Source organism: Odocoileus virginianus, unplaced genomic scaffold (genome assembly GCF_023699985.2).
Source record: "Odocoileus virginianus isolate 20LAN1187 ecotype Illinois unplaced genomic scaffold, Ovbor_1.2 Unplaced_Contig_17, whole genome shotgun sequence".
In the NCBI taxonomy this organism is placed as follows: Eukaryota; Metazoa; Chordata; class Mammalia; order Artiodactyla; family Cervidae; genus Odocoileus; species Odocoileus virginianus.
In genome coordinates this window covers 1,661,381-1,733,469 of record NW_027224334.1, presented here as the reverse complement: position 1 = coordinate 1,733,469, position 72,089 = coordinate 1,661,381, and the positions used below count along the sequence as shown (strand labels likewise).

The window sequence follows — 72,089 nt, the reverse complement described above, 5'->3', positions numbered from 1 at the left end:
GTTATGAACCTCCATCCATAGTTCTTCAGGCACTCTGTCTACCAGATCTAATCCTTTGAATCTATTTGTCACCTCCACTGTATAATCATAAGGGATTTGATTTAGGTCATACCTGAACAGTGTTCCCTACTTTCTTCAATATAAGCCTGGTTCTGTTAGTGAAACCTGCTTAATCCTGGTTGCATTGTTTCCACTCTTCATCCAGAAACAGGAATCAGATCCTTAACACCAAACTGCAGCTGGCTTACACAGTGCCTTTGTACAAATTAAAGAAAGATGCCCCTTCTGCACAGGCCAATTAGCAAAAATGTACCCCTGTGGACCAATGCAGCTCCAGCAAAAGTTTGAGAGAGCAGATGGTGCCTTTGTGTTGAGAAAGAGGTGCCTTGTCTCTTGGGAAAGGGGCCGCTCTGAGTCAGGATACCCAGGAGCAGTTATCAGAACACAGGTGGGACTTCAGCCCCACTCAGCATTTGGTGGGAGCCTTTTTACAGGATGGAGACCCTTATGCTTCAAAAAGTGATTATATTTACATTACAGTGTAAAGAGATAACAACTATGATGCATCTACAGAGGGAGTAATTTTAATGTACTGATTTCAGGCCATTATTTAAATGCAAAGTTGAGGGTTATTTTGCTCCATTCTATATCCTTTAAATAAAAAAATGACAATGACAAAATGGAATTTTGTAGTCTTGCTGCCATGTATCTCTTTTGTTTTATCCTTGTTTAAGTTACCAAACTGAATGTTTTTGTTTATAAATGTGAGAGGAAAGGGAAAATACAAAATATTGCCTAAATGAAAAAGCCCATTGTTCTAAATAATAAAAGTGCCAGAGAAGGTAAATAGTGGGTCAGTGCATGAATTTATTTAAAGAATACAAAAGACTTTGTTTCCTTAAACTCTCTGATAGAGACCCTATATCAAACCCCACATCCGAAGCAGCAGATATTAGACGTCAGATACATGGATCACTCATTCATCTCCCCCTTCCTTGATATCACTCGGTTCAGAACAAGGGACACAGACAGCTGTAATTAAGAGGCAAGGACGAGGTCTCAATCCTCTGGGCATTGGCAGTAGTGCCTGAAGTAGGAGGCCCTCAGGTGTTTCTGCACAGCTGAAGAGACTTGATGATGGCGAGAGAATTTTAAAGGGAGAGGACAGCGGATAAGGTAAGATATAAGATGATTTTATTCACATCAGCCTCTTCTTGTGCTTCCAGATGTGGGCCCAAAGTCTTCAGGAGAATATTTGAAAACATCATGAAAAATGACTCTACATCTCTTCAACTTTGCTCTTTTTGAAATTATCTCCGTAAAAACTAAACAAATGTTATGATGAACCTTTTAAGTTCTAATGTTTTAACTGACTCCAGGTTATTTAAGTGAAACCCTTCAAGGCCCATATTGATGGGTTTCTTTTGGAATTGTCCTAAAATCCAAATACGTATTTATAATTTCCCAATTGTGCTGAATCTTGTGCTTACATTGTGGCCCCCTCTAAATAGGGAGAAACAATTTAGGCCCCAAACAGGCATTCTTCCTGCAGTGCCATCCCAATTCAATTCCAACCATCTGAAAAATTAGTCAATTAAAGTCTATTTTCTGAACAAAAGTGATTGCCCATTCTGGAATAGCTCTCCTTCTCTGTGGCCTTTTCTGCAGTGGAGCTGATAAGGAGTTGGCTGGGCTGACGTGTGTGTACAAACACCCAACCAGAAGTTAATCTCCTAGTGTGAATGCTTCTGATACTCAGAAACTTTGTGTTGATGTTGGACAATCACTGGGTGTTTGAGTCTTTTGTTTTTTTATGACAATGTTCATGTATTCACTATGTATTTGCTTAAGTTAAGTCATATCCAACATGACTTAACTACAAAATGCATTTTAAAATCAGAATTGGAAGAGGAATAAGAGCAATTAAATCTTCAAGGAAAACTTAATGAATGCCTGCCGGGGGAAGCAGGGATCCTAGAATGAGGCAGACACAGTCTTGGTCTCAAGCAATATATAATCTAGTTGGAGAACTGAGAAGAGGATGCACATAATTGTATTAGAAAGCAGGTGAGATGAGTCGTCCAGGGGTACCAAATGAATTGAGTTCAAAGGAGGGAATGCTTATATCCTTTGGGAGTTGCAAAAAAATTCAGTTAAACTCAGAAATTTTAAGAGAGTAACATTTTGATGGGCAAAAATATTTCACATGTAAGGAATAAACCATAAATAAAGGCATAGAGAGGAAAGGACTGCATATCAAGTAGCTTATTTTGGCCGGAGAATGGGGTACATAGAACACTGAGAATGACCGGAATGTACTTTAACCTGGGCTTTAACTTTAACACTGCAGTCTAAATTGGTGTGAAGATGGAAATGAAAGAGGAGGCTGTAGCTAGTTCGTGGAAAAGACAAGAACAGCAATGCAAGAGAGAAAGAGGAACTTCATTGCAGTGCTAATGGCAGGAAAAGCAAAGAAAAATATGAACTCTCTAAAGAACTTCTTGCTAAAAACTAGTAATACATTAGATGTAGCTGAAGAAAAAATAATGATGACTGAGATGGAGCCTGGGTAGCAAGGGGGCTGCCAAACAGAGACAGGGTGCAGGGGCGGGGGCGAGTATCAGGAGGAGGAACTGGCCATGGAGATAAAAAAAAAATCTTTTTGTTTTGAGGTTTGATTCATTCTAATACTTGGTGGGATGGCCAGAAGGAGAGCAGCTCTCTTTCTGTCAGACATCCTCATGTCAAAGCTGTTATATTGCTGATATGAATATAAAGTTTGGGGGTCAGCACTTAATGCTGGAAGTTTAGGTGGGAAAATGTAGGACTTATTGGAGGAGAGAGAAAGGCAAGGCAGAAAGTGAAGTCAAAGAGAATACCAGGTAGTTGAAATGTCAAAAATCTCAGAGAAGTTGGGAAAGTGAAAGTGAAGTCGCTCAGTCATGTCCGACTCTTTGTGACCCCATGGATTGTAGCCTATGAGGTTCCTCCATCCATGGAATTTTCCAGGCAAGAGTACTGGAGTGGGTTGCCATTTCCTTCTCCAGAGGATCTTCCTGACCCAGGGATCGAACCCAGGTCTCCCGCATTGCAAGCAGATGCTTTTGCCATCTGAGCCACTAGGGAAACTTATAGGGCTATTTTTGGTGCTTTGGTGATCAATGGCAATATTGAGAGGATTTTTAGTGTAGAGCTGAGAGTGGGGTCCAGAAGTAAAGTCCTGAGTGAGGAAAGACCAATGAAGGAGAGAAGGAACTTCTTTTATGATTGGAACCATGATGTGCTGTCAAAATGACCAAAATTGTTAAGGTTGACCAAGCATCCCAGTTTACCCAGGGCTGTCTTGTTTTAGAACTGAAAGTCTACATCCCAGCAAACTCCTCAGCTCTGAGCAAATTTGCCAGGATGGCTGGTCACCCTACAACTCCTACTGTGACATCTGATACTTAGCAGATTTTCAGTACTTTATCTGTTGAGTGAATGAAAAAAAAACACATATGATAGTGCAGCAGCTTTGGGGGAGTGGTTCCTTAATTTCATAAAATGATGTTAATAATAGTGGTAGCCAGCACACAAGGTTGTTTTGACAACCAAATTAAATAAGGTGTATGAAGACATTTGAAAATGACCATAAAGCACTATATAAATATAAACAAATAGGCATGATTATTTCTATTTATTTTTGCATGTTCTTAATGTATGTGAAAGCATACTATATTTTGTTGAAATTTTTGACACTGTCTGATTTTTTTTGTCAACTAACCTTTCACTGCCAGTGATCTGATATTGGCACTGAAATTAGTAATTAATTTTGTTTATATGGCATCCAACACCCAAGAGCCTCTAGGCACATTGCCAAATCCTTTCTTAAATATAGTCATTAAATGGAGGAAAAGAGCCAAGCAAATTCCTAGAAGAGGCAAGTGAAAAAAAGAGCAACTGACAAAGGGAAAAAAAACTAAACATCAATTGAGAGAATTTTATCTACTATCTAGGGACTAAAAATATACTCCAAACTTAGTAGGAAATTGGTTGTATAAAGATAGCTATCCATTCTTCTAATAAGAAGAATAAGAAAAAGAATCCCTGAATAAGAATCTGAATAAGAATCCCTGAACCATGGATTTTTAATAGACATTTCCAACTTTTTAGTTATTAAAAATACAATTAGATTTTTTCTGCATATCAAATTCTCATGTTAAATCTGGAAGAGACCTTGGAGAGCATCTCATCCTACTTCTGACTTGATAGATGCACTTGGTAGGAAGAGCTGTGGGTATCGTTTTATTAACATACAGAAAACATAACAAAGTTTTATTAACACAAAGTATTTATTATTAACACAGCTTGGCTAAGTGAAGTGAACATTCCCCTGTGAGTGAAACTCTGCAGTTTTCTGCCAGGCGTTGTCAGAGTGCAGACAAGAAATGGATCAGGGTCTTTGGCCTGACTCCATCAATCTCTCCATCAGCGTGCAAATTCTATCCTCTCTACCAGACAGAGTCACCATCGGATGGACCTGGGAGCTACTTTTGACTCAGTTCTAAACCCCAAGTTGAAGAACACTTTTGTTGTATTACCTGTTTTACTTTCCTTGCCTCCTCTTGGTTCCTATGGCTTCTTTTTCTTTTTTTTCTATAAATAACTCTCTATATTTCTAGAAATGGTAGATATGATTCAGAGAAATATTATCCAAGGGCTTATACTTTTTTCTCCAAGAAATTCAGCACACTTTAAGCTTTCCCACTCATATTGACTTTGAAGATTGCCCTGGGAGACACCTATGTTTGAAGTATTCCTACATCTCAAATTCTGTTTCCACAGCAGCAAAAGAGTTTCTGAGATTAGACCTTCCCCACAAATAAGTTATTGGATAATTGGCATAATAATTATTTAGTACTATAAATTCTCTAATGCATCTGAGCTACACTAATAGGTTTTAATGAACTATATGCCCAAATTTGACCTGGGTAAGTAAATTGTGAGGTGTTTATTCTATGATGAATCCGCTTGTATGAAGTCTGATTTTCTAATTGTGCTGAACAAATTATCACTCTAACATATCAATATATGATATCAATAGCAAGGATATCTGCAACAGTACTTCATTCATGCATGTATAATTTGTCACGTGACTAGCTTATGTCAAATTGTGACATAAAGGCACCTCTTTTCACTTTTCCTAGTAAATTCTTAAATCCTTAATTTACAGAGGTGTATGCTGCTGAGAATGGCTTTACATGTTACTGCTTCCAAAGCACTTCTATTCACAGAAGACAGAAACACCAGCGGACTCTATGGGATTAATATCAAACTCTAAAGTTGAAGCACCAGTGTCTTTGGCTGAGATGGAGGTGCCAGAGTACAGGGAACTCTGACATGATATCATAAGAGCTGAGTTCACTTCTGATTCTAACTTTTATTAGCAGTTTGATCCTACCTAGGTGATTAACCCTGCTAAGCCTTAGTTTTCTTGTTTGTAAAACAGAGAAATGTATTTTTCAGATAGTAAAAACAAGTTGTAAATAAATTATAGAGAAATATACAATTGCCACATGTTATTAATTAGCTTCTTTGTATACTTCCCATAATACTTCTAGGTGCCTATTAAATACTTTTCAATAGACAGTGACATGAAATTTCTACAGTAGGCCAAATATAATTATTTCTTATAATTAGTTACCTTTGGGAAGTGGCAAATAATTTCATCAAGTTTTATTTCTTAGAAGTATATGGAAAAATAAGTTATTTGGGAACCATTTTTTTCTTTTGGATATCTGCGATAAAACATTTCAAATAAATCTTACAAGCTAGGTACAAGACTACCTTGTACTATTAGCTATAGATTTCTGAAAAACGGTTACATTTTATCCTCAAAACTTCTTTTAGTTTTGTAACATTTTTTTCTTTTACAAGGAAAAATTTGGTCAAAATCCAGCTGGGTTCTTCATATAGTATTCTCTTAGACAAAATTTTGGTCCATAGGGTTTGAATCTTTTCCTCTTTCAAGTAAACAAAACCAATTAAGCACACTATTACTTGCAAAATTTTTTCTGCAAAATTTATAAAATTATTCTATTATTTTTAATTGCAGTCTAGTTGCTTTACAATATTGTATTAATTTCTGCTGTACAGTGAAGTGATTCAGTTATACATATTATATATATACATATACACATGTATATATATATGTATACACATACATATTCTACTCTATTTTATGTCTACAGTAAAATATTGACTGTGAGAGCATGGCCTGGATGCCTTTGAAAGAGACTTCTATTTTTAAACTTCTTAGAAAAATTACTTCTGTTCTTTGGGAATCATCTTAAAGGATTTATTACAGTAATTTTATTATGTAGAGTTAAAATATATACTGGGGATGATTTCACACTTGATAAAACATAGCACCAAAATAGATTTAGATATTTTCCTCAATATAAATAACCTCCCCCAAGTCCCAGATGTTTTGCCATTGTCTCCTTTCTCCACACCCCCCCATGAAGGATTGCATTTTTTACAAATAAATTAACTGTGTACAAGCAAGTTTGCCCTGTTTTAATCCCAGTCCCTGGGCCAAAACTCCTTTAAAATATAAATTGCCCTAGGATCTTTGGCTTTTTCTTTCATATCAAAGACTTTTTTCTAAAACCATGTCAATAATCATGCTGAGTGAACTGCATTGTACTCTGTTCATTGCCTACAGAAAAAGAAAGGATTTAGTTGATACTGTCTGGCTGTGGCTTCATGACTAGAGATACTCTGAACTAGTCCCGGGCTAGATGCTAGACTGAACATGATGCGTGATATTCCTGCATTTGATCACTATCTTCTGCTCTTCTCCTTCCTTCCCCTCCTCCTCCCCCTCCTCCTCTTCCACATCCTCCCTCCTTCCTTCTCTTCTGTTTCTTCTTCTCCTTCTTCATATTTTTTTGAATCATCATTGACTATGGTGGCAGATGGCATGTCTCTAAGTGAAATCAAAGGCATATGGCAGTCTGTTTTCAATAGTGCCCTGCCACCTAAGTTGAAGAATTTATAGTTCAAAAGAAAAAAAATAATGTAGCCTGTGACACCACGCTTTGAATATAGTTACAATGAGTACTTAATTCCCAAACACCATGCATTTTGTTTCTAAAACATTGTAATCAAATCATTTCTTGATGGTAGTGAGCAGTCAAGTTTAGAAATGTGGAAACTGGCTCTTAGATGGATAGACAATTTTAAGAAAGAAACTAAAAAGGAAACTTCTAAAGAAGTCATCTTAATAGCTTAAGATAGAATATGGATCTTTCAAAAACAGTGTTATCTATTTAAGAGAACAAATAGACTCATTTTAAATGCAAAACCTTTTTACCGTTTCCTTTCTTTTTCTGTTTTTTCATTAAATTATATGCAGGGATCAGAATCTAGGGGTTAAAAAATTTCTTAAGTTATTTGTATGTACATGCTAATTCTATATAAATAATTCATCTCAGAGTATTAATGGTTAAATAGAACAACAGTCAAAAATCGAAGAACAGTTTTTTTTTTCATCTTTTAACTGTTTATTGTATAATATAAAACTACAAAAATAAGACTGCTCATTTCCATATACATTTAATCTGTCCAGTTGTTTAGATGACAACCCAAACCTACATGTGAATGCAACCATCTGGGTTCCGATGTACTGTCTGTAATATTGCACAGAAAAGGCACAGCTCTCAAATCTGTTGGGGAAAGGTTACACTTCCTTTTTGATGAAGCCTTCCTCAAAATACCGTTCATCAAACACATCACTATGTACATCTTTTCCAAATCTTCATTGCTGACTCACATGGACCACACTTCTCTTCCAAGCTTGTTATCCACCCCCCGAAAAGCCCATAATTTGTATGGGCTTAGTTTGCAATAGTATTTGATCCTGACTAATTTTCAAGAACCATTTAGACTCACTCTTAGAAGCCCTGAAAACACTTTAAGAACACAACTTCTACTCTGTATTTTTTCCCCATTTAACACAACAAGCCTAAGCCTTGCTGGAAGACTAGAATCAGACTCGGGGTTAACGCACACCGCAGTCTCTCTCTGGAGTCCTTGTCGTTGCACGCGGTTTACAAGGACAGCCGCTGTGAACCCTGTGATGGTCCTGGGCCGAGCTCCCAGGAGAGCGAAGGTGGCGGGCAGAGCAAGAGCTCAGAGACCCTCCATCTGTATGAGCATCTCCTCATTTAAATCTAAGCAGTAGGTACGCCTGAGCAATTCAGTGTTGACATTTGCTATATTATTCAGTAAAAGAGTTGCAATTTTCTTTCCTCTGAAAATACACATTTTTTCCCTTTATTTTAATGTTTTGATTGTTTACTAACAAGTCCTATGCCTTTTGTAAAGCAAGTCTCTGAACTCAAGCTGTTACATCATGACCAGTCCCCGCCAGATAGTGTGATAATCATCTCTTTTTTTCTGTTTCAAATTTGACAAATCTACCAGAAACTACTGGATCTTATTAAGATTGTCCCTTCTTTTCCCTCTCAGATTTTCCTCTTTTATGAAGTACTATGCATTTATTTACTATGATTTTTTTATATTTATCTTAATGCATCACAATTGTGATACTAAAACGCAGAAAAGATGACCTGATGGACATTGTATGTAGTGTTGCCTCTCCCAATATTGCACTGGTGTTTATTTATATCTCTTCCCATTTGCTGTTTGTTGTATCATTTAGATATGCAGATGGATTAAAAAAACAGCTTTATTTAGGATAAAATGCTCATTACTCTGAAATTTCATAACTACTGAAAACAGCCTAGCTCAGTAATCTAGTCAGTTTCTGTTGCCCAAATTTTGGGAGGTAGCAGATTAGTCTTCCTTTTCTTATCAACTGGAATTATTCATATTGACATTCTGTCTAGTTATAATAAATCCTGATGCACATGGTTGGAGTATATGTGATTGTACATTTTAAGAACTAAATTAAAAAATGGTTGTTTGAAACCTATTAAAATTCTGATAGCATCATGGTCAAAGGTACATAATCTGAAGCTAATTGCCTGGGTTAATTTACAGGTCCTCCATTTATCAGCTTTGAGGCTTTAGACAAGTTTCTTGACCTCCCCGTGCCTTAGTTTCATCACTTATACAGTGGGAAGATCAACATACTTTCCAAAAGAATTAATGCAGCATTTAAATACTTAGAAAAGTGCCTAACATAAAGTAAACACTAAATAAAAGTCAGTGGTTTACTTTTTAAATACAGCCCAGAAGGCAGAAAAATGTGATTCAAGATTTATGGATTATTATCATATTATATTTTGTTGCCCCTGTAATTAATTTGCCATGGGGCAAATCATTAAGCTCTTTGCACCTTACTTTTCTCATCTGCACAGTGAGGCTAATTATAGTAACTAGATGTATTGTTGTGAATATTAGAAATGAAGCATGTAAAACTTCTAGCTTTGTCCTCGGCAGAGTAGGCAGTAAATACATGTTAGTAGTTGTTGTTACTCATATTTGCTAAGCTCAATTCTCTCTAATGAACAGGAAACTGATCTCAGAACTGAAATATGCATATGAAAACATTCTTTCTGTATTTCTATAGAAAACAAACTCATGAAGCACATATTTGGAAAAATTCAGAAATGTGGAGCAACTGATTAAGCTAATGTTGTACCTCTTTATCAATCTGTCCTGGCGAAGCAGGGGGAAGCTCAGGCCAAATTCCTTAGCTCAAGATTCAGACTGGTGCCAAGGGAGCCATCATCCCTGATGTGGGCTAAGAGCGGTTAATGTTGATTCACATATGGTTTTCTTTTTACTAAATGAGATTATTGGTTCAAAACTGCTGTGTTCCCAAGGTCAATGAGAACGTTGATCTTCTGCAGGTGTGCCTGTTCATAGGGAGGTAAGATTCAGATGGTTTAGCATAGTGAATTTCAGGCCTTGACTTGGAAGAAAATAAAATTAACATGCTTGCTCTTGATTTTCAAATTAAAAGAATTTAAAGGCATTTTTTATTGGCATTACATTTTTTATTGGCATCATTCAGGAAACTTTAGTTTAAAAGTAGAACAAAGATCAATATAATATGCTATCATACATTAGCTAACATTGTTATGAACTTCCTGGGTGAATCAGTGGTAAAGAATCCACCTGCTGATGCAAGAGACGTGGGTTTGATCACTGGGTTGGGAAGATCCCTGTGAGAAGGGAATGGCCACCCACTCCAGTATTCTTGCCTGGAAAACCCCACGGACAGAGGAGTCTGGTGAGCTACAGTCCAGGTGGTTGCAAACGAGTCAGGCATGACTTAGCAACTCAAACAACATTGTTATGCATTGTATAACATCAGGCAGTTTGTACTGTTAGGTGTTACAGTTTACATGTGCATTTTTCTTCATGGAGCTCTATGTCTCTATCCTATTTTTGCTTATGTTTTATTTCTGTCTTGAAAGAAAGTAAAGTGAAATTGTGAGTTGATCAGTTGTGCCCGATTCTTTACGACTTCATGGACTATAACCCACCAGGTTCCTCTGTCCATGGAATTCTCCAGGCAAGAATACTGGAGTGGGTTGCCATTCCTTTCTCCAGGGGATCTTCCCAACCCAGGGATTGAACCTGGGTCTCCTGCACTGTGGGCCAGATTCTTTACCATCTGAGCCACAGGGAAGCCCCAAACCTATTTATTTTGGCCTCACCAAGTCTTAGTTGCAGCATGTGGGATCTAGTTCCCTGACCAGAGATCAAACCCAGGTCCCCTGCATTGGGAGTGCAGAGTCTTAGCCACTGGATCACCAGGGAAGTCCCTTCTGTCTTGAGGACTTATTTTTAATAGTCTTCTTGTTCAGTTATTGTTGTTCAGTTGCTAAGTCATGTCTGACTCTTTGTGACCCTGTGAACTGCAGCATGCCAGGCTTCCCTGTCCTTCATTATCCCCTAGACTTTGCTCAAATTCTATTTGTCTATTGAGTTGGTAATGCCATCCAACCATCTCATCCTTTGTCCCCCACTTCTCCTCCTGCCTTCAATCTTTCTCAGCATCAGAATCTTTTCCAATTGTTAGAACTTAGGTTCTTGGGATCAGGTGACCTAAGTTTTAATTAAGACAACTTAGTTACATTGAGCTAAAATGAGCAACAGTCAAAATTTTATGTGTACATCATTAGTTAAAAGTTTTAGTAATTTAAAATAAAACCTTGAAGTTGACTTTTGTTACCCATCTCTCCTCTTCCCCCAGAAAACAAGAAAAGGAAAACACAGTCACAGAGATATGTATATGTACAACTAAAGAAAGGCTTTTTCTCTCTCTCAATTTTTTGTTTTTGTATTTTCTACCCTATTTTTCTCAGAATGGTGGATCTTGTTTAGTTTTCTAAATAGGTCATGATAGTGCCAAGGGGAAGATGATTGTCAAAGTACTGTGAACATCTATCTAGTGATTATAAAAATACCCTGATTTTTGATAGCCCATGGTATCCACTAAGGATATTAATCAGAGTGAAATTTAAAAAAAAGAGTAAAATTCAAAGATATTAAATTTGTAAAATAATTTTGCTTTTCAAGATGGTCATGATGATTTGTTAATTCTGGACTCAGTTCAGTTCAGTCACTCAGTGCATTCCCATGGACGGCAGCACACCAGGCATCCCTGTCCATCACCAACTCCCAGAGTTCACTCAACTCATGTCCATTGAGTCAGTGATGCCATCCAACCATCTCATCCTCTGTCGTCCCCTTCTCCTCCCGCCTTCAATCTTTCCCAGCATCAGGGTCTTTTCAAATGAGTCAGTTCTTCCCATCAGGTGGCCAAAGTATTGGAGTTTCAGCTTCAACATCAGTCCTTCCAATGAATATTCAGGACTGGTTTCCTTTAGGATGGACTGGTTGGATCTCCTTGCAGTCCAAAGGACTCTCAAGAGTCTTCTCTAACACCACAGTTCAAAAGCATCAATTCTTCGACACTCAGCTTTCTTTATAGTCCAAATCTCACATCCATACATGACTATTGGGAAAACCATAGCTTTAACTGGACAGACTATGTTGGCAAAGTAATGTCTCTGCTTTTTAATATACGGTATCTATGTTGGTCATAATTTTTCTTCCAAGTAGCAAGCATCTTTTAATTTTATGGCTGCAGACACCGTATGCAGTGATTTTGGAGCCCCCCAAAATAGTCTGTTTCCACTGTTTTCCTATCTATTTGCCATGAAGTGATGGGACTGGATGCCATATCTTAGTTTTCTGAATGTTGAGTTTTAAGCCAACTTAAAATTCTGGACTACCTTGTCATAATATTAAGTATCAACACAAAAGTCTAGACAGTGGCTAGATTTTAAGTAGCTTTCATTAAAATGTGTTCTATGGACCACATCAGAATCATCAGGGTCCCTTGTTGAAAACACAAGTTCTGAGTCCCCACTTCTTCACATGTGACCTGTGGCTAAGCCCCAGGAAACCGTGTATATTTAGCAGAACTGCAGATAATTCTTGTGCGCACAGAAGTATGAGAAGCAATGGGTTAGCATTTGTGGCTTCTACCTTCATAATTCCCTAACTACAACTGAAAGCTAGGTGTCAATACGGGTGGAGACTTAACAGCGCAATAGATCTCATCACCGGCTACACATTAGAATGACCTGGAAAGCTTTCTAAAAGTGTCAGTGCATGGACCCATACCTGAGGGGGTTAAGAACAATGCTCCTTGATATTTCAATACAATATCTAGTAACTAAATGTGCAGTGGCTTGTTCTATCCTCTTTTAAAGACTTGACTAAGTTTTTAACCTTCAAATAGAACTTTTGAACCTTCACTAGAAGTTTCACAAAGGTCCTATTTTCTCAAACAATAGTGCTGGCACAGAGTAGTAGTTAAGTAATATTCTTTGTGTCAAAGAAATTGGACTGGAAAGAAGAAAATGAGGGGATAACGAGTGCAGAATGAATCAATTTTGTAAACATAGAGGTGGCCTGTAGTAGTACTAGTGTTAGTTTCTCAGTTGTGTCTGACTCTTTGTGATCCCATGGACTGTAGCCCTCCAGACTCCTCTGTCCATGGGATTTCCCAGGCAAGAATACTGGAGTGGGTAGCCATGCCCTCCTCCAGGGGATCTTCCTGACCCAGGGATCCAACTGGGTTCTCCTGCATTGCAGACAGATTCTTTATTGTCTGAGTTACCAGGGAAACCCCAGTGGTGGCCTAGAGGGGTTTAAACAATATCAAGTCAAAGAAAGGGAAGCTGACTCACTGGTCAGAGTCCTGAAAGTTGAGAGGGTGTGATGAGCTTGAAGATGTCCTTTTCATTATAGGGAACTGGAATGCAAAAGTAGGAAGTCAAGAAACACCTGGAGTAACAGGCAAATTTGGCCTTGGAGTATGGAATGAAGCAGGGCAAAGGCTAACAGAGTTCTGCCAAGAGAATGCACTGGTCATAGCAAACACCCTCTTCCAACAACACAAGAGAAGACTCTACACATGGACATCACCAGATGGTCAACACTGAAATCAGATTGATTATATTTTTTGCAGCCAAAGATGGAGAAGCTCTATACAGTCAGCAAAAACAAGACCAGGAGCTGACTGTGGCTCAGATCATGAACTCCTTATTGCCAAATTCAGACTTAAATTGAAAAAAGTAGGGAAAACCTCACTAGACCATTCAGGTATGACCTAAATCAAATCCCTTATGACTATACAGTGGAAGTGAGAAATAGATTTAAGGGACTAGATCTGATAGAGTGCCTGATGAACTATGGACGGAGGTTCATGACATTGTACAGGAGACAGGGATCAAGACCATCCCCATGGAAAAGAAATGCAAAAAGGCAAAATGGTTGTCTGAGGAGGCCTTACAAATAGCTGTGAAAAGAAGAGAAGCGAAAAGCAAAGGAGAAAAGAAAGATATTCCCATTTGAATGCAGAGTTCCAAAGAATAGCAAGGAGAGATAAGAAAGCCTTCCTCAGTGATCAATGCAAAGAAACAGAGGAAAACAACAGAATGGGAAAGACTAGAGATCTCTTAAAGAAAATTAGAGATACCAAGGGAACATTTCATGCAAAGATGGGCTAATGTGAAGTCATGTAGGCCTTAGAAAACATCACTATGAACAAAGCTATTGAAGGTGATGGAATTCCAGTTGAGCTATTTCAAATCCTGAAAGATGATGCTGTGAAAGTGCTGCACTCAATATGCCAACAAATTTGGAAAACTCAACAGTGGCCACAGGACTGGAAAAGGTCAGTTTTCATTCCAATCCCAAAGAAAGGCAATCCCAAAGAATGCTCAAACTACCACACAATTGCACTCATCTCACACGCTAGTAAAGTAATGCTCAAAATTCTCCAAGCCAGGCTTCAGCAATATGTGAACCGTGAACTTCCAGATATTCAAACTGGTTTTAGAAAAGGCAGAGGAACCAGAGATCAAATTGCCAACATCCGCTGGATCATCGAAAAAGCAAGAGAGTTCCAGAAAAACATCTATTTCTGCTTTATTGACTATGCCAAAGCCTTTGACTGTGTGGATCACAATAAACTGTGGAAAATTATGAAAGAGATGGGAATACCAGACCACCTGACCTGCCTCTTGAGAAACCTGTATGCAGGTCAGGAAGCAACAGTTAGAACTGGACATGGAACAACAGACTCGGTTCCAAATAGGAAAAGGAGTATGTCAAGGCTGTATATTGTCACCCTGCTTATTTAACTTACATGCAGAGTACATCATGAGAAATGCTGGGCTGGAAGAAACACAAGCTGGAATCAAGATTGTGGGGAGAAATATCAATAACCTCAGATATGTAGATGACACCACCCTTATGGCAGAAAGTGAAGAGGAACTAAAAAGCCTCTTGATGAAAGTGAAAGAGGAGAGTGAAAATATTGGCTTAAAGTTCAGCATTCAGAAAACGAAGATCATGGCATCTGGTCCCATCACCTCATGGCAAATAGATGGGGAGACAGTGGAAACAGTGGCTGACTTTAATGTTGGGGTCTCCAAAATCACTGCAGATGGTGATTTCAGCCATTGAAATTAAAAGACGCTTACTCCTTGGAAGGAAAGTTATGACCATCCTAGATAGCATATTAAAAAGCAGAGACAATACTTTGCCAACAAAGGTCCATCTGGTCAAGGCTATGGTTTTTCCAGTGGTCACGTATGGATGTGAGAGTTGGACTGTGAAGAAAGCTGAGCACTGAAAAATTGATGCCTTTGAACTGTGGTGTTGGAGAAGACTCTTGAGAGTCTCTTGGACTTCAAGGAGATCCAACCAGTCCATCCTAAAGGAAATCAGTCCTGGGTGTTCATTGGAAGGACTGATGTTGAAGCTGAAACTCCAGTACTTTGGCCACCTCATGTGAAGAATTGACTCATTGGGAAAGACCCTGATGCTGGGAGGGGTTGGGGGCAGCAGGAGAAGGGGACGACAGAGGATTAGATGGCTGGATGACATCACTGACTGGATGGACGTGAGTTTGAGTAAACTCTGGGAGTTTTTGATGGACAGGGAGGCCTGGCATGCTGTGATTCATGGGGTCACAAATAGTCGGACACGACTGAGCGAGTGAACTGAACTGAACTGAACTGATGAGCTTGGAAGCTGAGGATCAGTGCTGGATTTTCCTCCTCAGGGACAATGGAAAAGGGTTGCAACCCCTATCGGCAAGACCAGTGGGGGAAGCATGAATGCCTTGAGGGGCAGCTATACTGTGCATGCCAGTCACCTGGGCTTGTTTAGGGCTGTGGGGGTAGATGGAATTTAAAACTGCCTGTAAGGATACATAGGCCACTATTCCAGCTACCTTACTAAATATCCTTCACATAGCAATCTAATATGTAAATGTTCTTTTTTAATAAAAGCAGACAAACAAACAAAACCTGTTACCCTAAATAGCAGTGGCCAATTATAGGGATTTAAGCAAATGTGTGTGTGTGTGTATGTGTGGTGTTTTTATTTTAAAAGGTCTTTTTCCTCAATTTCTCCAAATGTTGCTTTGCCTTTTGTTTCTTGTTGCTTAATCTGTAAGTAGAAGCTGTTAAAAGTTCCTAACAAGGCAATCTGTAGTCTACAGTTGTCCCTGAGTGCTTCATCTAGGAGATATTCGCTCTCAGAATCAAAGGTTCTATGGACAAGGTGTTCGCTAACTAGCGGATTTTAGTGAGAAACAGAGCTGGGATGACTTGAGTCTTAATAAAGTAAACATAAGAATGGTCGGAGGACTTCCCTAGTGATCCAGTGGATAGGAATTTGGCTGCCAATGCAGGAGACACAGGTTCGATCCCTAGTCCAGAAAGATTCCACGTACAGTGGAGCAACAAAGCCTATACACCACAATTACTGAGCGTGATATCCAGAGCCTGTGAGTTGCAACTAATGAGCCCGTGTGCTTCAACTCTTGAAGGCCGCTTGCTCTAGAGCCTGTGCTCTGCAACACAAGAAGCCACTGAAACAAGACTTTGCACCATAAGTAGAGAGTAGCCCCCGCTCTGTGCAACTAGAGAAAGCCCTCATGAAGCAGCAAAGACCCAGTGCAGCCAAATAAAGAAAGAATGCTTGATAGTTGGAGTTGTTGTTTAGCCTGTGGTGTAGAACTAAGAAAACTTTTTTTGAGAATTTAGGCACAGAACTAAATATCTGTTCCTAGGTTCAGTTTTAGGATGGATTACTTATTATTTTTTTGGCTACAGGATTATTTTATGATAGTGGATTTTATGACTGCCCTGATGCAAGTTGTGAATTGGAAAGTAGGGGATATGATTCAAGCATTAAGCAATGAAAGAAAAGAGACTTTTTCATTGTTATTCAAATAGGGTGGAAGGAAAGGCATTACCTAGAGACATATATGCAGCCAAAAAGTAATATTATATGTATACATGCCATAAAGTTATATTGGAAAAGAAGTTCACAATGGCTCCAGAGATTCTTAGTTGGAATTAACAGAGAAGATGAAGAAAAATACTTCAGTCTTAATGTCTCTGTGTGTGTGTGTACACATATATGTGTGTATGTATACCATATACATTGTGAGCTTGAATTTTTGATAGAAATAGGTAAATTCATTCTCATAAAAATTACTCTAATTGAGCTTAATTTGAGACTATAACAGCAAAGAATAGGGATTTTTTTTCAAAATAAACTAAAACTGCAAGAAAGAATTCTATTTTCCTGAATACAACTACCATTATGATGACTTGTTTTACTTTCTTTGGTCTCAATTCAAAAGCAACCATCACTTGGACATGTTCGTCAGTGGAAAGTAAGGATAAGTAATTAGAAGTAAATATGCCTTTTTAGCTTATTCTGTATGAGGCATTCTGAAATATAGTATTTCAGCCTGAACCTTATAAGACAAATAAGTCTACTTTGGACATTTGTTGTATTAAAATATTTAATCACAATGTATAACTTTATGTAAACTCTAAATGAAGAGCTGTGACTGATCTAGAATTTGGAACTTTTAGATTATACTTAACTTTTTATTAAAGGTTCAAAACAAAAGAGCTGGTAACTTGAAAGCAACCCATTGTAAATTAGCCATATTTCCGTTTTTACAAAAGGAGCTGGCATTTTAGCACAATGTACATAAACCCGTGCCTGCTCTCTCTCCCCCACCCCCTCCCCTCTACTCCCTGAGTTCCAGGGCACAGTATTTCTTGTGGCTCCGCCTCTTGGTGTATCACAGAGCTATCCCTTCTCCTCAATAGGAAGAAAACCTGATCAAGCTCCATTTTAAGCAGGAAGATGAACACTACAGCCAAGTTACCTATCTCCACAGAAAAATGTGAGCAAAGATCTTACAGTTTTCAAATAGAAAGAGGTGATCCCTTGGTCAGGGAACAGGGAATTAACAGGTATTTGTTACAGGTGAAAATCAAATGGAAGTCTGGCTTCTCTCCTCCCCTGATTTCTCTTCTTTACTCTCGACTCTGAACACTAGTTGCCTCTGAAGGAAACATTACCTTGAGAAGGACTGCTATCTTCTTTAAAAAAATTTTTTTTTTCTTTTTAAAGCAGGACTTGGCATCTGGACACCTCAAACTGTCAGGTATATCCCATGTAGAACTACAGCTGGTCTCTCTGATAATTGGAGGAATAAAGACCAAGAAGCAACTAGACACTTGGAGTCAGCAAGAGACAAATTACTGTTCTCATGTTAATTACACAGGGCTACTGATTCACATTGCAGTTGTAATATGATATTTTTTAAAGTTCATGGTATTCATGGGAAAATTCCAAATATGTCATTTTCAGTAGCCCTAAGCTTACCAACAAGAGCAATGCTTAGAAACAAATTAGGAGAGAGGGGACAGTGATGATTGCCATAGTTTTTGAAGCTCTATCCTAAAGTCAGTCTAACTGGGAGAAGACTGAAAACTTGAATATGTTCTATAGTTAATCTGCATCATATAGTTCTTTCCATGATCACTTTCTCTGTCATAAGAGATTTGTTTCTAAAACTTTTCCAATGCAATTATACTATTTTCATAGTTTAGAGTTTCTTATAATTCTACTAGTTAAGTTGTCATTGCTTTGGGTCCATGTCTGTATTTACTTAAAAATTGATGGTTTTTAGACTAAGCTCTGCAAAAAAAAAAAAAAAGTCAAAGTATTTTTTAAAATAACATGAGTCCAGTTTCTATGGATCAATCATGATATACACCTAGATGTCATTAAGCCTGAATATACTTTACAGTTAATCTAGGATAAGATATCATTGCCATAACGTCATGAGCAAACAGATAGTTGACTTAGCAGACTGTCTTAAAGCAATACTGTGTTAATCAATATGATTACTAGTATGGATTTAGTAGATTTTTAGATTCGGTTTACACAATGGCAAAGTATTTTACTTAAAACCTTATTTCATAATGTTTAAAACATATATTCATTACATTAGAATATATAAATATTAAATTTAACTCTGTTTTAATTATAAAATATTAAATAAATCTTTAAAAGGTATTGGAAGTCATTAGAAGTGTGGATCTGAATGCACCCCCAGTTACATTGTTTATGATATAAATATTCAATTGTTCAATCGTTTCTGAGAGTCTTTTATATATAAGGCACTACTTTCAAAAAGTTTACATTCTAGTGAGAGTGACAAGGAATAAATGTAAGTGTAGGTGTAGCTATTATCAAGAAAACTAAAGTAAGATGGGGAAAAGACTGATGAGCAGTAGAATGTATTGGAAACCTCTGTTGGAAAACCTCTCAGATAAGGTCAGATGGTTAAGCAAAGATCTGAATAAAGTAAGAGATTAAGACATGCAACTAACTTGGAAAGAGTATTCCAAGTTAACTTGAAAGAAAAGGTAGACATTAATAAATTACTATTAATATTTGCTTATTCAAAAAATGTTTACTTTGTACCTTCTAAGTCCTAGGGATTGGGCTCAGCAGAAAGATTAGGGGATGGATAAGATATAGTCGGAGAAGGCAATGGCACCCCACTCCAGTGCTCTTGCCTGGAAAATCCCATGGATGGAGGAGCCTGGTAGGCTGCAGTCCATGGGGTCGCTAAGAGTCAGACACGACTAAGTGGCTTCACTTTCACTTTTCACTTTCATGCATTGGAGAAGGAAATGGCAACCCACTCCCCCCTTGCCTGGAGAATCCCAGGGATGGGGGAGCCTGGTGGGCTGCCTTCTATGGGGTCGCACAGAGTTGGACACGACTGAAGTGACTTAGCAGCAAGATATAGTAACTGTCATAAAGATGCTTGTGGAAAAACATAAAAAATTAATTGTCACAGAAATGCTAATTACCATGATTAGGGCTGTTCACAGGGCATTTAGCTACTATTTCTACATTTTAATTTGATTACACTATTAGCAGTGGTATGACTATAACCTCTAATTTGTCTTTGAAAGTTGAAAGTGAAAGTCTCTCAGTCATGTCCGACTCTTTGTGACTCCATGGACTATACAGTCCATGGGATCAAACCTGGGATCAAACCCAGGTCTCCTGCATTGCAGGTGGATTCTTCACCAGCTGAGCCACACTGTCTTTAATAAAGACTTAATATAGTCATATAATTAGATATACTGGGTTAAATTCTGGCTCTAGTATTGCATTGGCCAGAACTTTTCCTGTTGCATTAATAGAAAACCAACTCTGGTTTAAACAAAAGGGACATTTGTTAGCTTTTGTTATTGGCTAGTCCAAGAATTGGCATTAGCTTCAGCTATACCTGGATTCAGAAGATGCCATATGATTCACTTTCTTTCCATCTCTCAGCTCTGCTTTTCTCAGTACTGGTGTCACTCACCAGCAGGCAGTGTTTGTGTAATGACAAAGAAGGGCCCTGGTGCCCTAAGTATATGTGACTCACTCACTGTCATGAAAGCAGAGAGATAATTTCTCTCCCAGCATCCACAGCCATTGCCCTGGCCCCTGATCCTATAAGAACCATATTGTTACTCCTAGACCAATAAGTGTATCCATCCTGACTATCTATTTTAGTGACTCACTCACACTTGAAAGCTAAGTCAGCAAAAAGCTGGGCCATATGAGTGACAGATCTACCAGAATCCTATAGTGTGGAACAGACAGTAGAAAAATACTTCTTTTACTACCAGAAGAAAGGGAAAGAGTACTATGCTGGCCAAGACAAAAATATTCTACTACAGATAGATTAATTCTGTGCCGTTGGTCAAATCATATCCCCTTCCTTGAGTCCCAGTTTCAACATCCATAAAAGTATGGATTTCAGGGTGTCGAGTCGGTAGTATAGTGTAACAAGGTTAAGGTAGTGTATGTAACAAGGTTAAGCACAAAGAAACAAGTGCTTAGTAAATAACTATATCATCATTATTACTTATAATAAACAAACATGATATATGGCAAATTTCAGGTAGTGGAAACCAAAGTATCAAAAAAGATGAAGTATAAATTCTTTGAAAATAAAACAGAGTCACAAGGCCAGCCAGAGTTTGAACACCTCATGCTCCACTGAACGGTTCCAGAACCGGGAAGCAGAATCCATCATCTTTGGAACTAAGGAGCCAGTTAGTTGCATAATGAAGCTCAGAATGAAATTTATACCTAAAAGATCAGAAGGCTACCTTCTTGTTGCTAATTTTCAAATATACTAAGAAAACAGACATTTTAGTGACTTAAAAAGAAGGAAGATTCTCTCAGAAACCTTCAATTTCCAATCAGTTAAAGTGATAATTTAAACTGTAACAACATACACTTCTGGGCTGGGGTTTATAAAGTTATTTTTATTTTGAATGAAATATAAATATGGCATGTAAAGTAAAAACCCCTGGAGAAGGGAATGGCTACCCACTCCAGTATTATTTGCCTGGAGAATTCCATGGACAGAGGAGCCTGGTGGGCTACAGTCCATAGGGTCACAAACTACTGGACACGACTGAGCGATTAACATGTTTTCATATTTCCTGAATTTATCCTTGGACAGACAGGACTAGTCACCTTTGTTTTAGGCCAGGGGTTGCAAACCATAGACCCTGAACCAAATTTGACCCTCTTTTCTTTCTTTGTATGGGACTCAAACTAAGAATGATTTTACATTTCAAGTGGCCCTTTTTGGAAAAAGTTTGCTGACTCTGGTTTCAAGATAATCTTTTCCCTGAGAACTTTATTCTTTTTTTTTAAATTTTTTCTCCCACAGTTACTGTTTAGATCTTGGAAAACAGCATGGTTTATATCTCCTGTGCCATTCCAGGCAGTTGATACAAAAGGGTGTCTCTGAATGGGAGACAGATTTTTGTCCTAGATGTATTTTCTATGTGTTTCATTCACTTTACTACTCAATTTGTTTCTTCCACAATACCTTCAAGGAACTCTGTGTGTGCCTGCTCTCTCCTAACTTTTGAAGATGAGCATCTTTACCAGTAGAGAAGGAAATGTTATCCCGCTCCAGTATTCTTGCCAGGAGAATTCCATGGACAGAGGAGCCTGATGGGCTGTAGTCCATGGGGTCACAAAGAGTCAGACACGACTGAGCAACCAACCGCCCCCCACCCCCACACACGTGTTCACCAGAGCTCCTGATACTGAATCCCATCCTTTGATTCTCTCCACCATATCACAGTTCCTGTGTGCCAATGCATTCTGCCACATGACTAACTTTAGACTTCCTCAAATATATACATTAGGCCCCCATTACTTGAATGAAGTTTACAGACAAGGAGCTTATCCCTCAGCAGATCTTCAAGGAATTTTTCACAAATTAGGATAAGCAAAGAGGCAGAGCTACTGTGTCATTTTGAGTCCTCCAGGAAGCAAACACACATACAAAAAAGAAGCAAACACGTACATCTGATCACAGGGAATGTAGGATGGTACTGGGAGAGCTTCCAGGTCATAATGCAGATCTTGCCCCTGTATGAGAGAGAAGGAAGGAGACAAGGTTGGATAGGAAAAGTTATAGAGCACAGTGTAATTCTAAGACAGTTTAGGCAAAGTCTCTGTGCCTTTCCTGGGCCAAAGGCCCCCATCCGGGGAGTTTGTGTCTTTCAAAAAGGAGCCTGCTTAGTATCTCTGCTGAACTCAGTCATTGCCGGGGAGCAGCTGGTGAAGGCATGGGCTCAGCCAACCCAGTGGTGGACTCAGAGGGCTGTAGCTGGGTCCCCTGGTCAGTGAAGTTTCTGTGGCTGGAGTTCTGCAAGGCACGTTCTCATGTCTGCTACAGCCACACTGAGTGGTTTAAAAAAAAAAAAAAAAAGCATGCCGTTAAGGACTAGGGGGAAAGAAAAGCAGATCTAGGTTATAGAAGGGTTTCCCTGGTAGCTCAGCTGGTAAAGAATCTGCCTGCAATGCAGGAGACCCCAGTTCAATTCCTGGGTTGGGAAGATCCCTGGAGAAGGGATAGGCTACCCACTCCAGTATTCTTGGGCTTCCTTGGTGGCTCAGATGGTAAAGAATCCACCTGCAATGTGGGAGACCTGGGTTTGGTCCTCAGTTGGGAAGATCCCCTGGAAAAGAAAATGGCAACTCACTCCAGTATTCTTGCCTGGTAATTCCAAGGACAGAGGAGCCTGGCATGCTACTGTCTGTGGGGTTGCAGGGTGGCAAAAGAGTTGGACGTGACTTAGCGACTAAACAATAATAAGGGTTGATTCTACCTGAAAAACTGACTGTTGGGAAAGAAAGAATGGAGATACGATAACCATGCAAGACAGTCAGTAGGAGTCTGGCATAAGCCAAAGAATTCTGGCTAACACATGTGTAGAAAAACTTTCCTTTCTATCCTATAGTTAGAGAGTAGGGCAGGTGAGCAGTCTATTGCCTGTGTATGGATGTCCGAGATCAACTTACAATTTTTTTCTCATAAGTGTTTTTCATTTTAACTTGTCTCCAAGTCAAGTTTGAGATTCTGCAAATAATTTGTCCTGAAGGCCAGCACACAATGGAGAGAAGGATGAGCATGGCTGAGCTGCAGCTTGGAGTGGGACCTTTGTTTTTTGTTTAAAGCACTTCCTACAGGTACATGGTACCTGTCCATTTCCAGATCTGGTCAAGACAGCTTGAAGAACCATGTCTCATCTTATTAAAGAGAATGTCCTTCAATGTGCTAGTCCTTCAATTTGTTCATTTTCCTTTAATGTGTTAATTAAGGGAAGGAAAGTGAGAGAAGTGCTTTCTTAAAAGGATTGTATATGTGAAATTTTGAACTTCTGTATTTCTCATTTTAAACATTTCTAATGAAGTTTGACTCTGACTTGGACTGTAGCCTACCAGGCTCCTCTGTCCATGGGATTCTCCAGGCAAGAATACTGGAGTGGGTTGCTGTTTCCTTCTCCAGGGGATCTTCCCAATCCAGGGATCTAACCTGGGTCTCCCACATTGCAGGCAGACATTTTACCCTCTGAGCCACCAGGGAAACCCTTTTCAGTATAAATGGAAGTATCTGATATTCTCTTAGCTTTGGCTTTCTTTGTAACTCTTTAAAAACTATGAAGATAAAGCTAGATTTCTCTCCTTTTCATTTCCTGACTTCTTTCCACAACTCTAGGCTCATCTAAGGGGTATGTATCTTATCATTTTTCTCATGAACCATTGGTGGGCTTTCCTTTTGTGTGTGTGTAGTGGAGCAGCAATTTGGATTTATTAAGAAATGGAAATGAATGAGAAAAGAAAAATAAGCTCTACTAATTTAAAGGCTGTGGATACTTTCTTTCCCAGGGTTAATTTTTTCCCATTTTGGAGGACAGGAACTATATTTCTTGGTGGGGTGTGTGATACACAGATGACCTCACTTTCATCTCTTTTTTCCCCTCCTCTTTGGTCTTTTGATATGTGGAGATGGTTTTAGAAACATTTTTCAACTGCTTTCTTCCAGGAGAGTATGTCTTCAGTTTACTGATGTTCCTATCCATTAGATTCAAAGAACAAGTTCGTAGCTCTGTGCTTCTTTTAAGAGGGAAAGACATTGAGTCTTTAAAAAGAACTAATAAAATATAGTTTCTTAGAAAAAAATCCAACTTTTAAAATAGCTTTTGTTCTATCTTAGTTTTAGGACAATAAGACTGTAAGTGTCTATGTTTCTATGATTATAGAAAATATTTTTATTACCTAGCTTAACATTAAAATTATTTTGATATCTAGCACACATGATATTTGAAGTTGTTTGTGCCAGCTTATTGACTAGAAAAGAAAATTCCAGTTCTAACTAGTGAGAACTTTATGAGAGAAGAAAATTCCAAAGCTCACACAAGGAATAGTTTCACATTATTCTACTATATTATACATGACTTCTATCATTGCAAAAAAGTTATGTATCAACAATAAAATATTAATAAAGATGACTTTAATTTTCATTGCTTTTTTATTAATTTCTTCTATTGCTTGTTTATATTTTTATAATATCCTTATCATAAACATTAGCAAACCTATATTGATTATTTACAATGTGCATCAAGACATAACATCCATGTAATAAATAGACTTTTCAATTCAAACATCAAGTTGATTTTAGACGTTTTCTTTATAAAATTGTTCATGTTATTTTTACTCATTTTTGTTTTTGTCTTTCTTAGCATGAGTTTTGATGTGCTATTAAATAGTGATAATATTGGTAAAGGATTTAAGTAAGAAAACTTATAGGAGCCCAGGAACCTAGGCATGAACGAGGTGGATTTGAGGAACATATTGTACTGCTGGTTGGAAACCTGGTTGCCATATGCTGTCCAGCTTTTCTTTACTGTCTGTCAACATATGCTGTTTTGATCTTTGTCTTTTGTCAACAGAATTGGGAGACATGATAAAGAAATAAGGTCATTTACTATTTAAGACGTCTTCTTTTCTTTCTGGTTTTGGCAACCGACTGAAAAGACCAGTTTAAAAATATTACAATCTGATTTTGAAAGATAAAATACCTCTGTTTTTGTTTCTGTAGACAAAGATCTGTTAACAATGCTTTCCTTTGTAGAGCAAGTTTATGGAGAATTTTTGCTTATTATTTTAGTCATTAAAGTCTGAGCAGATTTCATGTATGACTTGTGTAATCTAAAAGTGTTAAGGAATTTTATGAGTGGCAGTGAAATTGAAATTTATTTTGGAAGCATAAATTTTTGTTATTTTAACTTTAAGCTTAGCTGTTTTGACTAAAATGACTCTAGGTTCTATTGCAAATGATCTACAAGTTATATATTTCAGAAATTACTTAGAAAATACTTATAAACTGGTTAGAAATATAATTTATCCTTTAAACCAGGATACAGTTGAAAGTGAAGGAAAATCTTAATTTAATATTACTGCAGTGACAGGCCTTGCTAGGGACTGTCCCAGGTAAGCCAGGACATATAGTAACTAAAAATAACATATTAATAAAATAGATACAAAAAATCTATTGAAGAATAAAAGAATCTATTTTGAAGAATATAGTTTAATATAGAATTGTTTTGGTGTTTAATCCAGAGAGCATTTCAGATTTCATGTTAATATTTGAAGGTGGCATATGAGAAATGTGTAACTAGGTTAGTCAGAATAATTTAGATTTCGGTGTAAAGTGGGTGGGTCTATTTCAATGAGCTCGAAAGGGTTCCTAACTGAGATTCCCAAAGGGCCTTATTATGGGACTATTTCTACTACATCATCAAGGACCTCCTAATAGCACCAAGAGGGAGGATTCAAGGTGGTACTGGGTGTGACTTTCCTTCTAGAATGCAATTTTATTTTATTAATGCATGCTGTATATCTATACTACTATTTCTCTACCAGAATTTGCTAAGATAGTTCATCTGTGCAGAAATTTTTCACAATCCATTACAACAGAAGAAGGGAGATAAAAAAGTGATTGAGGTGAAGGTGAAATTTAACTAAATTCTGAGATAACTTTTAAAGAAAAAGATAATATATTGTATTCAAAAAGGCATTTCTTACTCATTATTCCTTGCTGTTAAGTAGTTCTACTTATCATGTATTAAAAGAGACAAGGCAATTTCCCACTGAATGTGGTAAAAATCAAAAGGCTATAAAAAGAAAATAGTTTAGTGTTGAGGCACCCTACTGGGTTTGCTTATATGTTTGTATAATCTGTCTTCAATATCATTTCTCAAACAATAGCCCACTGTGTTGGAAACATGGAAACTATCCTAAGCTCTAAAGACATATTTTAAGATGGTGAATGTTATTTTCTATCTCACCAACTGCCGGGATCTGATTGGTCATTAGCCCATTTCAGGGGAAGCTTCAAGAGCTAATCAGGGGTGTTATCAGCTATGACTTTTATTGCTGCTGCACAGAAAACTTAGCAATAAAGAAACTGTAAATTCAGGATTTATTCTTTGTAGGGGTGTGCCTCATGCTCGGAAGATTAATGAAGAATTCCTGGTCCATTGTTTATTAAAGATACCACTATTCTATAGCATTTTAATTGTAAATCCACTCTTTGACATCCTAACTAATGGTTCCTGCTAAATTAATAAAAGCAACATATTAAATTTAAATCCCAGATAAGGTAAAGATTGCTGTTTTAATATCCCATCCATATCCTTTATCTTTCTACAGGGGCTTTCAGGCCAGTAGTTTTAATAACATGCATGAATGAAGATGCTCTTTTTTAACTCAAATGGTGGCAAAGAGTTTTTCCTTTATATTAGCAGGCAATCAATTCCAATAGCTTTTTAATGCTTTCTTAAAGAATCAATTTTAAAGCAGATGCTCTTCAGGGGACCCTCTTAAACTTCTTCACAGCCGGTCTCCTAATTTTCTATTACAATGCAATCTAAAGCAGCTACAAAAATAATGCAGATAATGTTTGCTGGGTAATGATTTCCAATTTCCCCATTCCATGTACCCTGTTATTAGGAGGATCATCTTGGTTGTGTAAATTAATTTTCAATTCACTTCAGGGGAACATTACAATGATTTATTCAGCACCGGTGTTGAAGAAAGTGTTGGGAGGATTTTAGCAATCTGAGAAACAAAATCAATTTGTTCTGATTATCACCATGTTAAAGGGAAAAAAGAGGAGAAACAAAAAAGTCACTAGAATGTGTGTCTGACTTTTGCAAGCACTTGGAACTATGATTTGATGCTGTGTTTCACTCTGTAATACACAAATTTAGCAAAAGAATGGTATTTGGTGATTTATCTCAACTTGGAGATTAAGTTTAAAATAGTCAGGAATATTCTTCCATTTGATATTTCAGGTAAACGTCTTCAAGGCAAGATAACACTCATTCATATTTCCTTGGAAGAAAGAAGTAACATAATAGCTTATAACCAAGGAAGAATAGATTTCCTAAGCACAATGTTATTAGCCACTAGTTTGGTACAAAACTTAAAACAGGAACTATCAAAGCAATGTCTCATAACTGTAAGTACAACTTTTATTTATCATAATTTATTGAGTACAAATTTTACCAAGATTGTATATGAGCAATGGTCTTTGTACTATTCCCCAAAAGTCATCCTTTGTAAAGGTTTTACTGACCTTTTACCTTAATGAACTTGTATGTGTTGGTCACCAGAGTCAGATTTCACTGTGTCCAGGTCTGAATACAAACTGATGCTCTGTTCACTTTGCCAGATCACTTCTCTTCATTCAACAGACATTCATATGTAGGTTGTGCCATGCAGTATACTTGGAGCAAGGGAGATGCTAGAAATAAAAGCAGACTGCTTTAAATATGACACTGCAACCTGTGACAAGATATCTGAAAAAGAGGTGCATGGTGATCTTTTAAATAATCTAAGCTTAATGATTTAAAGAATAAATTTAAAATTTAACCAGGTCAGAAAGGCTGGGGCTAGGTTTCCCCAGGAAGTGATGGTCAGAGTTGTGGATTTCTGACCTGAAGGATAAGTGAACTGACCAGGGTGAGTAGGGCTGGAACACCATTTTAAGACAAGTGGTAGGACCAGATTTGTTACCCGAAAAGCCCAGGCTGCAATGTGACCAACATCTTGTGGATTAAGTGGAGTGGTGGTAGGGGATTGAATGGATGTGAGGATCCATAGGACTGTTGCTGCCATCCAGAAGGAGATAAGGCATGCCCGGGTGCATGTACGGTCTTTCCAAACCTCTGCCCATCCATCTGTGGATAGCCAGGTTGGATGTTCCTTTCTTGACTTCACTGTAGCAGGCGATGAAGGCACAGGTCTGTATGGACTGAAGTGAAGTAGGTTTGGTTGGATTCCTGAAATTAGGTGCCTTCAGGAAAAAGCTTGTAGACCAGCAATAGTCAACAGTCTGTATATTGGTGTAGACCAGCAGAAATAGATTTAGAATCCTTGACAGAGCAGCAGAAAGTCATAGAAACATCCAGAAGTAATGAGCTTACCTTTGAAACTAAATTTCTTTCTCTTTTTGAGTGTTAAGTCCATATATATTATTTGGGGATGTTATTGAAAAGTGTTCTTGTTTCAACAGAGTGTGGTGTGGTGCATTCATGTTCAGTCATGTCCAACTCTTTGTTACCCCATGGACTGTAGCCCGCCAGACTGCTCTGTCCATGGGATTATCCTGGCAAGAATACCGGACTGGGTTATCATTTCCTTGTCCAAGGTATCTTCCTGAACCAGGGATTGAACTCACGTCTCTTGTGGCTCCTGTATTGGCAGGGTGGATTCTTTACCACTGAGCCACCTGGGAAGCCTTCAATAGAATGTTTTTATTAAGAGCACATACATGTACTGCCTTGTTCTGTTTACACGCCAGAGCTGAGTTTGTCTCTCTAGCAGAGAATGGTCTAGTGAAGCTATTATGCCCATTATAGTCCATGATCAACCTGATGTGTGTGCAAAGCCTAGTCTGTCACCTACCATCTCTATGACTCAGGAAGCGACCTAATTTCAGAGTCTCAGTTCCTTCATCTGTAGGGTGAGGGCACTCAGTATCCGCTCTGATGAGCTTGCAAAGGGGTGGCTGAGATGGCACTTGTGAATCTCCAAGCAGAACCTTTATCCTGTGAGCTAGCAGTTGGTTCAGGGTAAACAGCCCCTAAAGTTTAGGTTAAGCAGGTTTAAATGACACAGTCTGGACAGTGACATGCCACTCAGAATGGAGGGGTCACAGGGAGCCACGAACCGGGGCAGCGGCAAAGCAAGTTTGCTGAAGTTCTAGAGTAAGGGACATGCGGTGACTGTTGGAGAGCTGAGTGCCCCCAGCTTCCCCTGGTTTAGAGGGAGCTTATGGCAGGGGTCCCTTTGACTGGACTCTGAGGTTTCAGCTTCCTTTATAATAGCTCAGTGCAAGCAAGCTTTATGAGTCCTGCCCTCAGGATTCATAGGGCCCAGAGTTTCACCTGACTAGATCTCTCAAACAGTCCTGCCTGTAGAACTTCAAGAGAGCATGAATATCTGAGGTTCTGCTACTGGAATCTGGAATCCTGAGCGCTATTCTCATTTCTATGAGTTGGGCAGGGGCCTGGGTTAGAGTGAGCCTGAATGAGTTCTCTCTTCTCCATTTTCAAACATACTTAGACCGGCTGATGTTTCTGCCATTTCAATGACCTCAGAGAAGTTAAGCACAAAGACACATTATTTGTTGTGTATAGAAATGTAGACTTTCACATCACCACTTTTAGGCTTTTTAATAGTCATAAAACAAGGATAGGAGTAGGTTAGGCTCTCTGTGAGACTGAAACATGAGCTCAATGGAAATAATGTAGGAATTCAAGATTTCCTCTTTAGACTGATTTTAACATTATTTATGTTCTCTCAATAATACAGAGATAAGTGAAGAATTGATGTATGTATATGTGCCTACTATGTTGGGCTGTTCAAAGAGAAGAGGAAAATATTTTTAATGCTTTAAATTTTTTAAAATATTAAATGCTGTTGTGGCAGGTAGGACAAATGTATACTTGAAAACTGCATTTAGGAAGGTAGTTGTATAGATTTTTTAAATGTCAACTTTCCCCCCATGCATTCCAAAATCCATTCAAAGATTGTCAAAAGGGAAGAACCTATTGTGATTTCAAAGGACATGCAAAATATATTTATTAACTCTTGATTCTTTTTGAGTTTTAGGAATAAACTGACAGCTTGAGTTAGAAGTAATCATATCTAAATATTCTATGTGTGGGAGATACATTACCTCCATTTACCTAATTTTTCAAAGCTACATGAAAGTGAAATCTGTCTGCTGGTTTATTAATAAATCATGAGGAAATGGATATGTGAATTGTCACCGAATTTATAGGATAAGTTTTGATTGGTCTGATGTAAAAATTTAAGCCATGCAGCGTTTATGAAATTCATCTACAGGGCCTCTGAAAACAACCTCAAGGAGAGAGATAATTAAGAAGGATATTTTTCAGTAAATAGGAAGAATATGTGGGAGATCATCTGACTTTTAAACTAGGCTATGACATGCCTGAAATTCTTTTTTGAAGGGAACTGGAGGCACCTCAGGTAAAGAGAAATTCAACTTTGGAGGTTAAAAGCAGAGTTAAATCAAGGTCCATTTCCTGCTTCCTGGGAAAGAACTATCATTTGAAGACACATGGGTTGTGAAAACAATCAGTGGTTCTAACAGATAACAGGACAGATGCTCAGACTTTCAGGTATTTGTTTGCATTTGAGCTATTTCTCACATGGGCAACTTTGTTTCTTACTCAAGGGCAAATTGTAGAATTGTAGCAAGAATTTTTAAAAAATATTTTTTAATTAAATCAAGATTGATGAGTTTCCTAAGAAAAGTTGGGACGCTTAGCTTGGGAAGCTCAGCTAATAGAAAATATAAAAGCCTCTTGCAAATGAATTATCCAATAACCAGAAATAATAATTGAAATAAATTTAAACTAAAAGTCTAAGAAATAAACTAATACTAATTGGGGGAGGGGGGAAGGTAGAAATCAAGCAATATAGAATATATGAACAAGACCTTTCTCCTTTTTCCTTCCTTTTTAAAAATTTCTCTTTATATTCCACTACCTTCCAAGTTGAATATGTATATGGGATAATGGAGAATAAAATTCAGAATAAAAATCTATCAAGATTAGTTAATAAATAGTTATATCTGAAAACTGATATGAATTGGTCATTTTGAACATGTCCTAAATGTTTTCCTGGACTTCAACAAAAACAAAGTAAAATACAATATTTTGATTCACATTGTCTCAAAAAAGTGAACTTTTCCCTGGCATTCATTCTAAAAGTGTGTGTGTGTGTGTGTGTGTGTGTGTGTGTGTGTAGTATGTCAAATAAGAAATATAACAATAATAATTGAAACATTATATAGCACTATCATATGCGAGGCAATATTGTAAGCTGCATATACTTTATATATAACCCTCACAATAATCTAGTGAAGTAGGTGATACTATTATTTGCATTTTAAAGAGGGAAAAACTGAAGCACAGAGAGATTAAGTAACTTGCTCAAACTTACCCAGGACATAAACGGGGAGCCAGGATTTGAGCAGAAGCCATTTGACTTCAGAGTCAGTATTCTTAATTTTTATACTATACTGCTTGTATACACATACCAAACATGTATGTATATATGTGTGTGTATCTCTGTATCTATACAAGGTTATATAAATATAGATACACACACATATAAAATAACTAGTGAATCAATAATTTTGGATTGTCTTGACTACTCAGGGTTCCATATCCCTTTTCTAAGGTCACTTCTGCATGGTACAGAATCTGGGAATTATATTTTCCAGAATTCTTCTATGTTGCTTCAGCTTAGAGTTTGCCCAAGAGAGGCACTTGGTGAGACTGACGGTGGGGGCAGAAAAAGCCAGTTTTTCCCTGCACATGCAATTTCAGCCAGATGCATGAACAGTCCTGCCATGTCATGGAGGCTTCCAAATAAGTACTTGAGAAGCACCTACTTACCATAGACTGAAATAGTTGAAGGACACTTTCCAGAGAATTTTGAGAAGTGCAAAAGCTTCTGTGAGCTATTAAGAACTAACTGCCTCTGACATAGAAATTTGCGGAGACCTCTCTGAACAAGTTCACTATAGATATTTCAAATTTTTTAAAGCCTTGAATTCCTGTATTAAATATGTGGTATCTAGAATGCATAGAGTGGATGTAGCTTTCCTGGTCATGACCTTCATACAATAAAATAGTAAAATAGTCTGGCATTGTGTTGAACACTATGGCTGTTGAGTTAGACATATTTAGTTTAGTCTTTTAATTCTACTACCAACCGGCAAAGTTTTTCAATATATCTGAATTCTTGTCTCTTTGTAAGATATGGATTTTAACAGTACCTTTGTTCAGTTCAGTTCAGTTCAGTCGCTCAGCTGTGTCCGACTCTTCACGGCCCCTTTGTTCAGTTCATTTAAGTTCAGTAGCTCAGTCGTGTCCAACTCTGCAACCCCATGAACTGCAGCACGCCAGGCCTCCCTGTCCATCACCAACTCCCAGAGTCCACCCAAACCCATGTCCATTGAGTTGGTGATGCCATCCAACCATCTCATCCTCTGTCATCCCCGTCTCCTCCTGCCCTCACTCATTCCCAGCATCAGGGACTTTTCAAATGAGTAAGCTCTTCGCATCAGGTGGCCAAAATATTGCAGTTTCAGCTTCAACGTCAGTCCTTCCAATGAACACCCAGGACTGATCTGCTTTAGGATGGACTGGTTGGATCTCCTTGCAGTCCAGGGACTCTCCAGAGTCTTCTCCAACACCACAGTTCAAAAGCATCAATTCTTTGGTGCTCAGTTTTCTTTATAGTCCAACCCTCACATCCATACATGACTTCTGGAAAAACCATAGCCTTGACTAGACGGACCTTTCCTGACAAAGTAATCTCTCTGCCTTTTAATATGCTGTCTAGGTTGGTCATAACTTTCCTTCGAAGGAGTAAGCATCTTTTAATTTCATGGCTGCAATCACCATCAGTGGTTTTGGAGCCCAGAAAATAAACTCAGCCACTGTTTCCACTGTTTCCCCATCTATTTTCCCATGAAGTGATGGGACCAGATGCCATGATCTTAGTTTTCTGAATGTTGAGCTTTAAGCCAACTTTTTCACTCTTCTCTTTCACTTTCATCAAGAGGCTCTTTAGTTCTTCTTCACTTTCTACCTTAAGGGTGGTATTATTTGCATATCTGATGTTATTGATATTTCTCCCGGCAATCTTGATTCCAGCTTGTGCTTAATCCAGCCCAGTGTTTCTCATGATGCTTTCCGCATATAAGTTAAATAAGCAGGGTGGCAATATACAGCCTTGATGTACTCCTTTTCCTATTTGGAACCGGTCTGTTGTTCCATGTCCAGTTCTAACTGTTGCTTCCTGACCTGCATACAGGTTTCTCAGGAACCAGGTCAGGTGGTCTGGTATTCCCATCTCTTTCAGAATTTTCCACAGTTTATTGTGAGTCACATGGTCCAAGGCCTTGGCATAGTCAATAAAGCAGAAATAGATGTTTTTCTGGAACTCTCTTGCTTTTTCAATGGTCCTGCGGATGTTGTCAATTTGATCTCTGGTTCCTCTGCCTTTTCTAAAACCAGCTTGAACATCTTAAAGTTCATGGTTTACATATTGCTGAAGCCTGGCTTGGAGAATTTTAAGCATCACTTTACTAGCGTGTGAAATGAGTGCAATTGTGTGGTAGTTTGAGCATTCTTTGGGATTGCCTTTCTTTGGGATTGGAATGAAAACTGACCTTTTCCAGTCCTGTGGCCACTGCTGAGTTTTCCAAATTTGCTGGCATATTGAATGTAGCACTTTCACAGCATCATCTTTCAGGATTTGAAACAACTCAACTGGAATTCCATCACCTCCACTAGCTTTGTTCGTAGTGATGCTTCCTAAGGCCCACTTGACTTCACATTCCAGGATGTCTGGCTCTAGGTGAGTGATCACACCATCATGATTATCTGGGTTGTGAAGATCTTTTTTGTACAGTTCTTCTGTGTATTCTTGCCACCTCTTCTTAATATCTTCTGCTTCTGTTAGGTCCCTACCATTTCTGTCCTTTATTGAACCCATCTTTGCATGAAATGTTCCCTTGGTATCTCTAATTTTCTTGAAGAGATCTCTAGTCTTTCCCATTCTGTTGTTTTCCTCTATTTCTTTGCATTGATCACTGAGGAAGGCTTTCTTATCTCTCCTTGCTGTTCTTTGGAACTCTGCATTCAAATGGGAATATCTTTCCTTTTCTCCTTTGCTTTTCACTTCTCTTCTTTTCATAGCTATTTGTAAGGCCTCCTCAGACAACCATTTTGCCTTTTTGCATTTCTTTTCCATGGGGGATGGTCTTGATTCCTGTCTCCTGTACAATGTCACGAACCTCTGACCATAGTTCATCAAGCACTCTCTCAGATCTAGTCCCTTAAATCTATTTTTCACTTCCACTGTATAGTCATAAGGGATTTGATTTAGGTCATACCTGAATGGTTTAGTGGTTTCTCCACTTTCTTCAATTTAAGTCTGAATTTGGCAATAAGGAGTTCATGATCTGAGCCACAGTCAGCTCCCAGTCTTGTTTTTGCTGACCATATAGAGCTTCTCCATCTTTGGCTGCAAAGAATATAATCAATCTGATTTCGGTGTCGACCATCTGGTGATGTCCATGTGTAGAGTCTTCTCTTGTGTTGTTGGAAGAGGGTGTTTGCTATGACCAGTGTGTTCTCTTGGCAGAATTCTATTAGCCTTTACCCTGCTTTATTCTGTACTCCAAGGCCATATTTGATTGTTACTCCAGGTGTTTCTTGAATTCCTAATTTTGCATTCCAGTTCCCTATAATGAAAAGGACATCTTTTTTGGATGTTAGTTCTAGAAGGTCTTGTAGGTCTTCATAGAACTGTTCAACTTCAGCTTCTTCAGTGTTACTGGTTGGGACATAGACTTGGATTACTGTGATATTGAATGGCTTGCCTTGGAAATGAACAGAGATCATTCTGTCGTTTTTGAGATTGCATCCAAGTACTGCATTTTGGACTCTTTTGTTGACCATGATGGCTACTCCATTTCTTCTAAGGGATTCCTGCCCACAGTAGTAGATATAATGGTCATCTGAGTTAAATTCACCCATTCCAGTCCATCTTAGTTCGCTGATTCCTAGAATGTCAATGTTCACTCTTGCCATCTCCTGTTTGGCCACTTCCAGTTTGCCTTGATTCATGGACCTAACATTCCAGGTTCCTCTGCTGGTAGTACTTTAATAGAAATATATCTTTTAGGTAGTTATGAATATTAAAAAAGGAAAGCAGTTAGTATAGTCCTAGATTTTAGCACTAGTTACTGAGATTTACTGTGGTTTAGCTCAGAAATATTGTTCACATTTTATTATATCATCTTTCTATAAATCTTGGCATTTAACATTAAAATTAAACTGTACAAGTTAAATGGGAACTAAGATAATATGGTGTACTCGGGTTTCATTCAGAATATTTTCCTAAAATAAGAAAATAATATAGGCTTATTGTGATAAGTTGAAATATAAATATGTATAATGTCTGAAGTGAAGGAGTTTATACCACCATTGAATAACTGTATTTATAGTTCTATACTTTTAAAACACAGATGTGTGTTTATAAACATATGAACAAAAAATCAAATAATATTTGCTTTCCCACATTTTTTATCTTAACAATAAGTATTTGCATATCTATATATAGAGAAAGCTACCTTAGTCTTTTTAATGGCTCTGTGGTATTCTTCTATATTGCACTCTATGCTGTATGCTTAGTCGCTCAGTCGTGTCTGAGTCTTTGCGACCCCATGGATTGTAGCCCGCCAGGCTCCTCTGTCCATGGAGATTCTCCAGGCAAGAATACTGGAGTAGGTTGCCATGCCCTCCTCCAGAGGATCTTCCTAACCCAGGGATGGAACCCAGGTCTCCCACATTGCAGACATTCTTTACTGTCTAAGCCACCAGGGGAGCCACTATATTGCTATATCATACTTAATTAATCTTTTATCTATGAGTATTAAGCTTATTTCTAATTTATCTGCACTATAAACATGTTTCAGTCAGCATCCATGCAATTTTGTGTAAAGTCTAATCTTCTTAGAATGAATACTTGAATGTGCAGTTTTTAAGTCAAATCAAATATGGTTTTCAATTTTTGTTGATATTGTTAAATGACCAAGAGAAAGTTTGAGTAAGTTTTTACTTCCAACAAGAAAACATGAAAATGTTTGTTTCTGTAAACTCATGATAAGCTTCTGGGTGGCTGATGATAACAGTATTGTGTTTACAGTATCTAGGATTCATGGATAATTAAAATGTCACTTATCCCATTTGTATCAAACATTCATTGTCTTAAGTGGGTCTTTGGCAAAGGCTGGAGGGAAGTCAGGTCTGAGGAAAATTCTCTGAGCAGTGCCCTCAAGGCCAGGACACTGTGCTGTTGAATTAAGGGAAACTGTGTACTTAAGATGCCAGCTGCACAGACCACAGACCCATGCTCCTGTGAATAGGTAAGAGCTTGATCTGAGTTTCTGCTCAGCATCAGGATTCTTCCAGCTGAATGGAGGTGGGCTGTGGGAATGCTGAGAACAGCCCATTTACAAATAATCATTGTCTTGTAAGAAGTTGAATGTGTATTTAGCTGAGATCTTTAGATTCTCTGCCAGATACTTAATGAGGAAGTGACTTGGGCCTGCTAATATACCTCTGTTATGGAAACAAAAATGAACAATTTAAAACATCTCAGTAAAAATGTGAGATTTTGAATAAGAGTAAAATCTCATTGCTTACCTAAATAGATGGAAAAGCTTCTAAATATTGGAATGGGTAGAGCTCTTGGGTGGGCCCATTTCATTTTAGTTTAAGCTGTTGTGAAACCATGTTCTTATTGATGAACTGCAACAGGAGAAAACAGGCTCAGTGTCTTTATAAGGCAGTTTTATTAAAGCAAAATGGGAACACTGACCCAGAGAAAAGTAATAGTTTCCTTCTTAACTGTGACTATAAAGAAGGTCCCACTTCATCAAGACCTGCATCTACTAATTTAATATAAATTAAAAGTATAACAAGGTTTCAGGTCTGCTTTAGGCCATTTGAAATTGAAAATTAATTTATCAAGAAAACAATTTCTTCTCTAATTTTGAGAGCAATGCTATGTGCAGCCTAGTCCGTGATCCCTGGTTCATAAGTAGTCTGAGAAATCAGGGGTAGATAGAATGAAGGTTTTCTTATTAATTTAACACACTCAGACTTTGGTCATTTTTTTGTCTCTACACTTCTTTAACTGATTCTCTGTGTATCCAATTCAGACAAAAATGGAGTCAAAATCTAATGAAAGAAATCTGGGGTTGGAATTATTTTGGGCAAAATATTCCTAGTATACTGCTGTTAATCTAACTTTCCTATCTCTCCACTGAAGTTGTTTTGAAGACTGTGGGTGTCAGGAAAAGGACTATTGCAATAGGTTTTGCAAGAAGAATCTTGTCAGTTTTAACTAGAACATTTTGCAAAATGTTACATGCTAGCAATGCATATTTAAAGAGACTATACCTTTTTAGAAAAGGAAGAACAATGAAAATTGATTTGTGTAGAGTCCTAAGTAAAAAGGCATTCAAAGAAAAGTTTTTCTTCATTTTTTATAAACTGGCCTTAAGCAGATAATTTCAAGTGGATGCTTGAGATAATAATTACAAATACACACTCACTTTGACTGAATTTTTTGAATCAGATATTTGACATCAAGAAAAATATTAGTAAGGAAAGCAATAATAATAGCTTAACTTTATATAGGCCTTTGCAATTTTGTAGAATTTTACACACATCAGTTATTAACTACTGACAAAAATCTAGTATACAATTTAGACAGATGGGAAATGAGCTGCATTTGAAGGGAATTAGTTAAGGATATGTAGAGGGTGGAGATTTAGAAAGTGTCTTTCTTTCTCAGTGGAACCAAAACCAGCTGAGTTCTTTTCTAGAATCATGATTCCAACACTATTCTAATGCAGAAGCAAAACTGTAGGCTTTAGAAGAGAGCTTAACTTTCCACATTTTCTAAAGTCACTAGGAAGTCTCCCTCGGTTATTTCTCATTCTACATGCTGATTAACTAAAAATCCCACTGGTGGTAAAGATCTAGATGTTGTCGTGCCTGTGTTTTAAAATTTTTGTTTTACTGTCTTTTTTGACAGGACATAGCTAAAGAAGAAGAGAAGAGAAAAATCTAGTTTGAAGAAAGTATATGTACCAATCCATCTCACCCATTAATTATTGATAATTTTACATTACAATTCTAAAACAACAAGGAATTATTGCTCTAGTACCAGGCAGTCTGAAACAGAAGGAAGTCTGTTTTCCTTCCCCTGTGGTTAGCACAGAGTATCTGGACAAATAGGCAATTAAATTCTTAAAATATGCCCCCAAATGAGGCTGAGACTGGGTGTGTTTTCATATTGTTCTACAACCAAAGACAGCTAACTCACTGGGGTGGCTTAACTTTCTCTGACTCTTCTTGATAAACATGTGCACTGTACATAATATTTGCACAGGTTCTTAGCAAGTTTCGTGGAAAATGATTATTTGTAAAATAAAGGACTTAATTCACATCTCAGTGTTGATGTTATGGAAAGCAGAATCATTCAGTGAAAAAGGTCAGAACACCTTGATCATATATCTGTTTCACCCTTTAACATTAGTGAGACCTCAGCAAATTCACCTCATTCATCTGACCTCCAGATACCTCATCTCTAAAATATGACTGATGCTAGTTCTTGACTGACCCACAGAATAAGGTTGTGAGGCTCAAATGAAATTATGAATGTGTCCAAATGCCATATAAAACTCATTTTCTGTTAGTACTTTAATATTAACTCCATAACAATTTTATAGCTTGGATGAGATGGCTGGATGGCATCACCGACTCGATGGACGTGAGTTTGAGTAAACTCCGGGAGTTGGTGATGGACAGGGAGGCCTGGCGTGCTGCGATTCATGGGGTCGCAAAGAGTCGGACACGACTGAGCGACTGAACTGAACTGATTGAAGAGTATCTGTATGCTTTGTCTTCAAGAGGTAACAACCTGCCTGTTTAAAATTAAATAACATTTATAAAATAAAATACATGTAAACAAATACACAATTATAAAGGCATTTAATTTTGTATATGTGTTAGATACATATATGAAACATATTATATAAAAAATTAAATGAGTTGTTAAAACTTAATTTTTATCTACTTTTTAAATGTTTTTTCTTAAAAGCTGATTTTAATTCACCTTCTTCTATAGCTTTCTCCTCCCTTTGCTTTGTTGTGTCATACTTGTAAAATAATTGGTTAAATAACCTGTCTGTGTCTACTTCAGAAAACATACTATTTTATACTTTTGTTTTTATTTTAATAGATGTAAAGTGGTGATGTTGGTGGAGGACAAAGGAACAGCTTTTTCAAGCACCTTCCATGTGAGAGACTGCTGGAGGTAGGTAATAAATAAATAAATGTCAAGAATTCTAAGCATGAAATACTCAAGATTTTCCAAGAGGAAGAAATTAGATAAAATTTAGGTCTCATTCATCCAAATAGTTTCTTTGATCAAAACAATTTTGATTACTTTCTTTTAATTTCCTTGCTTCACTTTGCTCATTGGTTTTGTCTGTCTCCACACAGTTAATAAATATGCTGATATTTCTGGCTATCTTCACAATCAATTATGCATTGATCAACTGATTGATCATGTAGCAATTTGATTTGGTTGTTAAGACAGCTACAAACACTGGATTGACTGTTGCAATTGTTAGCTGTACAGATCTGGCATCAGAGAAGGACTTTTGAAATATGTATAAAATGGCTCACATTCTCAAATGGTCATCTAAATGTCAAACCTGTTTTCAAAATAAAGTTGAATTTGAATGATTCTTATTCTTACAGATTGCATATTGAAAGTAAAATTCCATGTGGAACATAATGTAATGTTCTCACATAAACAAGAAACTGATAGACTAAAAATGAGGCATTAGTAAATATTGCTGTCCTTCAATGCTGAAAATGATGTTGACTCTTGCAATTATGTTGTTCTTGTTCAATTTTTTAATTTTGGTTAAATGATCATAATACTTAAGTTATATTCTGTATCATTATTAATGTTTCTTCTTTTATGACTTTGTGCTACTGAAAATTAAGAGAATTTAATTGTTATGAATTGGGCACTATGCAGCCTTAATTTCTGCCAACAGAGATTGTTTCGTCCATAAGGCTAAAATATTTTTTACCTGATCCTTTAAGAAAAGGGCTTCCTTGGTGGCTCAGATGGTAAAGAATCTGCCTGCAATGAGGAGACCTAGGTTCTTTCCCTGAATCAGGAAGATCCCCCGGAGAAGGAAATGGCTACCCATTCCAGTATCTTTGCCTGGAGAATCCCATGGACAGAGGAGCCTAGCAAGCTATAGTCCATGGGATCCCGAAAAACTCAGACAGGACTGAGCAACTAACACTTTCACTTTAAGAAAAAGTTTGCTGACCCTTGCCAGCATTACTGCCCCCTCTAGTGAGAATTCAAGGCTCTTTTCCACTCACAATACCAGTTGTCCCTCCTTCCCACCTAGAGATCTGACTCTGCTTCAGATCAGGGACAATAGGAATTCCTCAGGGATAGCGTCACACCAGGCTCTGGAGGGTAGAGTTCAGGATGGGATGAGCAAAGAACTTAAAATGTCAGGTAGTCACAGAATGAACTTTGGATTCTGTTGGGAGTTTGGCTTCTCTCTTCTGTCATTGTCATACAGGGATCCAAAGCCTTCTCTCTTTTGAGAAGTATATCTTTTTTCTAACTTCCTCAGAGAGCCCATTGGTAATCAGGATGGATTCCATAGCCAGGTACTGGAGCACTTGCTGCTTTAGGTGCTGAAATGATCTTTCAAGGTTTCATCATACTATTAATGTGGAAAGATATTAGACTTAATGCATTTTAGGGAAAAGGAGCAAGTATAAATACCTGACACATCTTCAGATAGGCGAGGGACTCAGAGTTTTTGTGACTCATCTGGGGTCTGTTCTAGCTCACTGCAGCTTAGGATTCCTTTCCAAGTTTTAAGGCCAACCTCCGGTAATAAAACGTGTCTATTTGTTGGCCTTTTCAAATAGTCTTTTCCATCTGTAGTGCCAGTAGCCTTTTGTCTGTCAAGCATTCAATATTCTCAGCCAACTTTCTCTTTAACAAATAAATGATGACATTATTATTATTGTTGTTGTCACTGTTACAGTCCCTGCTCTCCAGTGATTCCCAGTCTGGTGATAAAAAGCATGAATGCAAACAGATAACCTTAATGAAATGTGGTAAGTGAGGAACTGCTTCACCAGAGAAGGTAAAATTTCTCAGTGGTGTGTTGGAGATGGATCTTACTAGCTCTGTCATTAAATATTCAGGAATCTTGACAGCTGGTTGCTAAACCTTTTGCACCTTAAAATTGGCCATGGTGGGAATATCAACCCTATGGAAATTGGTGAGTACTTCAAATCAGGACCTTTTTTATTTTTTCTCAGAGAACTGATTTACTGAGCCAAGATGGCATTTGAGCTGAAAAAAGAGGAGGTTGTGAAGTCATTGCAAGGAGAGACAAAACAGTATGATTAACATATAATATATATAAAATATCAGTAATATTTAATGTTGAAAAATATTTATTCTTTTTGACATGTATCATCAATTCCATTGTATTTATTAAAATATGAAAATTGCATTTTGATCAATTGGAATCAAATTCTAATTCTTTTCTATACTTATGATAGGTTAAGTACAGAACAATTATACCAAAGAAATTCTCACACTGTTAAGAAAGTTCTAGGACTCACAACAGATTTCCCAACCTGGGGATCTGGCAAAGGGACTGAGAACTCCCAGAGAATTTGACTTTGGAGGCCAGTGGGATTTGATTACAGAACTTACACAGGACTGGGGAAACAGACTCTTGGAGGGCACAAACAAAACCTTGTGTGCACCAGGACCCAGGAGAAAGGAGCAGTGACCCCACAAGAGACTGACCCAGACTTGCCCGTGAGTGTCCAGGAGTCTCCAGCAGAGGCGTGGGTTGGCGGTGGCCTGCTGCAGGGTTGGGGGCACTGAGTGTAGCAGTGCATGCCACAATTGTTGAAATTCATTGAATTTCAACTGAAATTCAATTCAGTTTCAATGAATTTCATTGAAATTCAATTTGTTGAATAGCTGAGGTTCATTGTATAAAATATTGACTTGATTAAAAAGGAATTAGCTTTATTGAGTTGGAATTACTTTAGGGAAAAGAAAGGAAAATGAGAGGAGAGCTCGGGGTGATGCCCAGTGTTTCTGGGTGGAAGACTTATTTCCGGGTAAGGGGTGGTCTACTGTCTGCTTATCTAGGAAACTGTACAGTCAGGTCCCGCCTCACAATGACATCTTATGTAGCTTAATGGCACTTTCTGACATCAAACTGATTCAGTGGCAGTGACCTCAAACACACATCCGTGTTCACGCACTCACTGAAATCAGAGGGCTTTGGCTTTACATGGATCATAATCTACTCTCTTAAAGAATAAAACCATTTAAAATAAAAATGTTGCTCTATGAGAGATAGCATGAGATAATAGAATTTGGGGATTTGGAGGGTGAAGGTCACATAACTATAGCAGCTGTGTGGTCCCAGGTAGGTTATTTAACCTTTCTGAGATCCTTTTATTCATCAGAAAAACAATTCCTATTTCAGAAAGTCACAATGAGGATTAATGAAACAATAGAACTACAGTGACAATCATGGCCTCTAGTAGACAGTAAGTCATAATCAGTAGTATGCTGCAGCTGGCCCTTATCAGCTAATAAGGACTGATTGATAGATTATCAAAAATTTTGAGAGCCAGCTGTTCAACACAGTCATTTTTGAAACCTATATATACACAAATAAGTTATATTAAAAACAAATATTAAATATATATATATATACTCATAACATCACTTTCTAATCAGTTCATTACATTTTATTATTATTTATATTCTGAGCCTATTTGACTCTATTGCATCTGTGGGATGAAAACACTATATGATGGTGGCTCACTGTGCATTTCTTCCCAACCCTGAATTCAGTGACTACATGGTGATAACTTGAAACCATAGTGGGAATATTTTTACCTCAGATATTGGCAAATGCTACAAATCAGATTATTTTCCCACCCTGAATACAGCTGGTTGTTAAACATTTACACCACTGGTAGGTAACAAAAAATATTAGTTTCTTTCCCTTTAATGTATGTAAATGTGTAAATCACGTATGGCACATAAAATGTTTTGATGAAACATGAGTTCATTGCTCCTGTTTTTTTGTTTTTTGTTTTTGGCTATGCCACATGGCATGTGGGATCTTAGTTCTCCAACCAGGGATCAAACCTGTGCCCCCTGCAATGGAAGCATGGAGTCTTAACCACTGGACCCCAGGGAAGTCCCTCCATTGCTTTTAATTGGGCATCAGCTGACTCTTAGAAGTAGAAGGATCCTTAGATATAATCTCATTCAATTCCCTTGGTAGACCAGAGGCAAAGTGGCCCAGCCAAGGTCATGACTAACTAAGGACAACCCCAAAGACTTGTCTTGTGTCTAATCTTGAAGATTTCCAAGTTCTCTCTTCCTTCCTTCAAAGCTAGAGTAAGTAACCCCACCTGTAGGCTCTGTGACTAACTGGGACATTGAATAGGAGGAGCTTAGGAGCACCAGCTTGACATCTGGAGTTTAGCCTAAACCCCACTTACTCCTTGTCCAGTTCTGTCCTGTGCTCCAGTTTAGGTAACTCAGCTTGGGCCTTATTTTGGGGTCTCAGTTTACACCTTGGGTTCCTGGCAGCTCTGCCAAGGGTATCCCATTTGCTCCCTCTGTTGGAGGGACCTTGAGCTTCTACAGTTAGGGCTCTGCCTTGTCCATGCCAGGCAACCTTCCTCTGTAAGGACAGAAAGCCTGCCTGGAGCAGATCCTTGCTACTTGCTTTTACCCAACATGAGTGGATCTGATTGCCTTCACACCTGGATCCACTGCTGCCAGACCTTTCCTGATATCACTGATGTTAACTCTCATCCTCTTCGACAAGATCAAGATCAAGAGTGTGACCCATGGTCACAATATTGCATACTCAAACTACTAGTGCCCGGATTTGGCCTGCTGACCTGGGCTTCCTTCTCTCAGACCCTGTCCCTGTGAGCAAGTCTGCCTCTGGGTCATGTACCCTCCTAGTCTCTGTTTTTCTGTAGTTGGCTGACAGGTAAGATCCAGTCACAAAATATGATAAAAGTATAGCTGCAAAGGGAAATTAACTCTATCAGACATTAAACATACTATAAAGCCTCTATACCTAAAACAGTATGGTACTGGCTCCTTGGAGAAGTGGGTCATTCCAGAATTGAGGCAAGGAAGATACAATATGAGCCCATAACATCTTGTGATCTTATTTAGTGGGAAACACCAGCATCTTTTTCACTAAGATGAGGCACAGGGACATTTCTCCCAAACCATCAAAGACCACATAGAGCATGGTCCTCTTGCTATATAAAATATTCCAGGGAAAAAGTCCACAAATCAAGGCCAAGAGATTAAATCTGACTGTTTGCCACTTGTTACTAATTGGGACACCTAAAATTTAATTGGAACATAGTCACTCCCACTTGTTTCCTTATTGTTTATGGCTGCTTTATGGCAAAGTTGAGTACACACAGCCACCTGTATCCATGGGTGCAGATGCATGGTTACAGGCTGGGGTACAATTGGTCCATGCCATTTTATATAAAGGACTTGAGCATCCTTTGATTTTGGTCTCTGTGGGGATCTTAAAACAAATTCCCTGAGACTACTGAAGTATGACTGTAGTGGCAACACAGAGACCATAAGGACGACATTGCCTAAGATATTTGCTACTATTTTCTATCAACCCATTATAGAAAAAAAAGGTACTGATACCTGTTCTAAAATATAGAATGGGAAGCAAAACTTTCCCACTTTTTTTTATGAGACAAGTTTGACACTGATTCAAACACCAGTTAAAGATAGTACAAGGGAAGAGTATTGAAGATCAACCACTCATGAACACTGATGCAAAGTGCTAAGTAGAATACAGCAAACAAAATATTTCTCTATAAGTTCATTGACATTGTTTTGAGCAGAGCTTTAGTAATTTGGTCAAGTGCCACATACACCCATGTTATCACTGCTGGTGGTGGTTTGGGTTATCTGAGGTCAATGTGCTTAGTGTTGGGAATATGAATACAAACAAAGTCTTAACTGAAGCAAAGCAAGACTGTAGGAGGGGCAAAATCACATTTTGAGTCAAACCCCATACCTCCAGAGACAGAGGGCTCAAACAAAACCTTGTGTGCACCAGGAGACCCCACAGAGACTGAGCCAGACCTGCCTTTGAGTGTTTGAGTGTCTCCTGCAGAGGTACGGGTCAGCAGTGGCCTGCCACAGGGGCAGGGGCTCTGGGTGCAGCAGACCTGGGTGTGGCATAAGCCCTCTTGGAGGAGGTCACCATTAACCCACCATAGCACCACCAGAACTTACACTGCACTGAGGAAACAGATTGTTGTAGGGCATAAACAAAACCTTGTGCGTGTGCACCAGGACCCGGGAGAAAGGAGCAGTGACCCCACAAGAGACTGACCCAGACTTGCCTGTGAGTGTCCAGGAGTCTCCAGTGGAGGTGTGGGTTGGCGGTGGCCTGATCTCCAGGGTCGGGGCACTGAGTGTGGCAGTGCATGCATGGGACTTTTTGAAGGAGGTCACCATTATCTTCATTACCTCCACCATAGTTTGGTCTCAGGTCAAACAACAGGGAGGGAACACAGCCCTGCCCATCAACAGAAAATTGGATTAAAGATTTACTGAGCATGGCCCCGCCCATCAGAACAAGACCCAGTTTCCCCCTCAGTCAGTCTCTCCCATCAGGAAGCTTCCATAAGCCTCTTATCCTTATCCATCAGAGGGCAGACAGAATGAAAACCACAATCACAGAAAACTAATCAAACTGATCACATGGACCACAGCCTTGTCTAACTCAGTGAAACTATGAGCCATGCCATGTAGGGCCACCCAAGATGGACAGGTCATGGTGGAGAGTTCTGACAAAATGTGGTCCACTGGAGAAGGGAATGGCAAACCACTTCAGTATTCTTGCCTTGAGAACCCCATGAACAGTATGAAAAGGCAAAAAGATAGGACACTAAAAGATGAACTCCCCAGGTCGGTAGGTGCCCAATATGCTACTGGAGATCAGTGGAGAAATGACTCTGGAAAGAACGAAGAAATGGAGCCAAAGCATAAACAATGCCCAGTTGTGGATGTGCCTGGTGACGGAAGTAAAGTCCGATTCTGTAAAGAACAATATTCTGTAAAGAACAAAGCATAGGAACTTGGAATGTTGCATCCATGAATCAAGGTAAATTAGAAGTGGTCAAACAGGTAATGGCAAGAGTGAACATCGACATTTTAGGAGTCAGTGAACTAAAATGGACCAGAATGGGCAAATTTAATTCAGTTGACCATTTATATCTGCTACTGTGGGCAGGAATCCCTTAAAAGAAATGGAATAGCACTCATAGTCAACAAAACAGGCCAAAATGCAATACTTGGATGCCGTCTCAAAAACGACAGAATGATCTCTGTTTGTTTCCAAGGCAAAACCATTCAGTATCACAGTAATCCAAGTCTATGCCCCAACCAGTAATGCCAAAGAAGCTGAATGGTTCTATGAGGACCTACAAGACCTCCTAGAACTAATACTCAAAAAAGATGTATTTTTCATTATAAGGGCCTGGAATGCAAAAGTAGGAAGTCAAGAGATACCTGGAGTAACAGGCAAATTTGGCCTTGGAGTACAAAATGAAGCAGGGCAAAGGCTAACAGAGTTTTGCCAAGAGAACACACTGGTCATAGCAAACACCCTCTTCCAACAACACAAGAGAAGACTCTACACATGGACATCACCAGATGGTCAATACCGAATCAGATTGATCATATTCTTTGCAGCCAAAGATGGAGAAGCTCTATACAGTCAGCATAAAACAGGAGCAGGAGTTGACTGTGGCTCAGATCATGAACTCTGTATTGCCAAATTCAGATGTACATTGAAAAAAGTAAGGAAACCACTAGACAATTCAGCTGTGACCTGAGTCAAATCTGTTACATTTATACAGTGGAAGTGAGAAATAGATTCAAGGGATTAGATCTGATAGGGTGCTTGAAGAACTATGGACGAGGTTCATGGCATCATACAGGAGGCAGTGATCCAAAACCATCCCCAAGAAAAAGGAATGCAAACAGGCAAAATGGTTGTCTGAGGAGGCCTTGCAAGTAGCTGAGAAAAGAAGGGAAGCAAAAAGCAAAGGAGAAAAAGAAAGATATACCCATTTGAATGCAGAGTTCCAAAGAATAGCAAGGAGAGATAAGAAAGCCTTTCTCAGTGATCAATGCAAAAAAATAGAGGGAAATAACAGAATGGAAAGACTAGAGACCTCTTCAGGAAAATTAGAGATACCAAGGAAACATTCATGCAAAGATGGGCATAACAAAGGAGAGAAATGGTAGGGACCTAACAGAAGCAGAAGATATTAAGAAGAGGTGGCAAGAATACACAAAAGAAGTATACAAAAAAGATCTTCATGACCCAACAACCATGATGGTGTGATCACTCACCTAGAGCCAGACATCCTGGAATGTGAAATCAAGTAGGCCTTAGGAAGAATCACTACAAAGGTAGTGGAGATGATGGAATTCCTGTTGAGCTATTTCAAATCCTAAAGGATGATGCTGTGAAAGTGCTGCACTCAATATGCCAGCAAATTTGGAAAACTCAACAGTAGCCACAGGACTGGAAAAGGTCAGTTTTCATTCCAATCCCAAAGAAGGGCAATGTCAAAGAATGCTCAAACTACTGCACAATTGCACTCATCTCATATGCTAGCAAAGTAATGCTCAAAATTCTCCAAGCCAGACTTCAACAGTACGTGAACCATGAACTTCCAGATATTCAAGCTGGATTTAGAAAAGGCTGAGGAACCAGAGTTCCAATTGCCAAATCTGTTGGATCATAGAAAAAGCAAGAGAGTTAGAAAAACATCTGCTTTATTGACTATGCCAAAGCCTTTGACTGTGTTGATCATAACAAACTGCGAAAGATTGTTCAAGAGATGGGAATACCAGACCACCTTACCTGCCTTCTGAGAAATCTGTATGTAGGCTTAGAAGCAACAGTTAAAACTGGACATGGAACAACAGACTGGTTCCAAATTGGGAAAGGAGTATGTCAAGGTTGTATATTGTCACCATGCTTATTTAATTTATACATAGAGTACATCATGAGAGATGCTGGGCTGGATGAAGCATAAGCTGAAATCAAGATTGATGGGAGCAATATCAATAACCTCAGATATGCAGATGACACCACACTTATGGCAGAAAGTGAAGAAGAACTAAAGAGCCTCTTGATGAAAGAGAAAGAGAAGAGTGAAAAAGCTGGCTTAAAACTCAACATTTTCAAACTGAAAACTTATTCAAACTGAATAAGACATTCTCCCTGCCAATTCTTAACTTTAGGGATTTCTTCTAAGATTTATACAAATAATCATATTTATCTTCTTGAAATGTCTTATTCTTTTGGCTTCCTCTGGTTCTCTCCCTACATCTTGAGGAATTGAGGACTTGTCAGTTCCTTTAAAATGTCAACATCATTTACAGATCTCCAAAGGAGGGGTAAAACATGTAGTATTCCTTAATCTTATTTGATTCTGGAGCTAAGTTTTCTCCAGAGTATCTCCATGAGATTAGTCCAAGTTATAGACTTTGCAAACTACTCATTTACAGATTTCTCTGTTATCTCAGAATGGATGACACAGATGCCAAGTTATCTTCAGCCCTGATATTTTACAGAGTCCTAGAATCAAATATTCAATTCCTCCTGGGTATCTCCAGATGATCGTCCCACAAATACCTTACACTCAGTAAGTACTTCTTCCAAGGCATCTATGACCTCCAAATTAGAGAGTAAAATTTCTCATTTTTCTCTGTAACTTTAACACTGTTCTGTCTTAACCTTAACTCAGTGTGGGTTGGTCATCTGTTACAATTCTGTCTCCCCTGCCAGACTGAAAACCCAGAAGCAGGGTCCAGGCTTCTTCACTCTTTTCCAGAATTTGGAACAGAATGGGAGCCCAGGAGATTTTTTTTTTTTTAATTAAATTTAAAATACAAAAACACTGAGAAAAAAGTAATACCTTTTGCACTTCTTAAACAATGTTTTAATGTTTTTTTTGCTTATTTCTCTACATACTTAAATTGAGGCTCAGGGATAGATCTGAAAGCTCTAGGAAGCTAAGGTGAGATACTGGAGTTGGAAAATGGATAGAGAAATAGGGCAATTAGATTTGCTAAAGACAAACCAGACAGACTTATTAATACTAGATAGTGCTAGCAGTGTCTTTGAAAAAAAATGTGTCTTTTGTTTTTATTTTTGTGTTTTGCCAGTCCTTAGGATTTCGCAGTTTGGCTTGGGTCCAGTGTGATGATTAAACATTTGTTTCTTAGAAAGCAAATTGGTTCTTTTGTTCTGTGTTGCTCAGTTCAAGATTAAATCAGGGGATTTGGAAGGATGTACTAAAGTTTCATCTGGTTTATTGGGAACAATATACTACTAGATAATCATTCATTTATAACAGTTCAAGAAAGTAATAGTTGGTTTTTTTTCTTAATTAAAACTCTTTATACACTTCTGATTAAATTCACACCAGAGGAAACATCATGACTGGATTTTGGGGAGCCCACCAAATCTTCTTGCCTCAGTTCTTTGCTGAGCCCAGAAATGTTATTTCTCTATCTTTGCTTTTCAGATGGGTATGTTATGGGTCCATTTATCTTTGCATGCAGGTGCAGTGAGACAGAGATGAGAATGAGAATCTGCCAAGCACTAGGAAACAATATTAAATGAGCACCTTGAGGAAATGGCAAAGTAGTTTCTACTTTATCAGGATTTCCAATTCCAGGTATCTTACTTTGGAACTTTTGTATTACTTTGATATCACTTACAAAGTGTTCCATTTCTGAAACTGCTAGATCCACAGAAATTAGTAGCCTTTTTGGGGCAATGTATAAAAGGAAGACCATAGATTACAATCTGCTGACTGTAAAAATAAATAGGTTGATTTTTGTTCTCTGCTATCAATATAGCTTTGTTCTTCATCAAGAAAAAGTCAGTGTTAGATCTTTCTTCTTCAAGTCTGTGTGAATAAAAAACAAACTTCAGAGGATCAGACCTCATAGCATAGTTATTATGTTATTTGATCCTTTCTATGTCTATAGTAGATTCTCCCTTGGTGGCTCAGACAGTAAAGAGTCTGCCTGCAATGAAGGAGACCTGGGTTCAATCCCTGGGTCTGAAAGATCCCCCGGAGAAGGAAATGGCAACCCACTCCAGTATTCTTGCCTGGAAAATCCCATGGAACCTGGCAGGCTACAATGGGGTCTCAAAGAATTGGAACATTATTTCAAGTTCAGGTACTACAATCAACAAAATAGAGTAAACTGTTTTTCTTTGTATTGATTTAGACACTTGGGGTCACTTTGCACTATACAAGACATGATTTGACTAAATTAAGTCTATATTTACAATGTAAAGTAGTGCTTTTTAACAGAGTTATCTAATAATGCTAAATATACGTTGAAACATAAGTCAATGGTTATGTTTATTTAAAGTAGATGGAATAAGGATGATGATTTATACACAAATGAGGTGCTACTAAAAAAGAGTGATAACTTGGCACACTCACTTCAACATTCACCAGCTGTACTCTGATGGGGATCCAAAAGCACTGGACAGCACTTTTCTTATGTTATAAACATGATGTGTATGGGTATGTCACACAAATTGTTTAAAACACACGTTAGCACATTCAACGGTTCTTTTCCCCAAAAGTGAATTTTAGAGATTTTGAGCAAAGTTTTAGGAAATTAAAGGAAAATATTTGTGAGTTAGTATACATAAAACTCTTCAAAAAGTAAAAGGTATGGAGTAAGCTCTCTGCATTTACTATTATTGTTTATAGAATACTTACTATCAAGTTTAAGGATTTATATATTAGTTGTGTGCATGCTTAGATGCTTCAGTCATGTCCGACTCTTTGCAACCCTATGGACAGTAAGTAGCCCGCCAGGGTCCTCTGTCCATGGAATTTCTCAGGCTAGAATACTGGAGGGGGCTGCCATGCCCTTGTCCAAGTGATCTTCCTGACCCAGGGATCGAACCACGATCTCTTACATATCCTGTGTTGGCAGATGGGTTCTTTAACACTAGTGCCACTTGGGAAGCCATATTATGCGTAAGAGGCTATAATACTATAAGATTGACAGATACAATAGACACAGTGGTTTTTGTTTTTGTTTTTGTTTTCCCCAAAAGTAGCTTGCATGTCAGTGGTAAAGAAACGTACAAACATCGTGTGGTAAAGCCGTGTGGTAAAAACTTGGTGACATCAGGAGTTCTGAGAATGGAGAGATTCGTGTGGCCTGAGGCAAGGTAGATAGTGATTCATTACATTGGAAGAAGATTGGAGGAGATAAGTAAGCATTTCAGGAAGGAAAAGAAAAAAAGAAATGGAGATAGGACTACATAAAATATTTATAGGCTGGATGTCCTGGAGGCTGGGCTAAGAGGATGAGATTAGAAAAGAACACCAGAATCACATATTTGGACTTCATTTAGTTATTGACATTTTCTGAGTAGTAATAAGCCAGGATGATGTTTGTGTTTTGGAAAGTTATCGTAACAGTTATGTATTCAGTTAACATGTCCAGTTATATATACTTTCCATATTGGAGTAAATGCCTTCATTTATAAAAATGTTATTTCAGCTTCTTAAAGATTATGGTCAATTTTTAATAAACACTAACTTAATTTCTATGGCTAAAATAATTAACTAAATAATGGCAGATGAAAGAGATAGCCATGTTAAGGTGCTAATAATTTAGCAAATATTTTGAAACCTGGTATTAGGACTTGGGTTTTGGATGAGGGTGACAATAATTCAGTTATGAGCTTTGCAACTCACTTATGTGAATTTGGACAAGTTATTTAACTCTATGAACCATCCATTTCTCATATATAAAATGCTGAATAACAAAGCTTTCCTCATTGATATGAGGATGAAATAACATATTTTAAAATGTCCAGACATATCTACCACATGTAATAATTATGCAGTTCATGTTAAGTACAATTAATGTTTGTAAATTAAGTGTAAAAAAAGTAGAAAGCAGATCTTATTGTTTCTATTACAAGGTTCAGAATACAATACACTTTTATTTTTCTAGCTTCAAGAAACTTACAATCTATTTTTTCCCTACTATCTCACTGATTTCTGTTTTAAAACCTCATTTATTTGTTTTTTTTCTCTACTTTTTCTGTTGGTAGTATCCAGAGGTCAGATTTTGGATTTCTTTATCTCGTAATTTCCCTTGAAGACCTTATCCAGTCCTATGACTTTAAATATTATGTGTGCTGATTATTTTTGTGCTAATTTTAAGAATATGTTCTCAAATTCTGTGATAATTCCCCCTCCAAAAGACTGAGCCTAATTCCACTTCCCTGAGTCTAGAGTGTGGATTGTACACAGTGACTCTCTTCTAGTACCACTAAGGGATGGAATGTCACTTTTGAGATAAGGGTTTTCATCTTGGGTTCTCTCTCTCTCTTTCTTCCTTTCTTTCCCTCTTTCAGTCATCCATTGCTGTGTGAAGATGTGCCCTAGGAAGCCCTATATAGAGGTCCACATAGTAAGGAACTGAAGCCTCCTGCCAACGCCCCAGGAGTAAACTTGGATGCAGATTCTCCAGCCTCAATGAAGTCTTCAGAGAGACTGCATACAGCCTCAGTGGTAACTTGATAACAGCCTCATGAAGAACTGTGAGTAAGAATTACTCAAATAAGCCATGTCTGAATTTCTAACTTTCAGAAACTGTGTGAGATTATTGTTATTATTATTTTTATTTTGCTTTTAGTTCACTTCAGTTCGGTTCAGTCATTCAGTTGTGTCCAAATCTTGCGACCCCATGAACTGCAGCATGCCAGGCCTCCCTGTCCATTACCAACTCCCGGAGTTTACTCATGTCCATTGAGTCGGTGATGCCATCCAACCATCTCATCCTTTGTTGTCCCCTTCTCCTCCTGCCCTCAATCTTTCCCATCATCAGGGTCTTTTCAAATGAGTCAGCCCTTCGCATCAGGTGGCCAAAGTATTGGAGTTTCAGCTTCAACATCAGTCTTTCCAATGAACACCCAGGACTGATCTCTTTTAGGATATTTTGCTTTAGGATGCTAAATTTGGAGATAATTTGTTACATAGCAATAGATAACTAATGTAACCCCTTAATTTATCTCCAATCAGACCTCTACTTTGAACTCCAGACTTGTATATCCAACTGCCTACTTGCTGTCTCTACCTAAATGTCTAACAGACATCTTGAACTCAACATGTTTAAAATGAAACTCATGCTCTTTGCTCTCATCCCTCCAAAGTTCAACGTAACTTTCTGGCATCAGTTGCTATGTTTCTCAGGCTCGTTATTAAGTCTTAGTGAAATACTTGACTTCTGACTCTTATACTTCTTCCCCAATCTACTAGGGAATTCTTTGATTCTACTTAAAAACTATATCCTGAGTTGACCACTTCTGACCAACTCACTACTATCATTCTAGGACTAGTTAATCTCATTTCATCACAAGAAACTCCCTATTTTCTTTCAGTTTCTATCCTTGTCTCCCTCCCTCCTTGTTGTATATTCTCAACACAGAAGACAGTTATCCTTTAAAAATGTATCCTTATCCTTTAAACACTTGAGTCAGATTTCCAGCTTAGATAGTAGTGGAGTGGCTTGTACTAGACTAACCTTCCTGCAGATAGAAATTATTAACCCTGGACAGAATATTTTTTAAAAAAGCAGTTAAATCCCTCTCAGTGCCTGCCTATTTTGGATTAGCACTGGTGCATAATCCAAAGTAGGCAGAAGCTGAGAGGGATTTAACATTTGAAAGAAGGTTACCATACTGGTGTAACAGACACATTTAGAAGGCTTTTCTCCTCAGGGCAATACCCAATTAATGTGTGGTGCAGTTGGATAAAACTAAGCAGAAGCCACTGTTAAACTGACTTGTAATTTTATGAGAGGTAAAAACTATCAGATTGACTGGAAATTAACAGGAGAGAACCCAGAAAAGAAGTGACAGGCTTAATTTCAAAACTCCCAGCAAATCTGTGGACAATTTCCTGAAATTCATATATAGAAAGCATTACATTAAGAAGTCCAGACGAAATCAATAGCATGATGGCTAAAAAAGTTAAACATAGGTTTTAGCTCTTGATCCTTTTATTGAGTCCTGCCAAGTAAAAGGGCTCTTATAAATACCTCAGACTTTTCACTGAAATTCAGGAAATTCCCCATATTAGATGCAAATAGTATTTTCCCCCAATTGGCCCAAGTGCTAAGAGCAACATGGAAACAAATATGTTCTGACAAAATATAAAACAAACACTTCAAGAATTCAATGTGATGATCAGCCAGTAATTAACTATTAGAAAAAGTCACCACTTCTCATAGGAAGAAAACAGAATTTGGAGCTTCAATTCACAACAAGTGTGCAATAAAAATTTTATTAGATATAGGAAAATATAAGTTATTGTCAAGGATGAAAGCAATCAATATCAATAGACCACTGATAATTAGTCAACAATTAACAGTAAAAGACATTTAACTATCTATAATAAGGACTTAATTTAAAAGGTGGTCATAATGAGAGTGAACAGTTGGAAATTATTGGCAAAGAAATAAAAGCTATAAAAAATTGAAAAGAATTTCTAGAAATGAAAAATTTAGCATCTGAAATAAAAGGGTTCTGTTGCTGAATTTAGTAGAAGACTGGAGTTAGCAGATTAAACGTTTTGGCAAGAAGAATAAAGGCTCTCTAGAGATGTTCATATTTCTAATCCCTGGAACCTAGGAGCCTATAAATATCTTACTGCGATATTATGATTTATAATACATATATATATATATATATATATATATATTTGAACTTTGTCCCAGTTTCTGACTCAGAGCTCCTAAGAGTCTTGGAATTTCCTAAATGATAAGAGTGATAAGGGTAAAATGGATATCTTTCATTATTCATAACAAGCCCCTTTCTACCACACCTGAGTTTTTATCATTGAGGTGAATTTAGAAAAGTCCTTGGGTAACCTAAGGATGGGGGCTGGTTATCAGGGGAACCAGCCTTGATAAGAGAGTTGGAACTTTTGGTCCTAGGGTCTGACCTTAAAACTCAACATTCAGAAAACTAAGATCATGGCATCTGGTCCCATCACTTCATGGCAAATAGATGGGGAAACAGTGGAAACAGTGACAGACTTTATTTTGGGGGGTTCCAAAATCACTGCAGATGGTGATTGCAGCCATGAAATTAAAAGACGCTTGCTCCTTGGAAGAAAAGTTATGACCAACCTAGACAGCATATTAAAAAGGCAGAGACATTACTTTGCTAACAAAGGTCTGTCTAGTCAAAGCTATGGTTTTTCCAGTAGTCATGTATAGATGTAAGAGTTGGACTATAAAGAAGGCTGAGCACCGAAAAATTAATACTTTTGAATTGTGGTGTTGGAGAAGACTCTTGAGGGTCCCTTAGACTGCAAGGAGGTCCAACTAGTCCATCCTAAAGGAAATCAGTCCTGAATATTCATTGGAAGGACTGATGCTAAAGCTGAAACTCCAATACTTTGGCCACCTGATGCGAAGAACTGACTCATTTGAAAAGACCCTGATGCTGGGAAAGATTGAAGGCGGGAGGAGAAGGGGATGACAGAGGATGAGATGGTTGGATGGCATCACCGACTCAATGGACATGAGTTTGAGTAAACTTTGGGAGTTGGTGATGGACAGGGAGGCCTTGTGTGCTGCAGTCCATGGGATTGCAAAGAGTCGGACACGACTGAACTGAGGGTCTGACCTCTTGGGAGGGGAGAAGGGCTAGAGACTGAGTTAATCTCCCAACAGTCAATGATTTAATCTGTCATGCATATGTGATGAAAGCTCTGGAAAAACCCACAAGGATGAGGTCCAGAGAATCTTCAGGTAGGTAAACTTGTGAAAGTACTAGGAGAGTGGCATGCCCAGAGAAGACATGGAAGCTCCTTGACCCTTTCCCACATACCTTGCCTGAGGCATCTCTTCTACCTGGCTATTTCCGAGTTATATTTTTTATAATATGTTTTTAAAATAAAGTTTTGTAATCTAGTAAGTAAAACATATTCTTGAGTTTTGTGAGCCACTCTAGCAAACTAATGAAGCCTGAGGTCCTGGGAACTTTTGGACTGTAGTCAGCTGCTCAGAACCATAGGTAACAACAAATCTGCACTTGCAGTTGGCATTTGAAATGGCGGGGGCATTCTTGTAGGACTGAGCCCTTAACTTATGGAATCTGATACTATCTCCAGGCAGGTAATGTCAGAACTGAGTTAAATTGTAGGACACCTGGCTAGTATCACAGACTTGCTTGGTGTGTAGAAGCTATCCCTCACCCTCCCAACATATTTGGTGACCAGAAGTGTAGAGTGTGAATAGTATTAAAGAAGTCGCACGGGAGGAAGTGAGTTTTTCCTTTACAGTAACTTTTCATGGCAAAAGGATTTTTGCACGTGGAATTAAGACTACAAACTTCAAAACAGAGAGATATGATGAATTATCTACATGGTCCCCATGTAACTGTATGGGCCTTTAAAAGTGGAAATAGGTCATAGGCTTGAGAAAATGGAAGAAGACAGGAAAGATTTGAAATGTGAGAGACACATGACCAAATGTTGATGGATTTGAAGACAGAGAAAGGAGACCACGTGCCAAGGCAGGTAGGGAACCTGGAAAGCTGGGAATGACCCTCAGCTGACAGTTTGCAAAAATACAGGGACCTCAGTTTTAGAAACATAAAGAACTGAACTCTGTTCATACCTTACATGGACTTACCTAGAGCTTCCATAAAAGGAGACAGCTTTGCTGACATGTTGATTGTAGCCTGGTGAAACCCATGTCAGATATTAGACCTGCAGAACTGTAGGATAATACATGTATGTGAGTCTAAACCTCTAAGTTTGTGGATATGTTATGGCACCAGTTGAAAACTAACACAAAAGGGTCAATAAACTTCAAAATAGATAAATATATTAAAAAAGAAGGGGACAGATAATTATTTTTTTCTAGTATTGGCCAAAAATTCCCCAAATTTGTTCAACAAGATAAACTTACAGGACCAAAAAGCTTGAATAACTCCTTATATGCATATGCTAAAATCATAAATATTTTAGAAGAAAGTACAGGAGAATACTTTTGTGACCTGAGAGCATAGGGAAGAATTGCTTAGGACAAAATACACTAAACATGAAAGAAAATAATCATAAATTACACTTCATCCAAATGAATGTATTTTGCTTGTTAAAATATACAAATAAGGGGGGAAAGTCAAAAATTATGGACTGAGAGAATATATTTGCAATACATATATTCAACAAAGAAATTACATCCAGGATATTTAAAGAATTCCTTCAGGCCTTAAGAAACTAAATAACCCTTTAAAAAGAGTAAAGGAATTAAAGAGATATCTCACAAAGGAAGATACATGATGGTGAAAAAGTGTATGAGAAGGTGCTGACATGACAAATTATTAGGGAAATTCAAATTAAATCACAATGATTTACCATTATACATCAACCAAAAAAATCTGTAGCCCACCAAGCTCCACTGTTCATGGAATTCTCCAGGCAAGAATACTGGAGTGGGTTCCCATTTCCTTTTCCAAGGGATCTTCCTCACCCAGGGATTGAAACCAGGGCTCCTAGCATTGTAGGTGGAGTCTTTATCGTCTGAGCCACCAAAATATAGGTTGGCACCCACGAATCTGGTCTAAAGTTCTCATTTTACAGATAAGGAAACTTTTACAAAGAAAGGTAAAATGTCTTTACCAAGATTATGCAACTGGTAATTTAAACTTATGAAACTGACATTTTTGTAGGTTAAAAAATTAATAATGGTGACTTCACATAGTTCAAAATAATAATAGTATGCTTAGCCTTCATATATCTAGGATGGGTCTTTCTAGTTGTCCGTGCTTTTTGCTGGATATAGGAAACAAAATACTTTCCAAAAGATTTTCCAATGATAGATACTCTGTTAAATCGAAGCATTTTCTTGATAGCCAGGACCCTTATATATGGTCACACTCATGGTGCAAGGCACACTGTTCAAGTATTCCACAATGCTAGTGGTAGTATCATCACATTGTATGTTGGAAAAAAAAAAATATTACATCCATACTTTTCCGAGCTTGTTTCTTTTCCTTGATATTTGACATTAATATTCATTAATTATTGCGATCCCCAATTACTTATACTGGATAACCCTCTAAATCTTTTCAAATTCCTTTCTGTTTGATATTTCTCATTTTTACAGTCCTAGTGACTTGCTTGTCCTGCTTGTCACTTTCCTGTTTGTAGCTATTTTCCTTGCATAGCTCTCTATCCCTTTCTGCCTTCTCCTTCATGAGAATCATGCCATCTGCTCTTATGCTTTTCTCTCCATGACCAGTGTCATCAAAGTGAATCCTATCCAGCCTTAATGTCAATTTATAAGTTAATTTGTTTATATAAAGTAACTCTTATCTGAAGTCCATAAGCAGAAACAAAAAACAAGAATGTGATCTCTAGGCGCTCACTTTTTTCTTAAATATTTCTGAATATATAGATAGTTGGATGTGATTTGAATTATATTTTAAAGGCTATTTTATTTTTATATGTGCATATATGGCTGAACTGATATGTTGTTCCATTATAATTTTCTAGAGGCAGCATAAGGGAGAAGAAAACTAGGAAAACGGAGCATAGACCAGAAGGAAAGTTAGAGATAGGATCTAAACATGTATTTAGAAGAAGGCTGAATAACTTCATTATGTGGAAGAAAGATCAGCAAACATGTAGAGATGTTAAGTCATCCTAGCAACAGTTTCCCACTGTGGCTATGATGCCAACAATAGCTTTAGCTGAGAGCCTCTTTCATTCAGAAAACACTACTACTAATTCTGACATGCATTCCAATATTTAACTTTATCATAGGTGTACAAGTCTTATTTTGGGGAAAAAAACTAAAAAAAACCAAGTAATATTGGGTAAAAATGTGATCTTTTTTTTTTAATTTCTGTTTTAAGTTAAACTGCTAGAATTTTCCAGCAAAAATAGGACCAATTTGATGTTTTATTGATTTAGAAATATCATGCCTTCTCAGACTTTACATGCTATGCTTTGATGGCCTGGATGCTGGGTGCTATATTTTAGCACAAAGCCTTAATAACACTCTTGGGGATGGAAGGTTATTGCTGTTTGTTTGTTTATTATTTTTTCCTGACTAGAAAGTCAATATAGATATGTGCATTTTGTTGCAGGTTACCAACTACAGGCTGAAAATAGTTTTGTAAGATAGAGTTTGTTTATTTTTCTTCTTTCTTCCTCCCATCAAGATCCAGCATAGATAGCAAACATTTGAAGAGAAAATAACTAGGGAAAGGAAGTAACCATGAAGCTTTTTTTTTTTTTTTTAATATATATAAAAGATTGAAAAATCCCCCTTGTGATTTTTTTATGGAACTTAATGGTAACTTTTGTTTAAGTTCATGGGTTCATTAGAAATTACTAACTGGGTGTTCAGATCCAGTGCTTGATTTTTATAAGAATTTTATCTACATTCCATTCCCTCATGAAAAACACATTTTCCTAATTCATCTACTTTAACAGCAGGACTTGAAATGCCTTAGGATAGGAAAGTGAGTACTGAGAAGGGCTCTGCCTAAAAGATTTTGGTTGGCATACTGTTCAGCAAGACATAGATTAAGATGGCCAGACATCCAGATTGTCTTTTCCAATTGTAATTCAATTCACTTTAACAAATAGTTTTCTAATGGTCTAAAAATTATAAGACATTGGATTGGTTTGGGCAGGAAATAAACATAAGGGATATCCTTCTTCCCCTAAGTAGTTTAGTTTGGTTGGGTTTGGGGGAGGCAAGAAACCTTGTACATATGTAGCTGTTGTAGGAAGCAGGAATAAGTGGGTTTTGTTAAGGAGCTATGAGTATGGTGCTATAATGTAACAAGCCCAAATAAATGGCATTCATTTAGGACTGAGGGAGTTATTAAGCCTTCAAGGAAGGGGCTATTTTTGAAATAAACATTGGAAGAAAAAAGTTTTTAAAAGCAGAGAAATGCATATCGGAAGGAGGGAAAAGTGTGAACCAAATGCAGTTTTAATTTTGCCAGCAAGTAGTAGGAGTGTAGTAGTGTTAGTTGCTCAGTCATGTCTGACTCTTTGTGACCCCATGGGCTATATAGTCCACCAGGTTCCTCTGTCCATGGGATTCTCCAGGCAAGAATACTGGAGTGGGTTGTCATTCCCTTCTCCAGTGCCAGCAAGTAGGGGGATTATAGAGGGTTTTGATAGAGATTGGATTTGTGTTTTAGGCAGTGACTTTTAAGTTGATGTTTGAACAAACACCTCAGCAGATTACATAGAATTCCATGGGTATTTCTTTATTTGGTGAAATGTAACAAGGTCTTAATATAAATCTTTTTATAATCTGGATTCAATCTATTTACCATTTACACGTGCCCCCCCCACCCCCCCCCCGCCAAACACCAAGATTAAAAGTAGAACCTAGGGAAACTCTAAAATATAAAGGATGGACACAGAATTATAAGTGGAAAAAATGGCTGAGAAGAAACAACAGAATAACAAAAAACATGGAGGAAATAAACTAAGACAGAATGATGTAAGAACATATATTTTTTCAGCTTAGAATAATCCTGACACCAAAGCTAGAAAAGGACGATAACAAACAAAATTGTTGATCAATGTTCTTTACCAACACAGACTAAAAATTCTGAGTTGAGTCATATATAACTGGAAATCGGTTATATATAGAAAGAAAAATGACCAAGCAAACTTTATTCCAGGAATGAAAGGACGGTTTAAAGTTTGAAAATTGATCAGTGTAATTCAGCACATTAATAGTATATGATCTCAATAGATGCAGAGAAATACTTGATAAAATTCAACACCCATTTATGTTAAAAACTCTCAGCAAATAAGAAATGTAAGGTCATTTTCTTAATCCAACAAGGAATATCTGCAGTTCAGAAACTTGTTACAGCCATTTGAGAAGTATTTTCATGGAATGACTTGGGGTGGGGGGTAAAGCCTGTCTAAAAAGGAATGAAGTATACGGTAATTCCATGGAAACTGTTATTTACAAGGCTTGGCTATGATGGGGAAAGGGTGACAGTTCCAGGAAGATATTACGAAGGCATTTTTTGGATTTTATTTATTTTTGGTATTTTGAAAACTGGGGAAAATGAACTATTTATCATTACCTAAATAGAGGAACCAGAGATCAAATTGCCAACATCTGCTGGATCATCAAAAAAGCAAGAGAGTTCCAGAAAAAACATCTATTTCTGCTTTACTGACTATGCCAAAGCTTTTGACTGTGTGGATCACAATAAACTGTGGAAAATTCTGAAAGAGATGGGAATACCAGACCACCTGACCTGCCTCTTGAGAAACCTGTATGCAGGTCAGGAAGCAACAGTTAGAACTGGACATGGAACAACAGACTGGTTCCAAATAGGAAAAGGAGTACATCAAGGCTGTATATTGTCACCCTGCTTATTTAACTTATATGCAGAGTACATCATGAGAAATGCTGGGGTGGATGAAGCACAAGCTGGAATCAAGATTGCCAGGAGAAATATCAATAACCTCAGATATGTAGATGACACCACTCTTATGGCAGAAAGTGAAGAAGAACTAAAGAGCCTCTTGATGAAAGTGAAAGAGGAGAGTGAAAAAGTTGGCTTAAAGCTCAACATTCAGAAAACTAAGATCATGGCATCTGGTCCCATCACTTCATGGCAAATAGATGGGGAAACAATGGAAACAGTCGTCAGACTTTATTTTTCTGGGCTCCAAAATCACTGCAGATGGTGATTGCAGCCATGAAATTAAAAGATGCTTACTCCTTAGAAGGAAAGTTATGACCAACCTAGACAGCATATTAAAAAGCAGAGACATTACTTTGTCAACAAAGGTCCGTCTAGTCAAGGCTATGGTTTTTCCAGTGGTCATGTATGGATGTGAGAGTTGGACTATAAAGAAAGCTGAGCACCAAAGAATTGATGCTTTTGAACTGTGGTATTGGAGAAGACTCTTGAGAGTCCTTTGGACTGCAGGGAATTCCAACCAGTCCATCTTAAAGGAGATCAGCCCTGGGTGTTCATTGGAAGGACTGATGTTGAAGCTGAAACTCCAATACTTTGGCCACTTGATGCAAAGAGCTGACTCATTGGAAAAGACCCTGATGCTGGGAAAGATTGAGGGCAGGAGGAGAAGGGGACGACAGAGGATGAGATGGTTGGATGGCATCACCGACTTGATGGACATGGGTTTGGGTGGACTCTGGGAGTTGGTGATGGACAGGGAGGCCTGGTGTGCTGCAGTTCATGGGATTGCAAAGAGTTGGACATGACTGAGCTCCTCAACTGAACTGAAATAGACCCATGAAGTTTTACTCACTGTATTTTGCCTGTTGTGTATATCTAGAAAGCGAAAGTGAAAGTCAGTCATGTCTGACTCTGTGCGACCCCATGGATTACAGTCTATGGAATTCTCCAGGCCAGAATACTGGAGTGGATAGCTGTTCCCTTCTCCAGGGATCTTTCCAACCCAGGGACTGAACCCAGGTCTCCCACATTGCAGGCAGATTCTTTACCAGCTGAGCCACCAGAGAAGCTTGGTGTATATCTGGGGATTAACAGAAAAGAGATATACGCTTAAAGCATTTAAACGGAGAGAGCTAAATGTTTGGACTCTTGAAAGATATACAGGGACTTGTGGTATTAGAATGTTTTACCCCCCCTAGATCTAAGGTTGTAACTGTTAGAATTATGTAGTCCAACAAGGTTAGGACCCTGAATTCTCTTTCTTCCCACACTCTGTTATCTTACAGACACCTGCCGTTGGCTGATCCTAGCAGAAAACAGAGGGCATGGAATCCTGGCTAATATAGTCCATAGGAGTTACTATTTTAAGTCACAGAGAGATGGGCAGGAAGAGATCTGAAGAGGCCAATGAAGACGTTCTAGTCTAACTGTTATGCCCTTCCCTACTTTTCTATCTGGAAAAATCCTCTTTTCTCTTTAAGGCTCAATCCATAAGAAACATTCTATATGGACTCCCAGTGCTTCCCAAGCAAGGACAGGTGATTTCTCTTCTATTTGTATTTATGTATCTGTTGCAAAGAATATTTATTAGTGGAAGTACATGACAGACACAGTCTCAACCTGTATTATTTATCTCATTTACCCAAATAATCTTTTAAGGTAGATATAGCCATTTAACTCCAAGGAAACCTAGGCTTAGCAGGTTAAATAACAAGTCCAAATGTACTAAGCTGGTGACTGGCAATTTGTTCATACTACCTCCATCACTCCATGTTCCCATAATACTTTGTGTGTAGATCAAAGTACTTACCACATTCTGTATGCTGAAATTCAAGCAGGAAAATCACACATGTGGCAAATGATCACAGAATGTCAACAGTCAAGCTGCTCATCCTGGTGCCTTTAACCACTAGTAATCATTTGAGTTTCTGTAGGATGAGACTCATGGACAGGGGTTCATATCTGTTATCTGCCCCAGTGACAAATGGAATGATAGCAGAACATGGAGTCAGAGTTCTACTTTATTAGGCAGGTATACTTCTGTTGCAAATGATAAAAATCCTCCTCAATGTAGTTTAAGCAGCAAAAGAAAATTTATTCGTCCATGTAGCTAGCAAGGCCAAAGTGAACCTGACTTAAATGCAGATAAATAAATCTAAGGGTTCAAGGGTTCACACAATGTTTCAGGGTTTTTTCTCCTTGCCAATCTCTCTGTTTTACTTTTTTATCTTTTTCTTGACTATTGTTCAATTTTCTTCTGACAAGTTTTCTCTGCTGCCACTGGTAGCCTTTGCTTTAGATGGCCCCTCCTTAGCACATCTAGCTGAATGAGAATGCCTTTCCAATATCCATTTATCAATTTAGGAAGGCATTTGTTTGGTCTTGCTTATTTGTTAAATGCTTACCCCAGGGTTAATTACTGTGGTAGAGAAACTGGTCCCATTAACTGGTCATCATGTTTGAGATATACATCCACTGCTAAGGAAGGGAAAGGAACTTACTGTAGAATGCTAGAAAAATAATAAGATTATTGGGAAATGTGCTGGGTAGTCTACCCAAATAACTATCACAGTCTTTTTCCAATCTTCTTGCCAAATGTATTTTCAAATTAAGTATACTCTTTTTTCAAAACATGTTTTTGCTTTTTCTTTGTGTTCCAGTTCTATTATCAAGCTTTTCAGGACATAATTCAGTTCAGTTCAGTCACTCAGTCGTGTCTGACTCTTTGCGACCCCATGAACCACAGCACACCAGGCCTCCCTGTCCATCACCAGCTCCCGGAGTTTACCCAAACTCATGTCCATTGAGTCAGTGATGCCATCCAACTATCTTATCCTCTGTCGTCCCCTTCTCCTCCTGCCCTCAATCTTTCCAGCATCAGGGTCTTTTCCAATGAGTCAGCTCTTTGCATCAAGTGGCCAAAGTATTGGAGTTTCAGCTTCAGCATCTATCCTTCCAATGAACACCCAGAACTGATCTCCTTTAAGATGGACTGGTTGGAATTCCCTGCAGTCCGAAGGACTCTCAAGAGTCTTCTCCAACACCACAGTTAAAAAGCATCAATTCTTCAGTGCTCAGCTTTCTTTATAGTCCAACTCTCACATCCATACATGACCACTGGAAAAACCATAGCCTTGACTAGATGGACCTTTGATGACAAAGTAATGTCTCTGCTTTTTAATATGCTGTCTAGGTTGATCATAACTTTCCTTCCAAAGGAGTAAGCATCTTTTAATTTCATGGCTGCAGTAACCATCTACAGTGATTTTGGAGCCCCCCAAAATAAAGTCATCCACTGGTTCCACTAGCATGAGTCTAGTTACTAAAAGTAGGATGTTTTCATCCTTGTGAAAAATCTTCCTCACAGTAGTTAATTCAGCACAGCAAATCTGTATTGCAGTTTATCCATATTGTCAGACTCTAAAAAGCACAAGAATGGCTTCATATTGAATGATATTTTATAGTGGTCTCCACTGTTTTTCAGAGGACTGACATAAGATGAACCTGACAAACCACTGACATGTATCTGACATGTATCCAAATTACTTTTCTCCTCTGTCAGCTGTATCAGTAGTTCTTAAACTTTTGGGGTCAATAAGAATCTGATGAAAACTGAGGACCTACTCCCTATAAAAATGTACATATAAACATACCATGAATTTTTTTTATAGAATCCTAGGGAGTTCCCATATCTCTAAGGTAGAGAATAGCCTTTGATGTGGAGAAAGCAAAGTAGACATATGCATATAGAGTTAGTACCTTGGATGAGGAGTGCACAATGTTTTGTAGGCTCTGTTTTCAAGCCTTCAGAATGTTTAGAGGTAAAATATTGTCAGATCTACACTTTAATTATATTGCTTTGTCTAAAGATAAGAAATGAATTTAAGGTTATTGGAAAGATAGGTGCAAGAAAGATAAGTAAAGAAACTAATATACATATAAAGAAGGTCAATCAGGCAGGACTTCCTAATTTATTATAAGTAGGGGTTGGGAGAAGGAGAATTCAAGGATGAATCTCAAGCTTCCAAATGGATTATGGTGACATTAACTGAGACTAGAAATAGTAGAGAAGGAGCAACTTTGGCGATTTGTGGTGACCTCTGTCAAATTCCGGAAATTTCAGTTACACACATTAAGGTTAGATAGTTGGACATATATAGGATCTATGTTCATGATGACAATCTGTAATTCCTCTGCAGAACAGTGTCTCTAAACCTCAACATACAGAAGAGTCACTTAGAAAGTCTGTGGAAATAGATTGCTGGGTCCTACCCTCAGAGATTTTGATTCTGTAGGTCTGGGGTAAGGCTGGAAACTATGTTATCTTCTAATAGCCTTCCAGGTGATACTGGCGCTGTTCTGGATATCTGGAAGACCACACTGGGAAACACTGATGTAGAAGATCTTTGTTGTTTTCAGTTTCTATCCAACTTTTTATTTTCTTGTTACAGCATCCCTTCCAGTGCCCCCAGTATCCTTTGAAAAATTGCTTCTCTCTTACTCCAGCCATTCTATTGTTTTTCTGCCTATGTTCACTCATGTGTGATTATACACAGAGAGATACATCTATATAGAAAACCACTTTCATAGAAACAATAAAATGGTGCCTGTCAGGGGTCTGGGACAGGGTGGGATAGGGCGATGTTGGTCAAGGGGTGTGTGTGTGTGTGTGTATTAGTCACTCAGTCATGTCCCACTCTTTGCGATCCCATGGACTGTAGCCCGCCAGGCTCCTCTGTCCATGGGATTCTCTGGGCAAGAATACCAGAGTGGGCTGCCATTTCCTTCTCTAGGGGATCTTTCCATCCCAGGGGTTGAATCTGGGTTTCCTGCTTTGCAGGAAGATTCTTTACTCTCTGAGCCACCAGGAAAGCCCTGATCAAAGGGTAAAACATTCAATTATGTAAGTTCTGAGGATCTAATGTACAGCTTGATGACTTTAGTTTAAAATAAGGTATTGTTTATGTCAAAGTTGCTAAGAGTAGATCTTATGTGTTCTCACCACCAAGAAAAAGAAGTTGACTGTGCAAGATGATAGATGTGTTCATTATCTTTATCTTGGTAACCATTCCACAATGTATATAATTCAAATCATCTCATTGTCCACTTTAAATATATATGTTTATATTTGTCAGTTACACCTCAATAAAGTTGGGGGAGAAAAGAAGAGAATGAAACCACCACACAGGAAAAGCTAGAAACAGAGAAGGAAAACAAAGCACAGAAAAGAGGGAAAGATGGTCTTTATTTCCCGTTCATCCCTGAAGCTGGGTGCAGCACTTGCCTTCCCAATTACTTGAGCAATAAATTCTCTCTTTTTTTAAGTCAGCTAGAATGTGTTCCTGTAACTTTCTATGAAAAAGTCCCAATATATTTTCCTTTTAATTTTTTAAAAAGACTTTTTGAGATTCCGATACCCACATGTGATATCTGGTTAGTAAAGCAAGTTGATGAATGTTCTTTGTTTAAAAAATTCAATAATATTTACATATTCCCAAATCAAATGAAGTCAATATATTTCAAAGTTTATTTGCATACTTCAGTTTTTGTTCTTGTTGCTACAACTTTAGCACAGATCACAGCTGGGTTATAAGGCATTTTACTGATGTGGTTACCTTAAAATAAACACCAATCTAAGTAGAATTAGCCATAGAATATACACTGGCATGGGCTGTGTTGAATAGTTTCTGCTCTGATGGTGGTGGTGTTATCATTACTGATCTAGAGGGACACATTCAGGTCTCTGTCTTGTAATATTTTGCAAGCAGTTCTGCATCCACAAGTTCAGTTGCTCTTATATTTTTCTTTTAGTATAATAAAATTAATAGGAAGGAGACCACCTGAGGCACATTAATTAATAGTTAAGAGAAAAATTTTAACCTATTTTCCCTCTTCATTCCTCCAACTGGATAGATAATATGTTTTCACTAATAAAATTGAGCCTGCTGAAATGCTGTATGTAATGTGAATTACCTTTCTATGGGGAGCCAGGAGAACTTAGTGTAACATGCACAACCTCTGGAGAATACCAGATCTTGTTTTTGTTTTTCCTTGAATTCTCTCTCTGGTGTGCCTTGGAGTCTTTAGAGGGATTCTAAAGCATCTGGATATGGTGGAAAAGGAAACAACAACAGCAACAGCAACAGCTTAGCAATGACTTGATGAAGTTTCTCTCACTTCTTATATTGCTAACTGTGCAAGATTGTTAATGTGTCTCTTTACTATTTATGGTCTCTTCAATATCTTTGTGACAGTTGGAGAAGAAAGACGAATGCCCATGATTCATCTTGTTCAGATAGAACATTTCTAACCTTAAAAGAAAAATAGAATATTACCTTTTCATGAGGCCTACTGGTCCAGAGACAAACAGGACCTTAATAATCTATCATTATTGAATGAAGATAGTAAATGTCATTTCTCTTATTCTCGAGACATCATTTTAACAGAAACTTTGGAGGAAGGGGTTACTTTATATTCACAGGGGAGAAATTATTATTTTTTTAAGTTGAGAGTTAGGTATAAACCCTGAAACTGTTATTCTCTAGTTATTTTATTAACTTACAGATGCATGAAGCTCTTCCAGGCCTATTTAATTTGTGCCTGTGACTTCCCTTTAAGAGCTAGGACAGATAGTGCACATTTCTAGGATATAGCACAAACAGGATCTTATTTCATTTGTTAGTTGAGTAGAAGCTGAACAGAGATTTTTTTAGAGAATATAAAACAGAGTTTCCCACTGAGCTAACCTCATTTTCTAGGATTCTACCATTGCCCTCACCATATGTCCTGCTGCATTATTATAAAGACATCCAACTGCTGAGGTTATTTCTGTTTCTAGTAAATAGATGCTAGTTATTTTTCTAAAATTGTCCTTATGCAAGTTAAATTCTCTTATGAAAGAATTATCAGAACTAATGTACAATGATTTTGATCATGTACATTCAATTAGAGGAAATGACATATAAAAAAGAGAAGGATTGGGCAGTGGTTAGGGGTACTAGAAAGACTGGAGTACAATATGAATGTTAGGCAAAGGAGTTTGGAATTAATTCCAAGTACTGTGGAGAACTCCGTATAGTAGTTGGCATGGGTCTCTGGATATCGTTGCAGATTCAAACTTAAGCCATATGTGAAGGTTTTTTTTTTTTGTGTGTGTGTGTGAAAACTTCTACTGCCAGTACCATTACCAAGCTTTGTATCTGATATGAGGGATGTGAGAGAGGAGAGGGGGCTGTCTCCTGTTTAGCCAAAAGATTATTTCATTTCAGATCCTTTGTTTCCATTCAAATAGCCCCTCCATCCATCCTCCTGCCAGCCTCTGTCTGATATATGCAGTTATTGTAAGCCAACTTTCTCTTGCACTAGGCTCCTACAATTTTCTCATAAACATAGTGCATGAAAGCAACATAACCTGTTTTTTAAGCATTGTACACATGCAGAGTATACATCAAGAAATGTGTAAGACTAGTAATCAAGAGTTGCAGTTCTAGAGTCACAATGCATTGGGTCAATTCTATGTTCTGATCATTTACTTGCCATGTGACTCAGAAAATGACAACCTCCTCCAGTCTTTGTAAAATGAGGATAATGTATGGGTCTCATACGATTATTTCAAAGTGTTACTGAATTAGCACCTGTGAAGCACTGATAACCCTGCACAATACAAAGTAATGTCTCAAAAAATGTCTGAAATATTTTTATAGGTCTTGACCTGATGAGAGTCCTAATCAGTTAATATGAGTGAATGGAAAAAGCAAGGGGTTTTTAGTCGAGTGAATGTGACTGCAAATCTTGGCTCTGCTGCTACCGGCTGTGTGAACTTGGGCCTCTTTGAGCCCACCTTCATATCAAAGAATTGCTCAGCAGGCAGACTCAGCCTGCAAGTAATAGAATGTCCTACTTGAAATGGCTTAACAAATGAGGAAAAAAGTACTCCCTGTGTAACCTGCAGTCCAAGGGGATGGAGGTGCAGGCTGTCTTTGGCTTCAGCCTTTCTCCCCCTGTCAGTTTTGTTCTCAGTCTGGCTCCTCTCAAGGTTCCAAGTTAGTGGCTGGGGCAACTTGGGCAAGATGCTCCTTTTCTCTACCTAGAATGAGAGAGATTCTTAGCCAATCATGAAATACAAGTTCTTCCTTTTACCCTTCTGAATCATTTTAGGACATATAGCCACCCTTAGACCAATCACAAGAGTCAGAAAATTAGCATAGAATAATTAGAATCTTCCTTTAGAACAGATGAAGATAGAAATCTGAAAGAAAATCAGAGTTCTATTTGGAAAAATGAAAGGGAAATGGATATTGCATGGGCAACGAGGTATGTTCATCACAATTTATTGTTAATATTAAATAAGACAATATAGTGTCATTTAATATTAAATAATATATCATAATGTTATATTAAATAAGATGCTATTTAATATTAAATAAGATAATTAGCATGTATATCATAGCACACAACTGCAGTACCAAAATGCTAATTCTTCTATTATTTCTGTTGTAATTTTCTTATTCATAAACACTTCTTAAACTGAGGCCTTATCTGGAATTGATAAAGTTGGCATTTTTAACTGATTAGTTGAAAATAATGAAGGTGGGGGAGCTGAAGGGAGAGACTTAAGAAGAGTTAGAACAAGTGACAAGATTATTATAGTACTTCAGGTAAGATGTAATAAATCCCAAACCATGGAGGAGACAAACTGGAAGATAGTGATAAATGTGAAAATATTATCAGTTGATAGGATTGGTAAGTGACTGGTGATAGGAGATGGATGGTAGGAAAGGAGGTAGTTTCAAGATTTTGAATCTGGTTGTCAGGGAGAATGCCAGGATCTTTAATATAGAGAGAAGAGCTGGTTTAGGGGAAGCAGGATGACTTTGGTTCATGTTGTCTTTGGTCTTCAAAGGTCTGGCAGATATCCAAGCAGATAATTCATGAGATTATTAATTTAGTGTGGAGGCTAAACTCTTTGGGTCATTCAGATAGGGGTGTTAGATGATGAAATTTCAGGAAGGATTGTGCACATCTAAATGAAATGATTAAGCAAAGGAGTTAAGAAATGGCTACATTTATAAATAGGAAGAGAATGATCAAAGAGAATGTCAAAAAACAGATACAGCCCAATAATAGATACCGAGGGATAACTTATTTCAAACAAAGGGGTATTCAACAATGTTTAATGGCATAGATGTTTCAGGAGTTTAAAAACGGAGAAAAGACACAGGACTCAGTGATTAGAAGGTCAATACTACCTTTGAATAAGCAAATTCAATAACATCATTAATGAAAGTTCAGAAACTTGGGGTCATCAGAAAAAGACTACAGAAATAGTTGCTCTTTCAAAAATTTGGTGGTAAAGTAAGAGTCATGGGATGGAAAGCACAGGATGCTACAGGATTGAGGGGTTATTTTTGTTTAAATTCAGAGAGAACGGAACAGATTTGTGGGAGAAGCAGAATCTGTATAAGAGAAAAGACTGAAGATGCAAGGAAAAGGGGCAATAATAGAAGAAAAAGAGGCAATGATAGAACACTTCTCAGTTTTTAAGAACTTACCATGTGGAAGGCACTGTTAGTATTCCATTTTTCAAAGGCAGAACCTGAGCTTGTGTGATGTTAAATAACTTATGCAGGTTCCTACAACAAAAAGGGGTAGAGCCATGCTAGGTGACTACATGGGATTGCAAACTCCATACTCCTTGCTGCAATGTGATTTCAGCCCCTGGAGGAGGGTGGTTGCTGCTGCTGAGTCACTTCAGTCGTGTCCGACTCTATGTGACCCCATAGACGGCTGCCCACTAGGCTCCCCTGTCTCTGGGATTCTCCAGGCAAGAACACTGGAGTGGGTTGCCACTGCCTTCTCCAAGGAGGGTGGTTAGGGGTCATCAGAAGTACCAGTGAAGAGAGGCATTCACTTCGGCAAAGAGGAGAGGTATTTCTTTTTCACATCTATTTCTTAAAATTTTTATAGG

General features: G+C 38.0%; 2 long non-coding RNA genes across 2 annotated transcripts; one reads left to right on the top strand and one right to left on the bottom strand.

Moving 5' to 3' along the window:
* Window positions 1-22,201: 22,201 nt before the first annotated feature.
* On the bottom strand, window positions 22,202-41,436 carry LOC110137768 (uncharacterized). The gene is made up of 4 exons (XR_002314016.2): window positions 41,269-41,436; window positions 37,074-37,178; window positions 27,887-28,054; window positions 22,202-22,644 (listed from the first exon to the last, which is right to left on the bottom strand). It is a non-coding gene; the product is annotated as an uncharacterized lncRNA (long non-coding RNA).
* Window positions 41,437-48,987: 7,551 nt separating this feature from the next.
* Window positions 48,988-53,225, top strand: LOC110137769 (uncharacterized). Its single transcript, XR_002314018.2, has 3 exons — window positions 48,988-49,274; window positions 50,197-50,312; window positions 53,042-53,225. It is a non-coding gene; the product is annotated as an uncharacterized lncRNA (long non-coding RNA).
* The last annotated feature ends 18,864 nt before the right edge of the window (window positions 53,226-72,089 follow it).